A 60,948-nucleotide genomic window follows, 5' to 3' on the forward strand; every position below is an offset into this window, starting at 1 on the left:
GCCTTTATGGAAAACGGTTTAACAAGTGTTGACTTTGCTCGTTGTTGGATAACCTGGAGCATATTTCCCTTAAGACGAAGCCCCGGTTTAATGTGTGAATACACCGGGAGTTTGAAGGACCCTCAACGACACGTTGATATTCAGCTTACAGATGCTGAAGTTACTGAGGCTGTGAAGAAGATACTGAATGAACCGGAGGTTGTCTGTAGCCAGACCGGATTAAGTCCTTTCTGCGTTTCCAACAAACTGCCAACTGTAAGGATCACATAACTTTTTTGCTCTAACTTGCTTCTTTCGAATATTCTCTCAAAATTTTGTCCATCTTTGACAGGGCGATGATCCGTTCTGGAAGAAAAAACCACCGGATAAACCGGCAAAACCAACTCGCCCGAAGACCAAAGTTACCAAAAAATCTGCCAAGAAGAAAACCACTGCGTCTTCCGAGCCAAATGCTGATGCTGACTTGGCTAATCCGGACTCAGAGGTAGAACTTGACTCTCTTGGTTCATTTTTCATACACCTCATTGACAATGACTATTATCAAGACGACGCTGAAGGCAGCCAAGCTGATGATGTAGAGGTAATTATCCTTTCCTCCGGTTCAGATCCTCTGCCAACACTGAAAATCCGTCGAGCAAACCGGAAAGTAAAATTTTCTCACCCCCTTGCTCACTTGGACCCAAACTTTCTTTTGAAGATGCAGCAACACGAAGCTCGCCGCACAACTCAGCACGGCGGCCAGGTAGTCACCTCAGCCGGTTTACCGAATACTCCAGTCCGGAAACATCAATCAGAGGTCTCTTACATTCCTGACACTTCATGTCCCAAGGCGGGTTGTTTCCGTCAGCCTCTTAATCCGTCTAATTCAAATTATCATGGCACGCCCCACTAATCCTCTGGCAAGTCATCGGCCACACAGCTTCCACCCCTCAAAACAGTTCCTGGGTGAGTCATACCTTTAAATTTATTTTCAATGCCTTATGTTTTACACAATGTATTGACCTTTATATTTGTTCTTCTCAGTGCCAAGCCAAGACCCAGCAAGAAGGCTCGGTTAAACAAACCGTCAGACAAAAATGTGGTTATTGAACCGGAGAAAACCCCAGATCCAGTAGAGACCAATGATGACGCTCTGCTTGATGATCCGCCACCACAAGATTATGACTTCGTTGTTGAATGAGTAGAAGTTGACACCACAGGTCACACTGACAAACCAACTAGCCCGGTTCGCACAGATGATAAACCAGCCAGTCCAGCTAAAGCTGCTGATAAACCGTCCACTCCAATGAAGGCTGCTGATGATAAACAAGATGACATTATGATTACTGGCGTCAGCCACACCGCTCCTGGCAACCCGGTCACTTTATCCAAGCATAGCGCCAAGGATGAGCTTTCTGCTATGGGCAAAGGTAAATGGAACACCGATTTGTCCAGCTACGCCCATCTCAACGCCCAAGACATTCACTCTGGCTTCTTGAACCGTCTGTACACCAGCCGCGACTAGGAAGCCGGTTTAGTAAATCTGATGAAGGAGCGGTATGAGGTAACCACACAACTATTTCTTTATGTCCAATTTCAAATGTCAACTCCAGTAGCCCCCAAGGGCCGGTTTATGATGTTAATCTAAACCGGGACTTTGTAATATCTTAACTTTGCATGCTTAGCCTCCAGGGACCGGGTTATCTCCTTAAGATGAACCGGTACTTTAGAATTGTAATATTGTATCTTTCGCTGGTGTAGCCCCCAAGGGCCGGTTTAACTTATGAAGATGAACCGGGACTTTAGAAGAATTCCCATAACGTTACTTTGAGCAAACATACATTAGCCCCCAAGTGCCAAGAGTAATACTTGTATTGTGCTTGGGACTTGTAGAAATTTCTGAGAACAAGCAAATACATTAGCCCCCAAGTATCAGGTGCATAACTTGTTATGTGCTTGGTACTTCAAATATGTACCATCAACTCATGATATGTCTGTCTCTTATAGGCTGAGCTGAGCAAAAAGGAAACTCAAACCGCCGATCTACAAGAAAACATCAAGTCCCAGCAAGCAGAAACCTCCAAAGCCAAAGATGAGCTGACCAGTGCCTTAGCCGCTATGGAAAAGCTGAAGGAGAGTCTCAACAAGGAGCGGGCGGATTGGGAGATAGAAAAATACGCATTGCAAAAAAGAGCCGAGGACGCAGAAGCAGCTCTTAAACCGGTGGTAGACGAGCTGACTGGTGTAAAGCGGAAAATACATGCCATGATTGCTGCTGTGTTTGGTAACTATCCTGGCTTTAAGTTTTCAACATATCATCCATACATCGCCGGTTTACTGATACTTGTAATGATGCAGGAACTCGCATTAGCCATCTGGGCTCTGACGTACAAAAGAAGCCGAAGGCTGCCTATACTCTTATATAGCAGTTATATACTGGCGCGCAACGGATTACCTGCACTGCTTCTCACAACAAGCCGCCCCCAACTTTAATCAAAGATACCTTAGAAAGGTTGTCAATGCTGCCTGCCCGGGTAGAAGAGCTAAAGAGATCTGCTGCAAGGGCTGGTGCTCTGACCGCCTTAACCCGGGCAAAAGCATGGGTGCCTGATCTTGATCCGGAGGATGTGGGTAAAGGCTATCCGAGCTTAAAAGAAGACGGATCAGAATTTGGCAATGATGACCTCCGAGCCATAAACCGGGAAGTACGTCCACTAGCTTGTCAATTGGCTGAAGAAGCTGATCTTTCATATTACCAAGCGAGTTATAACGTCAACAACAAACGGGTCGCTGCACCAACTCATGAGGCTCAAAATCTTATCCCGCCAATATAAACACACCTATGCCCCTGACATTGAACCGTCCACCCTTATAAGCGATGAAGCTGTATTCCAAGCCCTAACTGGGATCGACTGGGCAACCATTGACTTCCAGCCACTGGGTAGAGAGGAGGAGGATGAACCGGTGCAAGATGATCCACAACCGTCAAGTCAACCTGGTGACGAATCATGATCCGGAGGCCGGTTTAGCGTTCCGCGTGCTACAATAGTTGCCAAAAAACAATTATTCTTTTGGGCACTGAAACGCCTTGTAATAGGCTAGTTAAAACACTTGGTCTGGTATGCCATCGTGCATATTTATTTGTGCCTGACACTTGTTAATCCGCCATGCTTAAGACATATGATGTTCATAATCCATAGCGATTTATTCAAGCTATTCCTGCATACAAGAAGCTGATAGTGTCCTGGCAGTTTACCGCCGGACGGGTCATGATGCCCAGATATATAGCCAGGGTTTATAACCAAGGCTGTAAAAAGATAATCAAATATGAAAATAATTGATACCTGTGACCTTGAGTCATAATGTTGGCTGACCAACTTTTGTAGTGAGGGTGATAACCCTAATCTTGAGTAACAATAACTCATGTCATATTGTGCCGGTTTATGATAAAATCGTTCCGGGTTGTGATAAACACCGGTTTATCCATATTCAATTCTGGCGACTTATAGTTGAAACTAGACCGGGTTAATAATCTCCGGATTATAACTGATCATGTACTGACAACTTTGTAGTTGAAAGCCGAACCGGGTTAATGAACGCTGGTTTATCAAAAACATTATAAATCTCATCAAAGGAGAAAAAACTTAGCAAATATAAGCATATAAAAACTTGTAGTCGAGGCTTTTCACGGGCTGCCAGGCCCCAAATTCGAGGCTTTTCATGGGCTGCTAGGCCACTGAGTTAAACCATTTTACAAAGCCTTTTAAGATGGACCTCAATCTTTAACCAATCGTCGTTTTAACTTTGACAAGTTCAGGGTCTTATGAGATTGACTTGTCAAAGTTCGGCGGGTCATACCAGGTTTACCTGGACGGAGTGACTTACTTAAAAAGGCAGGCTAACCCGGGGTTTTAGGTGTATACACTAGGCTTCCAAGCCGTGGCTTGATAGCCTATTACAAGTGTAGATTCTTTGTTCATTGCGATAGCAAAAAATCCCCAAGGAATATTTTGAGCTGTGCTCAGTGGGTGCCTATGTTTGAGTTGTTCTTTTGCAACACTCTTTGGCCCCGAAGTAATTTGGCTTTGAACCGATCAAGAGGTGTGACTATGGTTCGAATACGACCAAGCCCCCAAGTGATTTTTCTGGTGGCCTTGCGCCGATCAAGAGGTGTAGCTATGGTTCAAGTACAACCAAGCCCCCAAGTGATTTTTATATGAAGCTTTTATAAGCTGAATCAAGGGGTAAACCGGATGCCGCTTATGAAACAAAAGCCCCCATGTAACCACACATGATGTAAGAAAAACAACAGATACCCCGCTTTAGCTGAGGCTCCGGTTTATTATATTGATCATGATATATACATTGTCATAACTATGTACATAAGCAGAGCCTATGGCTCAAGTATACTAAGGCCGAAGATGAGCGATATTCCACGGCTGGTGGGTCTCCTCCTCCGATTTACGTGAGTCTTTGTGCTCTCGAACATCTATAAGGTAGTATGACCCGTTATGCAGATTCTTGCTGACCACAAAGGGTCCTTCCCAAGGCGGGGATAACTTGTGCATATCAGTCTGATCCTGGATGAGTCGGAGCACCAGATCGCCTTCTTGAAAAGTTCTGGTTCTAACCCGGCGGTTGTGATAACGACGCAGATCTTGCTGATAAATCGCCGAATGGGCTGCTGCAATGTCACGCTCCTCATCCAACAGGTCAAGTGCTTCCTGTCGTGCCTTCTCATTGTCAGCTTCAACATACGCCGCCACACGAGGCGAGTCATGACAGATGTCACTAGGGAGAACCACCTCCGCTCCATAAACCATGAAAAAGGCGTGTAACCCGTGGATCTGTTGGGCGTGGTATTGATGCTCCACAATACAGAAGGTAACTCTTCCACCCAACAACCCGGCATCTGTTGCAAAGGAACCATAAGCCGGGGTTTGATGCCTCTCAAGATCTCTTGATTGGCTCGCTCCGCTTGACCATTAGACTGGGGGTGAGCCACTGATGATACGTCGAGCCGGATGTGCTCACGTTGACAGAACTCCTTCATAGCACCATTGGACAGATTGGTGCCATTATCAGTTATAATGCTGTGTGGAAAGCCAAACCGGAAAATCACCTTTTTGAGGAATTGAACCGCCGTGGCTGCATCACACTTACTGACTGGCTCTGCCTCCACCCACTTAGTGAACTTATCAACCGCCACCAAAAGGTGGGTCTTCTTGTCCTTTGATCTCTTAAAGGACCCAACCATATCCAGCCCCCAAGTTGCAAACGGCCAAGTGATTGGGATCATCCTCAATTCCTGGGCCGGAACATGAGCTCGGCGTGAAAATTTCTGACAGCCGTGACACTTTTTCACCAAGTCTTCCGCATCAGCATGAGCCGTCAGCCAATAGAAGCCATGACGAAAAGCTTTAGCTACCAATGATTTTGAACCGGCGTGATGACCACAATCCCCTTCGTGGATCTCACGCAAAATCTCACGGCCTTCTTTAGGAGATACACATCGCTGAAATGCCCCTGTTACACTGCAATGATGTAACTCGCCATTGACAATAGTCATGGACTTTGATCGCCGGATTATCTGCCTGGCCAAGGTTTCATCCTCTGGTAACTCTCCCCGGTTCATATACACCAAATATGGGATCATCCAATCCGGGATAACATGAAGAGCCGCCACCAACTGAGCCTCCGGATCAGGAATAGCCAAATCCTCCTCTATAGGGAGCTTGACTGACAGATTATGCAGTACATCCAGGAAAACATTGGGTGGAACCGGTTTACGTTGAGAACCCAAACAGCTTAAAGCGTCCGCTGCTTCGTTCTTCCGCCGGTCCACATGATCAACCTGATAACTTTGAAGTGACCTGCAACAATGTCCACCTCACGACGATATGCTGCCATGAGTGGGTCCTTGGAATCCCAAGTACCAGACACTTGTTGAGCCACCAGGTCCGAGTCACCGAAGCACTTAACCCGGCTTAAATTCATCTCCTTAGCCATCCGAAGACCATGGAGTAGAGCCTCATATTCAGCTGCATTGTTAGTGCAAGGAACATTAAACGGAAAACATAACAAAACTTATCACCTCGTGGGGAAGTTAATACGACTCCAGCCCCCAAGCCTTCCAATTGCCTGGACCCATCAAAATGAATAGTCTAATAAGTATGATCCGGCTTCTCTTCTGGCGCCTGTAACTCTGTCCAGTCATTGATGAAGTCCACAAGTACCAAAGATTTGACCGCCGTCCGGGGCACATATTTTAACCCGTGAGGCCCAAGCTCAATAGCCCACTTGGCAACCCGACCAGTTGCTTCCCTGTTCTGGATTATATCTCCCAAAGGAGCAGAACTGACCACAGTGATGGGATGACCCTGGAAATATTGCTTAAGCTTCCGGCTCGCCATGAAAACTCCATACACGAGCTTCTGCCAATGTGGGTACCTCTGCTTGGACTCAATAAGTACTTCGCTAATATAATAAACCGGCCGTTGAACCGGATACTCCTTTCCAGCCTCCTGGCGCTCCACCACAATAGCCACGCTGACAGCCCGGGCATTAGCAGCCACATATAAAAACAAGGGCTCTTTATCAACCGGAGCAGCAAGGATAGGTGGCTCGGCTAGTTGCCGCTTTAAATCCTCAAATGCTTCATTGGCGGCGCCACTCCAGACAAAGTTATCTGTCTTTTTTAGCGTCTGATACAAAGGGATGGCCTTCTCCCCAAGGCGACTGATAAACCGGCTCAAGGCTGCAATCCGGCCTGCCAGGCGTTGAACATCATTGATACACTTCGGTTTAGCCAAAGAAGTTATAGCCTTGATTTTCTCCGGATTAGCTTCAATGCCTCTGTTAGACACCAAAAAGCCCAAGAGCTTACCTGCCGGTACACCAAAGACACAATTGGCCGGATTAAGCATCATTTTATAAACTCGGAGGTTATCAAAGGTCTCTTTCAAGTCATCTACCAATGTCTCCCCCTTTTTGGATTTCACCACAATATCATCCACATAAGCATGAACATTGCGACCGATCTGATTATGAAGACAATTCTGCACATAACGCTAATAACTCGCCTGGGCACTCTTGAGCCCAAAGGGCATAGATACATAGCAGAAGGCTCCAAAAGGAGTTATAAACGTTGTCTTCTCCTGGTCCTTAACTGCCATTTTGATCTGATGGTAACCAGAATATGCATCCAAAAAGCTCAAACGCTCACAACCCGCCGTAGCATCAATGATTTGATCAATACGAGGGAGAGCAAAAGGATCTGCCGGACAAGCCTTGTTCAAATCTGTGTAGTCCACACACATACGCCAAGTGTCGTTCTTCTTTAACACCAGCACCGGATTAGCCTACCATTCAGGATGAAATACTTCAACGATGAACCCAGCCGCCAAGAGCCTGGCTACCTCCTCACCAATTGCCTTGCGCCTTTCTTCATTGAACCAGCGAAGAAACTGCTTGACCGATTTATACTTAGGATCAACATTAAGAGTGTGCTCAGCGAGTTCTCTCGGTACACCTGGCATGTCAGAAGGCTTCCATGCAAAGATGTCCCGATTCTCATGGATGAACTCGATGAGCGTGTTTTCCTATTTCGGATCCAAGTTAGCGTTGATGCTAAACTGCTTGGATGAATCTCCTGGAACAAAATCAACCAGTTTAGTCTCATCAGCCGATTTAAACTTTAAGGCCGGATCATGCTCTGTAGTTGGCTTTTTCAAAGAAGTCATGTCCGCCGGATCAACATTGTCCTTGTAGAACTTCAACTCCTCTGCTGCAAAAACTGACTCAGCATATGTTGCATCACCTTCTTCACATTCCAAGGCGATCTTACGGCTTCCATGAACTGTGATAGTTCCCTTGTGACCCGGCATCTTGAGCTGCAGATAAACATAACAGGGCCTTGCCATGAACTTAGCATAAGCCGGCCGTCCAAACAGGGCATGATACGGGCTCTTGATTTTCACCATCTCAAAGGTCAATGTTTCTGATCTTGAATCATGCTCATCACCAAAGGAAACCTCCAGAGCTATCTTACCAACTGGATACGCCGATTTACCAGGCACCACACCATGGAAGACCGTGTTGGACGGTTTAAGATTTTTATCTGTTAACCCCATGCGACGGAAGGTTTCATAATAAAGGATATTGATACTACGCCCTCCATCCATGAGTACCTTGGTGAACTTATATCCTCCAACTTGAGGCGCCACCACCAATGCCAGATGACCCGGATTATCAACCCGGGGTGGATGATCCTCTCTGCTCCACATGATCGGCTGCTCAGACCAGCGTAAGTAACGGGGCACCGCCGGTTCAACGGAATTTACTGCCCTTTTATGAAGCTTCTGATCGCGCTTGCATAGGCTAGTAGTGAAGACATGATATTGCCCACTGTTCAATTGCTTCGGGTTGCTCTGGTAACCCGACTGCTCCTGCTGCTGTTGATTCCCCTGGTGATTATAACCACCTTGGTTGCACTGATTGCCTTGATTACCATGTCCGCTCTGATTACTGTGAAAACCTGAACCGAAACTGCCTCCACCATAACCCGGCCCATGAGATCCATGGCCTGAACCGCCACCCGGTCCATGATCATACCGAAAAAATCTGAATTTTTGAACTCCTGCATGATATAACAATACTTCCAGAGGTGCGTGGCCGGTTTGTCCCGCGACCCGTGCTTTGGGCAAGGCTGGTTTACCAGGTACGACAGGCGCTCCGGATTGGGACTTGGTCCTCCACCACGCTGGGGCGGTTTACCCTTATGCCGCTGGCCTTTGTCCTGCGCGTTGGTATTAGCCACGAAATCTAAACTGTTATCCGCTTTACGCTTACCGCTGTTTCCATGACTCGTCGGGTTATGCTGCTGCCCTTTGGTACTGCCGCTCTTCTTTCCCTTCCCTGTCTTGTCGTCGTCAGACTCAGGATCCTTGGTACTATCAGAGTCGGCACACTTCACCAGAGCTGCCATAAGTGTTCCCATGTCATTCAGTGACGTTTGAGCCATCCCAACTTCAATTTCAGAGGTGCAAACCGGCAATTGCCTTCCAACGTTAAAACTGTTGTATCAGCATTGATGCGGTCCGATGAATGCAGAATCTCCGAAACCCGGCGCACCCAATGGGTTGTTGATTCTCCTTCCTCCTGGACACAGGCAGCTAAGTCCACAATTGACATGGGTTGCTTGCACGTTTCCTTGAAATTCTGGATAAATCGGGCCCTTAACTCGGCCCATGACCCAATGGAGTTAGCTGGCAAGTTTTTCAACCATGTGTGAGCTGTTCCTTCCAACATCATGGTAAAGTATTTAGCACACGCCGCATCGTCCACATCCAGCATCTCCATTGCCATCTCATAGCTTTCAACCCATGACTCGGGGGATAAATCGGCAGTATAATTCAGCACCTTACGTGGGCCCTTGAAATCCTTGGGCAGCCGCACATTGCGCAGCGCTGGAACGAGACACGGTACCCCCAAAGAGCTGGAAGTAACCCCTGGTTCCACCGACGTGGTTGGACGAACTGGAGTAAGTTGGCGGGCTTCATGTTGCGCCGCTAACTCGGCCTCTCGACGTGCCCTAGCATGATCTACCACATCCTGAGCATCACCACCGCCACCCGCCGGGTTATGGCCACGGGGCGGATTACGGTTTCGCGCACTGCTTGACACGGCCGGTTCATCCATATGCCTGCTGTAACTCCGGCTTGGGCGGGGAGTAGAATGGATCCTTTCGCGGCTATATGAATAAGCCTGCTGCTGAGTCAAAGCTGTCTGAAGGAGCTCCCTAGCCCGTCGCGTCTCGACCGCTACTAGGGACTCGCCTTCGATCCGGAGAGCCGCCAGTCGTGAAGGGGCAGCGACAATGTTATCCATCGGGTTAGAGTAGTGACCCGGTGGTGTTGGGACGTGCTGTGACGGAACGTTGTTCTGACGAGGCATATCTGTTGGACGCGGCTGAACCGGCGCCCCCGTTCCAGGTGCCTCCGCCCGGTTTACCACTGGCGGATTACTGATCCCTGCTCCTGGAGTATTAAAGAGGTTCCTGGCCTCATAAACCGGCGGCAGGTGAGACCGGTACCTTCTCCTCATGACATCGTTTGACGCGCTCTGATCCAACATAAGCCGGTAAGCCTGTGCATCCAATGCGGCCCATTCCGCAGCCATCCTGGTATCCTCAGCTGCCAGGTCGGCTTTGGCCTGAGTTATCTGATCTTTCACCTTTGCGATTTCCGCATTATGCTCATCTTGATTCGCCGGGTTAACTTCCGCCATCAGTGTTGCCAAAGCGTCAAATAAATCAGATTAAACCTGAGCCGGCGGTCGCACGGGGCCTCCTGCCCCGGCCGCTGTCTCTGCTACCGATCCGGAAACCATCGCCGCTGCGGTCGAAGAGTGGAGCGCTGGCTGCGTACCGGCCATGAAGATCGCAACCCGGTTTGGCGGATCAAAGGGGTCCGGAATACTGTCGCCATCGGAATAGCCCCCAATCCGGCCATCTTGCAACTGGTACAATGACTCGGTCTCTCCGGTCGATGACTCATCATCAGAATAAACGACGGTCTCACCACCAGATGCCGATCTATCCTCAAATTCCGCTCCATGGATGACTCCCACGAAGGCACACTTCATGGCAGGCTGAACCCGGGCAGGTCTCGCACGCTGAGCCGTCTCGACGATGTCGGTGCAGATGTCCGGCTCAGGGCCCGGTTTGCCGATCTTGCCAATGAAAACGTGGATGCCGCCGAAGGGGACCCGGTACCCGTACTCGATTGAGCCGGCCTCGGGCCCCAGCCTGCGTCGTCGATGTAGAGCTTGCCGCAACGACTCTTGGTCATCCGGCCCACAACGTATCCCTTGAGCCCTTCGAAGCTGCCCTCTAAGAACTCGAAACCATCGTGTGATAGCCCCACGGTAGGCGCCAACTGTCGTAGTTTTGTCACGGCAGATGTCCTAGAGAAATGACTTAGTCGTGGAGCCATCGCGACGGGTTAGCTTAAAGGGGTTAAAGCGGACAAGGGACGCAGAGAGTTTATACTAGTTCGGCCCCTTGCAGTGAAGGTAAAAGTCTACGATCCAGTTGTTGTGGAATTGCTAGGGTTTCGATGACCAGGGAGCGAATCCGCTATGCCTGGTTCTCGAGTTGTTGTTTGTTGTCCCTAAACCGTCGCCAGGTCGTCCCCTTATATACATGGGTTAACGCCCGCCGGTTTACAGGATTCCGAGGCCGGCTCATAAACGTGTCCGGCCCGGTCTCTACTATTTCTTCCTTACAACACAAGCTTACATATCAATGTCGGTTTATGACTACATGCCTTAATCCGCCTTTGGGCCCTGGGCCTTCATAAAGCGCCATCATCTTTGTCTTCATGGGCTTAAAATATAATAACTCATTATGGGGATAACCCGGCCTCTCCTGGCCGGTTTATGCCCAGTAGTAATATCCCCAACAGTTTACCTTCGGGTTACTCCTTTGAAGGGTATCCATCTGGGCTTTTGTAGCCGCGTCGGTCCCTCCTTTCAAATCGGGAATCTGGGAGGAGACGAGGAGAGGTGGCGGCCAAGAGGGGTGGGCTGGAGGCCATGGGCTATGTGGATGTTGCAGCCAGAGAGAGGGCGCGCGGGAGGTGGAGATGAACGGCGGGACAAGCCATGGTGGCAGCGAGGAAGAGGGCGTGTGGGAGGGGAGAAGAGTGGCGACATGTTGTTTCTCACCCCATCTGGGCTCTAGGTTTTCACTGGTCGCTAGCAGCCATCTCACACTTCGTATACCCAGAATAGGAGGAGCAACGAGTGATTTTCTGGACCCAGTCGTAACAAGGGCCAACAGTCATCCACCACCAAGGCAATCACGAGAGTTAAAAACTTCCGGCGGCTGACCTGCCAGCAGTCGAAAGAGTCACCGCCATCGAAGCAACCATGAGCGTTAAAAACTTCCAACTGCTGGCCAGCTGAGCAGTCAAAACGAATCAGCAGTAAATCAATCGTGCGATCCATAGAGCTTACCGCGCGCAAGTGCGGTAGAATAGCGGGTGTCATAGCGTCTTTTATAGAAGAGATATCACTCCCGACAGATACTTTGACCTACAAACGTTTGACCAAAATTCTAGTGGGGTTGTCTTATTTATTCAACCTCCCTAAATTTTTCAGACATGACCAGCAACCCCTTATTTGGGGAGTTTTTTGGGGAATACAGAAGAAAAGGGATGATAGGCAGTGTAGGACCTATTACCCATAATAGGTACACTCGCCCCAATACCAATTCCAAAAAAGAAAAAGTATCATCTCATCATCTGGTTTTGGCATGCGTTTGGATTATTATTTGTAAAGAAGTTAGTTCGAGAACAAAATGACTTTATTCATGTATTAATTTGCCATTATTGAGATTCGAATAATGCAAATTCAAAAAAAAATGTCAGCAGATAATATAACTGAACAGAAATACAATTAAGTAAAAACATTACACTGAATATTTTCAGAGAAAGTACAACTCCGTACAATTCTAGAGAACCTCATACCAAACCATTCAGGGACGTCTCCTAATTGACTCCCAGAGTAGCAGAAGCTTAACAGGGGCTATAGAGAATAGTGCACACCATACAGAAGATGCAACCCCTGCATACACAGCACTCACATTAGAAAATGTGCATTTCGGCAAAATTTACCAATATAGTTTGACTTGTTGAACTTTACATTAGGAGTATCCCAGGTTTTAACAGGATAAAATTTGTAAAATCGGATATCTGCATATGCCTTCTTTGTCTCAGGATCCATAGCATCAATAGCTTTCATCCTTTCTTCTTTAGCCTGCTTCTTCCTTTCTTGAACAGCCTTTAGCAATAACTTCAAGGTTTCTTTCTCGTTCTCTGGCAAGACCACATTATGAACAAATTCCTCGTAACTGTCCATTTCCCAGTCAAATTCCCACACCATCGGCGGTGCTAGAGGGTATGTGACACTTATAACTGAATCTTCGCCATCAAGAGTCAATGGCGTAAAACCAATTGTAGATAATGGAGTGAAAGGACAGTCAACAGCAACTATAACTGGAACATGTACTGTCCTTACTGTACCTCCGATATCTAATAGGTGAGACTCGGTACTTCCAAATAAGTGAACTCTCTTCTCATAAAGATCTCCGCCTTGTTTTAGAGCTGCCTCTAAATTTTCAAAGTTCCAATTAAACTCCTTCGTCTAATTAAAATTGTCCCACTGAATTCCAGCATTGAAGGCTGACAACCAAAGATCCTCCTGGAACAAAGGAATAGATCATTAGATACTCGCATGAAAAGCAATATATCAATATCATAGACAAGAGCAAATGACGTCGATAACTGCCACACGTGTGGCATCTAGGGGGTATCTGCCGCACGCCCCGTGTGGCATCGACACAGGCCCGCCCGCCCGAGCACGTCCGGGCGCACCCCGCTACAGCCCGCACGTTCGGTGTGCGGCGCGATCGCACGCATGAGCACGTCCGGGCGAGCGACCACGCGGCCCGCACGACCCGTCTCGACCGTCGCCCCTCCCCGCCTGCGAGCCACACGCCCCGCGTGGCAGTAACCACACGTCCCGCCGCGATTGCTATGGTCCGGACCCTCTTCCATGTACGTGTCACTGCAGTTGCCATGTCGCTGAACTGCAGTTGCCATGTCGGACAACTACAGTTGCCATGTCGCTGAACTACAGTTGCCATGTCGGACAACTACAGTTGCCATGATTGCTCAACTGCAGTTGCCATCTCAGGTCATGTGCCGGATGCCTTTTTTGGGCAACTGCAGCTGTTGCCATGTATGGTCTGGTCTACTACAGTTGCCATGATTTGAAAACTTTAGGAGTTGCCACCTACTACACTAGACAGTTGCCATGTAGCACTACGAAACATGGCAAAAAAACAAGTCCGGGTAAAGAGAGAGTTGTCATCTGCTTACAAGCACACTAGGGCAGTTGCCATGTACCCTGCAAAAACACATGGCAACTGATAGCTTTTGGTGTGTGGGAGAGGAGACGGGCATGTGGACTACCTATCAATGAGACAGGACTCCTACCATATATCATCATCTTTTATTGTGTTTTTTCAGGAGCACCTGTCTTTAGTGCCGAGCCACTCGCATAATCTTGCAGTTGCAGGACCGAGCTGCTCCCCGTCTTTGCTTTTCCTCCAGGACTTGAGGTAATTATATATATATATATATATATATATATATATATATATATATATATATATATTCATTCTCTCCCTGTTCTTTCTATCTATCGGCCCATGGATCTGTTTTCAGTTGCACATTCCTTTGGCGTGGCAATGCATATGTGATTCATGATTCGTTCAATATGCCTATGTTACATTTGATTCAAATCAAATCAGACATAGACCTGCATAATAATTATTTTAAACACCATTTGTTTGTTGTAACAAATATTGTGGAGGTGATTTCAGATGGTAATTATCTGATTGATCCAGTCACCAGGATGTTCTTCAAAAAATTAATGAGACCGCTAAGCGCAGTAGGTATCATAGACTCATTATTGCATCTCCCTTTTTGTTCCTTGTACAAAAACCGAACCTTGATCTATAACTACAGAGGATGTGTGGCTGCTTACCGTGTAGTTCAGACCTATGTTTAATATTTCATTTTTCTTTGTTTTGCTGTTCTCCTTGCCCTCGCACCTTCAGCCTCTTACAGTCTCTACCCCGGTCCAACGCATTTCCAGTTTAGTTCGCCACTTTGATTCCTACTTTCCATGACGTGATCTGGATGTAGATACTTGGACAAGAACTTGGAGAGTACCTTAATTTAAATACACACGATTTAGTGAAGTTCCACGATCTTACTTCTCATCTGAATTTTAATTGGTGGTGTAAAGATCCAAAGCCAACTCTAGCTTATTCAGCTGGTAGTGAGGTTTGATGATCCTTCAGATATCATGTACGAGTACACACAAAAAGATGATGCATTTTGTAGAATTTACTAATGGTCAATATTATGCAGGATCTATGACTTGCTTGCTCCTATTTACATTTTATACTTGTTCTTATTTTGATTCCGGCCTTCTTCCGTAGAGCATAACATGGTTTCTAATGTTCAATTCTAACTAGCTGAATTTGTTTACGGTAATGGCTGTTGTTGATTTTTTTTTGGTGCCTAACCACAAAGTCATCAACATACTTTGTTATTTTTTATGATATCAGCTGTATTTTGTATCTTTGAGTGGCTAATTTCAAATTGAAACTGAGATTGTTTACTGCTTAGAGGCTGCGGGTAGTACCAACCGCATTCGTTTATCTCCATTTTGAAGCAAAGACGGATTCTTTTGAACTTCGGATTAGTTGAATTGGGGGAGCTATATGTATATCAGTTTCATGGGATTAACCATGAAATGTATGGTAATCATCTCGGGTTTCTTGTTTAGATTCAGTAATCAAATTCAGTTTAAAGTTTCATTGTCTCCAGAATATTTTATGGAAAACGTTCAAAATCATCCGACTTACGTTTCTCTCGCATAAACCGCCTGGAGCGAAAGACACGTGTCCCGCCCAACACACCGCTCGCAACCACCCTCCAGCCTTATCTCTTTGGCTCCGCACGTTCTCCCCCACTCGTTTCTTTCTTTTCCCCTTTCCTTCGTCGCCACAAGCGAGAAAGGGCCTGAGGTTGGCGCTGAAGCTTGAAGGAGGAGGCCGGAGGCTGGCGCCGCTCTTCGCCGGTGCTGCAGTGCAACACGGGGAGGCCGGAGGCGGGCGCCGCTCATCGCCGGAGGGAGCTGCGTCCCCGTGGATCTCTCAACGACGGTGGAGGTGCTGTGCGGCACAAGCGGCGCCGCGGACCCCGTGGAGCTCGCCGGCGTGGTACTACAATGGAGCTCTCGCGCGGCGGCTCCTCGTGCTGCGTTGCAGCGCTCACCGGCGGGTTGTCGAGCTGCAGTGCAGCGCTCGGTGCCCGAGCTTGCCGACGCTATAAGTGCAGCACAAGCGGTGATGCGACCCCGTGGGGCTCGCCAGGTGCGGTGCTGCAATGGAGCTCTTGCAGGTGGCTCCCGATGCTCCGTTGCAGCGCTCGTCGGTGGGGTCGAAGCTGCAGTGCAGCAGCTCGGTGCTCCAATGGAGTTCTCGCCGGCTGCTCCCGGTGCTCCGTTGCAGCCCTCGTCGGTGGGATCGAAGCTGCAGTGCAGCACCGGTGTTCCAATGGAGCTCTCGCCGGCCGCTCCCAGAGCTCCAATGGAGCTCTCGCCGGCCGCTCATCGGAGCTGTGATGCAGCGGCCAGCGACTCCCGGTGCTCCAATGGAGCTCTCGCCGGCAGTTCTCGGAGCTGTGATGCAGCGGACGGCGGCGGCTCCGGTGTTGCAATGCAGTGCTTTGCCCCGGCAGCAGCCATGATGATTTTGCAGCGGCGACCTAGACGGGGATCGAATAGGGATGGCTGATGCGTTGCAGAGAGGAGGGGACCGGGAGGAGGATGACGTGTCTGCGTTGACTTTTTTTAAGGGCTGAGATATAGCAGATTGGATGGCTGGCGACCCGGCTGATTTCTCTGGGAAATCAGCCGGTTGATTTGTAGCAGCCGCCATATTTTATTCAGTGATCAACCGTTCTCCTCCAACTGAAATTTCATGTTTATATTTTTTATTCTAACTTTTTGTCCATCTCCAGTTTACTCAAGAAACCAAGTAGGTGATCATGGAGGTTGACACAAGTACATGCCAAGTCAGCGTAAAGCGAGATGGGAAACCAAATTGAGCAACTTCAGAAGCGTAATGCACAATCCAAGGTAGACCACGATAGCAGGTAGTCTTCTCATCTTGCATCTTTCTTTTTCGAGGAATTTTGCATCTTCATATATCTCATGCATTGCTTATAGCTGTGGTGCAGAACATGTAATGGAAGACTATTCTTTTTCTTATTTCGTTTGTAACCTCTGTTTATTATATTGTAGAGAAGAGAACCACATTCATTTCCATAATGGTACAAAAAAAAGTGTCTGCAGTTTTCAGATATCTTGTCGATGCTCTACTAGCCGCGAAGAGCACCAAAGGGAATGCGCCTATGGCGGGAAACAAGCCATCAAGGACCCGATGAGAAGAGATAGCTTCAGCACTATAGCACTACATCACACAGACCAACCCAGCTGGAGGATCAACGTCTTATAGCTCTACCTATAGAATATACAAGCAATGGTACCATCGTAGACTTGTAGTCTCGAAAATTCCATATGGGTCATACTACTATATGCTCTCATTATCTAGGCCGATGACTTGCCTATGGATTGATGCAGCCAGTTATATATCAGAGTGTATGTCATTCCATGGGCATTGTATTGAACAGTGCATACACAGATGTCCGTCATTTATTACATGAACAACGGCTCGTCCACTACGGTCCAAGGAAGCAGGTCGTTCCCTGGACTGGGTTATTGACCAACGTGGACCGTGAACGACACTTCTCTCACAAGCCTTGGGGCAAATTTGATAATTTTGACCTCGGGACGAAATCATTTCACAGAATGAACTGGTTGCGAAACTATTTCACTCCCCTGACCCTTTTGTGTAGCGCCCGCCACGCCGGCGTCACACCCTATTGTGCAACGCCTCACAGATAGGCGCTACACGGCCAGCGTCGCACCCATATGTGCCCAAGTCAGCGTGTAGCGCCTGAGAGCTAGGCGCCACAATACACAGTGTAACGCCTGGCTCCTGGGCGTTGCACTAGTGCAGCGCCTAGCTCCTGGGCGTTGCACTAGTGCAGCGCCTGAGGGTTAGGCGCCAAGGGTCAGCCACGTGAAATAGTTTCACGGACAGTTCATTCTGTGATTTCATTTCGACTATAGGTCAAATTTGTCAAATTTGCCCAAGCCTTGGCCCCGAACTCCGGTCCCATTTACCGAGCAGCCCCAGCCCACATCGATCTGAGTTTTTTCAGATCACAATCTCTTTGACTATACATGCTTCCCATCGACCTAATTTTCTTGCAATGGCATTTTTACCGTTCTCATCATTTTTGCAAGGCAATGCATTTTTTGCGATTACCTAATTCCCCACGTTTTTTAATCAGATGCGTTCTATGATTCCCGAGTTACTCACAAATCTAGATGTTTGCTTGCAGAGGCAGTCTGTCACACTCTCATCGTTTTCCTGGAAAGGCATTTTTTTCGGATTACTTCTTAATCCAATCTCCATACCGAATTATAATTTAGGCATATATCAATGCGGGGCAGCAGTTTTTCATACAGTAGAATTTTCCAAAGAATTACATCATGCAAAAAAAAAAGAACACCTTAGTAATTTGAACTATAGATCTGTTGGGAATTACTCAAATTTCTTCCACTTAGTTGTTCATATCCTAAGTTATACTTCCTCTATCAAGAACTAGACAACATCTCAGAAAATAAGATGCAATAGCTGGAAGGACGCCTCGGGCGCCTTCTGGCGACGGCTCGGGCGCCTTGCCCCGGTCGCCCAGAGCTCCGGCCTGCGAGGGCTGGGAGAAAATAAGATGCAATAGTTGCTCCTTCTGGCGACGGCTCGGGCGCCTTGCCCCGGTCGCCCAGAGCTCCGGCCTGCGAGGGCTGGGAGGTGGTTAGGAGTGGTGCTGGCTCCTCCCCGGCTTGGTCGCAGCGGGGCGCGGCGGTGGGCTCGGTGGTGGCGTCGGTAGGCGGTAGGTTCTGGGCGTTGGCAGGAGAGGAGCCGGAGGATGTGGACGGCGTGGATATGGAGTCGGAGGCAGGGAGGCCGGTGCCTGAGGGCCCGTCGTTGGGTGATTTTGTCGCCTACGCGCAAGCCGAGGGGAGCGGCGCCGCTGGGGCGCGTCGTCGTTTCGCTCCGGGTGGCCGGGGATCGCGCGCCGTCGCTGTGCGGGCCTGGCAGCCCTCGCAAACCCCGGTCAGGGGGGCGTCTCCTGGAGATGCCGCGCGGAAGATCAGGTCGAGGGCGGCGTCCGCGATGCTCGCTCCAGTGGCCTCGGAGGCTGAGTGGCCACGCCTGCCGTCGCAGGTGGCCGCCGGTCAGGGGCCGGAGGAGGTGGAGGCGGCGGCAGGGCTGTCGGCGGAGGACGATGGCTCTGTTTCCTCGCAGGCTAGGGTTGGCGCTGCTGGGCCTGGGGCCGTGGTCGGGCTAGTGGGCCGTGGGCCGGCCCCCGTGCCTGGGACGGGTGGCGAGGGTGTGTCTTGCCTAGTGGGGCCCACACATCAGCCTGCGGGCGGTGGCCTGGTTCCTACTGGGCCGACTGGCCCGGATAGGCCCGCGCCAGCGTTTCCTAGGTATAGGCCCAGCCACGGCACATATTTATGGCTGCGGCGCGGCTGCCTCGTCCCCTCGCTAGGGTTTCCCGCAACCAGAAACGAGGTGCGGCGCCTTGCTCACCTCGCCAGATCCATTCGCCCCACCCCCCTCCTTCGCTTCCCATTTCGTTTGCAGCGGCGGTGATGAGCGATCGGCGCATGGAGAAGAGGCCGATGGAGGCCCAGGACCTGGATGGGGAGCGGCGGCGGGAGAGAGACCTGCGGGAGAAGGCGTCGAAGGAGATGCGCGCGAGGCAAAGTGGTAGATCCGACCGCTACCAAGAGCAAGTGGGGCGCGAGGGGGATTGGGGTCCTCCTCCCCCCTGGTGGATCCAGCAGCAGGAGAGAAAGAAGAAGAAGAAGGAGCTGGCGCGGCGGCGGGAGTTGGAGCAGAAGCCAATGGATCACCCTAACTGTGGTGGTGGCCACGGGGATCCACTGGCCAAGAGGCCCAGGGCGGCTTCCGCCCCCCTGACGGTGCCGCTCCTCCCTGGATCGAAGGGTACGGCGGACGAACCCATTCCAGTGGAGGATGTGCCGAAGGCCCCAGAAGTGGAATGCTTCAAGTGCGGGAGACTTGGCCATTTCCAGTCGCAGTGTAAGTTCAAGCCCTTGTGTGTGCTGTGCAAGGAGGAGGGACACGCGTCTGCGCACTGCCCGACGAGGGGTCGGCAGCCTTGTTTGCAGATCATGGGTAGCGCAATTTCTGGGGAAGGCTTCTTTTGTCTGCAGTTCGAAGAGGAGGAGGAATCCGAGGGTCCACGTCAGCTCTCTGTTGGCAACGCCGCCATCCTCTCGGCTGAGCCAGGACGTCTGAGCCTGCGGATTCTTATTCAGGAGCTCAACCACATGGTCACGGGGGACTGGGACTGGCAAGTCACCCAAGTAGGAGAGGACGATTTCATGGTGGTGTTCCCTTCAGCGGATCTCCTGCATATGGCCCGGACTAGTGGCAAGCTTTTCCTTTCTATCAACGATATCATTGCTAGGGTGCGTGATGTGGAGCAAGAGGTGATCCCCCCGATGGTGATGCCAGAAGCTTGGGTGCGGCTCTACGGGATCCCTGAGAAACACCGCAAGATTGAGCGAATCAAGGAGGCTTTTAAGATGCTGGGACGTCCGATCGTGGTCGACGAGCTTTCCCTCATAAAGTTGGGGCCTGTGAGGATGAAACTGGCTTGCAAGTCGCCGGCTAAACTTAACGGCACGGTCGAGGTGTGGTTTAACCAAGAAGGGTACCAGATCAAGGTGGAGGTGGAGCGGCTGCCGCGGAAGCTGGGGGACGGAAGTGGTGCGTCTGGGGCGGGCCCATCCGCCCCCCTTTCAGAAAGCCAGCATGGTGCGGGCAGGCAGCTCAAGCTCAAGCCCGGGACAGCCGCGGTGATTCCCTCCAAGCAAGTTGTTAAGGGTGCGACAACGGGCAACTCTGCGGCTGGGGGGCACCAGCAGGTGGCGCCGGGCGTGGGTGCGGCCCCGGCTGGCCAAGATGTGGAGATGGGCGAGCTGCATGAGGAGCCCGAAGAGAACATTCCAGATACTTCCATTGACACGGAGACTTGGGAAAAGTTGGGTGTGCTAGCTACTCAAGACACTGCTATTAGTTCCCCCCCTCGCCCGCTCCCTGGATCAGTCCTTCGACCAGTACGGCTCCAACTTGCAAGCTCCAATCAAGCATGTGCCCTTGCCACTGGTGTCGAAGGAGACAGACCCTTTGACTGCCTCTCCAGCGCGCGTAGGGGGCTCGGGGTCAGGATGCGAGGTTACTGACCTTACCCCGGCCTCGGGCAAGAGGATGTCGAGCGGCTCCGGGCGGCAGGGCAAGAAGACAGCAGGGAGGAAGCCAGGGAACAAGACAGTGGCCAAGGAGGCGGCGGGTGCGATCGATGCGCTGGGAGGAGAGCTAGGAGCGGCTCTGGAGGCGCCAGGGCCGGCGACCAAGGCCAAGCGTTCGAGAGCGACTCCGGTGGCGACCCGGGCTCCTAGCGTGCGCGCCAAGGCCAAGCTCAGGGACTTGTCCTCGTTGGAAAGCGCCAAGCTCCGTGCTGCTGACAAGAACATGGACGTGACAGGTAACCCTTCCCCCTCTTAGAAGATCTTAAATGCCTTTTCTGACGTCCATCTAGCTGAGATTCTTCACGATAGTGGCGTTGCACTAGATTCCTCGCCTTTGGATATCATTCCCTTAGTTCGCGCGCGTGAAGATGCTCAGGCCGCTCTTGCGGCTGTTGCCGCCCGTTGTGCGGCTGTGCAGCCCGCGGACGGTCAGGCCGTGATACCAGTAGGGGCTGGTGCAGTAGATTTGCCCACCGAGGAAGACGAGGCCGGGGTGGCCTCGGACTTGCCTTCTTCCAGCCGAGCGCCGGCAAGGAAGCGTGTGGCCAAGGCGGTGAGCTCCCGTGGAGTTCGCCTGCGTAATAGGGTTATCTGATGAGATACATCTTCTGGAACATTCGCGGATGCGGCCATGGGGGCGGCGTACGCAGCTCAGAGAGTATATGTCTAAAGAACACATAGATTTTGTTGCGCTCCAAGAGACTATTAAGGCTGATTTCACGTTTAGAGATTTAGTGGCGTATGATCCTTTTCAGCGTTTTGATTGGTTTTGGACCCCTTCCATGGGGCATTCTGGAGGTCAGCTGATGGGTTGTAATAGAGATATTTGTGATGTTATTGCGTGGGAGCCGGGTTTATTCTATATTGCAGCTACTGTTCGTCACCGGGTATCCATGGCTACTTGGGTGATTGTCAGTGTCTACGGGCCGGCGGACCACGCGAGGTCTGCAGATTTCTTGGGGGAAATCACAACCTTGGTCGGGGCCAAGCGAGCGGCCAACTTGCCCGTCGTTGTGGGCGGGGACTTTAACTTGATCCGCTCGGGGGCGGACAAGAGCAATAGCAACATTGACTGGGCTAGGGTGTCCCTTTTCAACAATGCTATTGCGGCCGCGGCTCTTAGGGAAATTGCGCGGACAGGTGCAAGATACACTTGGACTAACAAACAGCGGGTTCCAGTGCGATGTGTTCTCGACCGTGTTTTTTGTTCAAGCGATTGGGAGGCCCTGTTCCCCCTCTGTACCTTAGTGGCCGAGACGCGCATTGGTTCAGATCATGTCCCTCTTATTCTATCGTCAGGGGAGGACAGTAGGCGTCGCAGCCGTAGATTTTTCTTCGAGACGGCGTGGTTCGAACACGAGGGCTTCTGTCAGTTGGTCATGACTCGTTGGGCCTTGATTGGAGACCAGGTGGGGTGTCAAAGAGGACCAGTAGAGTTCTGGTCCTCTGTGGCTGCGGCTTTGCGGGCTTTCCTCAGGGGATGGGGGGCCAACCACGGCAGCGAGTCCAAAAGGGAAAGGGAACGCATCGTGGAAGAAATCGCGAGTTTAGACGCGCAGGCGGATGCCAGACCTTTCTCTGGCGACGAATGGGAGCACCGCTACTCTCTGGAAAACCAGGTCTTGGCTATCCTTAGAGCAGAGGAGGAATACTGGCGACGTAGGGGCGGCGTCAAGTGGGTCGTGAAAGGTGACGCCAACACCGGCTACTTCCACGCGTACGCCAATGGCCGTAAACGCAAGAGTACCATCCTAAGACTACAGTCGGAGCATGGGACTCTGGTGTCCCATTCTGAAATCGTTAAGCACATCTTCGATTTCTTTGTCGAGCTGTTGGGAACAGCCGAAGAGAAAGGTTTAAGTCTTAGGGAAGACTTATGGGGCCCGGAGGAGAGGGTGTCTCAACAGGAAAACGACGCACTCATGTTGTCCTTTACGCCACAAGAGATTGACCTAGCGCTTGTGGGCATGAAGAACGACACGGCTCCAGGCCCGGATGGCTGGCCGGTAGAGTTCTTCAAAAAGTTTTGGCCTTTCCTTAGAGACCTCTTCCAAGCTATTATTAATGGCTTCGCCCTAGGTACGGTTGACCTCTCGAGACTTAATTATGGGGCGATCTGTTTGATTCCCAAGGTCAAAGGGGCGGATACAATCAAGTTGTTCCGTCCGATCACGCTCCTAAATGTTCCCTTCAAGTTATGTGCCAAAGCCTTTGCCTCTAGGTTAGCACCGGTTGCCCAACGAGTAATCCATAAGAGCCAGACCGCTTTCCTTAAGGGTAGAAACATTCTTCAAGGGCCTATTGCGCTCATGGAGATAATCCACGAGTTAAAACATACTCGTGGACAGGGCGTTATCCTCAAGCTCGATTTTGAAAAAGCGTACGACCGCGTAAACTGGGAGTTCGTGCGGGAAGTCCTCCTCAAAAAGGGATTTGAGGCGGGTTTCGTACACCGGATCATGCATCTGATCTCGAGTGGCAACGCCTCGGTTATTGTCAATGGCGAAATGGGGAAGTTTTTCCGTAATAGAAAAGGGTTAAGACAGGGCGATCCCATCTCCCCACTCGTCTTTAATTTTGTGGCAGACGCTTTGGCAGCTATGCTGTCCAAGGCCAGCGAGGCTGGTCATGTTAAGGGACTCGTTCCACACCTCATCCCGGGTGGTGTGACCCATTTACAATATGCAGACGATACCTTGCTTTTGTTTAAGCCCGACGATCATAGTATCGCCTCGATTAAGCTTTTGTTATTAGCCTTTGAGATCCTGTCCGGACTCAAAATAAATTTTCTTAAAAGCGAGGTCATCACCATGGGGATGGACGACCATCAAAGTTGGCGTGCCGCAAATCTACTTAATTGCAAGCTTGGGAGCTTTCCAATAAAGTATCTGGGGCTTCCTATATCCCATCGCAAACTATCGATTTCAGAATGGGAGCCGCTGTATGGGAAGGTGGCCAATAGGGTAAGCCCGTGGCGAGGGCGTTTTATGTCTTCTGCGGCTAGGCTCATTTTAACTAACTCGAGCCTCTCTTCCCTGCCCCTATTCACTATGGGGATGTTCTTATTAGCTGATAGCATGCACGCTAAGCTAGATACACCGCGATCCCGGTTCTTTTGGGAAGGAACTGGTATCAAGCGGAAATATCACCTGGTAAAGTGGGCGGCTGTCTGTAGGCCAAAAAAATTCGGAGGTTTGGGGATCCTAAACTCCAAACTTATGAACGTAGCCCTACTGTCCAAATGGTGGTGGCGGCTTGCCCAAAACGAGACGAGTCTCTGGGCTCAGCTGCTAAAGGCTAAGTATTTCCCAAATGGGAATCCTTTCAGTGCCCCGGCCAACGGCTCCGTGTTTTGGAAAGGGATCCAAGCGGTCCGACCAGCTTTTGCTATCGGGGCCAAATTCCAGATTCAAAATGGACAATCCACTCGCTTTTGGCTGGATCATTGGCTGGGAGCCTCTCCCCTTTGGCAAAGTCACCCCAATCTTTTTCGGATCGCCACTGACACCAACATCTTAGTGGGAGAGGCAGCCCGTACTGACCCTCCAGCGATCCATTTTATGAGGGCCCTTTCCAATGCCGAACGGGAGGCATGGGACGACCTAGTGCATCAAATTGGTGACAACCGTATAGGGCCGGGCGAAGATTTGGTCGAATGGAGCTTGACAGCGTCCCGGAAATTCTCGGTTAAATCTTTATACAACAAGCTTACTGAAGGGACAGCGCTAGATATAGCTAGGGGGCTGTGGAAGGCAGGCCTGCCCTTGAAAATTAAAATCTTCATGTGGCAAATGCTCAGGAATAGGCTGCCCACGTCGGATAATGTGGCAAAACGTAACGGTCCGGCTGACGGTACCTGCACTGTGTGCAGTCTAGGTGAAGATGCTAACCACGTCTTTTTTAGATGCCACCTAGCCAGGTTCGCGTGGAGTGCAGTTAGGGAAGCCTTCCACTCGAACTGGAACCCAGCGTCGGGGAACGACTTGATTGCCATCCTTAAAACCACGAGAGGGACCAGTAGTAGAATCGCTTGGCGTTGCGTAGGGGCGCTACTATGGGCTATTTGGACGACGCGCAATAAAATTACGATTGAGAAAAAATTTCCTAACAACCCTGCGGATGTGATCTTCAAATGTCACCTTTTCTTACAGACATGGACTCCGCTGGGGAAGGAGCGCGATGTTGAGCGCATGTCGGAGGCCATGGCGCGCATCAAGACTATCCAGGTGATGGCTAGACAAGCCACGACGACTCGATGATGATTTTGGTGCCTTCGGTGGATGTTTCATGTTAGATAGGTCTTCTGCGTTGGATGATTTGTATGGTGTTATGTTGCCTTCGCGTGGAACCTTTGTGTTTTGTTTTCGTCGTCCTCTTGGACTGAACCTGTTTTCTGCTTTTCTGGGTTGTATCTTGCTGAACTGGTGTCTGAGGGCTTTATTAATTTAAAGCCGGACGCGTTTAGCGTCTTCGTTCCAAAAAAATAGCTGGAAGGACGCACTTATTCAAGAAAGAACAACCAATCCGTTCAAAAGACAAAAAAAGAACGACCAATTAACGAATGAACATAGCGTGAAGAAAATACACGAAACGACCTTCGGCAGTTCAGCTGACTTAGACATCAGAGATTAGGCGGATGCAGACCATGACCACCACCATCATCCCTCTATTGAAATATTATATTCCGGCTCGGGCTCCATGAGCAGCTTAGACACCAGAGATTAGCGTGTTATTCGGGTGATTTGTCAAAGGTACCAGGCAAATGCAGAAATGTTGTAGTACCATCGGTCCATCTGTTAACTAGAATGAGAAATCCGCATATCACCCCATCCCACATCTGCATTCAATGCGGGATGGCCATATAGACTATACGGTTGCACGTCAATTCGTGAACAGAAACTCATGGGATACCCTATTTCTAGCGCTCGCCCATTACTCAATTAATGAGTCTGGCACAGATCCCCGGGGGCGACGGATGGCTGAGATAATGTTATCAGATGCAAGTACGACCCATAACGCCGTTCTCACTTGTAGTCTCGCCTACTATCATCATGTATCTTAAGGATGTACCACTCATATTGAAACCATGTATAAACTATATCCAGAAGTATCTATATTTTCATGCAAAACGAAAATGTGTTCAAGAACCTGCATACAAGTATAAGCCAAATACAGAAACCAGCACATGCATGTACCAGCGAAGCATGAATATAAAAAATATATCTAGAAACAGCTATTGCACAACTATTATGTTACTCACTACAAAGATACGCACATGCACAATGTGAAACAAATTCTCAAAAACTCAATGATAACAAATCTCGAACGAAACCAATGAGGCGCGGCGTGCCGCCGCTAGTGTAAGAACTGTACTTCGAACGAACCCGTTGCTCAGCTTGACTCTGTTTCTGTACTTTGAGAAGGGGATCCTCGACATCTCCCCCGTATTAACGCATCTTCAAGGCGGATCCATAAACCTTCTGTAACCGTTCGAACCGCACTCTCCGGACCACGGAAGCCATCCAACGCTGACCTGTATCAGTCCGTGGAGCTGTCCGGACGCGATTTCTTCCGCAAACCAGAGACAAAAGTGGGGAGGTTTGCGGGAGTCCGGACTGCTCCCAAGCCCGTTTCTGACCGCCCTGGCCCAGTTTGAGAATAGGGTTTAGGGTTTTCCGTGGGGCAAAGCCTCTCCACGTCTTTCTATATATAATAATCAGCATATACAATTACATACGTACAAGGTACGTGTACACGACACGCTAGACCTATCTTAACACTCCCCCTTATTCTGAACTTCTACTCTGTACAAGATTTAGATTGGTACTAAAACGGTCTAGCATCTGTCAGGTGGCTGGTTTAGTAAACACATCAGCGAGTTGATCGTTAGAAGAAATGAACCTAACCTCAAGAGCTCCAGAAGCAACACACTCGCGCACAAAGTGGAAATCAATCTCGATGTGCTTGCTACGCGCATGGAAAACTGGGTTGGCAGACAGATATGTGGCCCCTAAATTATCACACCATAGAATAGGAACTCGCTGCTGAGACACTCCAAACTCTTTGAGTAGTGACTCTACCCAGATGGCTTCAGCAGCTCCATTCGCCAAGGCTTTATACTCGGCCTCTGTACTGGATCTCGACACTCTCGGTTGTTTCTTCGAACTCTAGGAAATGAGGTTCAGTCCAACAAAGATGGCAAAACCTCCAGTGGATCGACGATCATCAGTACATCCTGCCCAGTCTGCATCAGTGAAGATACTAATGCTAGTAGAGACAGCCTTGCGAAACTTCAGCCCTGTGTGCAACGTTCCTTTCACATAGCGCAAAATCCGCTTAATAGCTTCCCAATGAGCATCGGTGGGCTGTGAGAGAAACTGGCACACCTTGTTCACTGTGAACGAAATATCCGGACGAGTGAGTGTTAAATATTGCAGTCCACCAACAACACTGCGATACCGGAAAGAATAATCGGTACTGAGAGGCTGTCCAGACACTCGTGCAAGCTGATCAGAAGTAGACAGCGGTGTGGAAGTAGGCTTACAATTCTCCATGCTCACACGGTGCAAAAGATCCAAGGCATACTTCCGTTGAGTCAATGTCATCCCCCCTGAATTGTATGACGCTTCCAGACCAAGAAAGTACTCCAACAGCCCGAGGTCCTTGATAGGAAAACTAGCCGCAAGGGACTGAACAAGACCATCAACAGCACATGGAGAAGATCCGGTAATGACGATATCATCCACATAGACAAGCATATAGATTTGAACATCACGATAGCGGAAGAAAAACAGAGATGTATCTGCTTTGGAGGAGACGAAACCCAGCTCGAAAAGACGGGCACTGAGCCGAGCATACCATGCACGAGGGGACTGTTTGAGTCCATAGAGAGCGCGATGTAGCTTGCACACATGCGGGGCAAACCGAGCATCCTCAAAGACAGGTGGCTGCTGCATATAGACGTCCTCTGAGAGATACCCATGAAGGAAAGCGTTGCTGACATCAATCTGCTGAAGACTCCAACCGCGAGACACAGCCAGGGCAAGAACCAGTCGAACGGTGGCCGGCTTGACAACCGGACTAAACGTATCACCATAGTCAATGCCAAGCTGCTGGGTGAAACCACGAGCGACCATTCGAGCTTTGTACTTATCAACAGAGCCATCTGGACGGTGCTTGGTCTTGAAGATCCACTTGCTCCCAACATTATGGACTCCGCGCGGTCGAGGCACAAGAACCCAAGTCTTGTTGTGGTGAAGGGCAACGAGCTCATCAATCATCGCTGTACGCCAGGCGGTCTCACGGAGAGCATTACGATGAGAGACAGGCATCGCATGGAACGCGTGGCGACGGGGATCATATCGGGTGGTCCCATCAATAGGGACAAGAGCAGGGCGAGTATGATCGCGGGTGCGCGTAACCATGGTGTGTGCAGGAGCAGCTGGAGGCGTCGCGGTCGAGGTGGCAGGACTGCCCTCGACAGAAGGCGACGCGAGCTGTGGCGGCGATGGTGGAGCAGCATCCTCGATCACTGTGGCAGACGACGGTGTGTCAGCGCGCGGCGAGGAGACCACCGAAGGACCGGGTGAAGCAGCCGCCGGGGCCGAAGACAGGTCGGTCGAGCCGGGAGAAGCGGCAGCTGACGGGCCGGTCTGGCCGAGTGACGCGGCAGCCGACGGGGCGGGGGACGTGCATGTCCCACGCACGTCGATCGCCAGGGAGGTCGGCGCGTCGGCCACATGGGGGCGGCGGGCAGGGGGCGTGCATGCACCATGCATGTCGATCGCCGGGGATGGAGCAGCCGAAGGTTCCTGCACAGGAGCAACATGGCCTGAAACAGGCGTGTCAGTAGACAAATAGGGCAAGTCGTATTTGCGCATATGGTCACCCTTAGCCGGTTCATTGGGAGGAAAAGAGAGAACACCATCCAGAGAAGAGACATCGACGGTGACCCCAAGGGTGGCATAAGGAAAAAACAAACTCGTCGAAAAAAACATCACGAGAGATGTAGATACGTCCCGTGGAACGATCAAGACACTTATATCCCTTATGCATCTGACTATAGCCCAAGAAAACGCACATGGTGGAACGGAAGGCAAGCTTGTGTGCGTTATATTTGCGCAAACTGGGCCAGTAGGCGCACCCAAAAGTGTGAAGAAACTTGTAGTCGGGTTGCACCTTAAGGAGACGATATATGGGTGTATCTTGTTGAAGAACAGGTGTGGGCATGCGATTAATGAGGTAGCACGCAGTAAGAAACGCTTCATCCCAAAAACGCAATGGGAGAGAAGAATGATCAAGCAAGGCAAGACCTGTTTCTACAAGATGACGGTGTTTGCGTTCAACAATCTCGTTCTGCTGAGAGGTGTGCGGGCAAGACACACGATGAGAGATCCCAGTGCATTGAAAATAACGGTGCAGTCTGTGGTACTCGCCACCCCAGTCCGACTGAACGGCTATGATTTTAGTATGGAGAAGACGCTCAACATGAGCCTGAAAAGCATAAAACACTTGCTCAACGTCACACTTGTGCTTGAGGAGATAAATCCAAGAGAAGCGAGTATAATCGTCAACAAAGCTCACATAATACTTATAACCTCCGGAAGAGGCAATAGCAGCCCCCCAAACATCAGAATGAATTAACTCAAGAGGCATAGTGGAAACATGATGAGAGAAATTATAAGGCAATTGTCGACTTTTAGCACACTGACAAGCATCACACACTGAAGGCTGACGTTCAGAAGAACACACTAAATCATTATTCCTAACAATTTTTTGAACAATATTATTCGAGGGATGACCGAGACGCTGGTGCCACTGGGACGGGGTGGTCTTGACGCTGAGAGACGCTTGGCGGTTGGAGGAGGACGACGCGCGACTAAGCGGGATGGGGTAGAGTCCGCCATGACATCTACCGTGAAGAAGGATTTTCTTCGTGGCTGTGTCCTTAACAAGGAAAAAGAAACAGTGAAATTCCACAAAAACATCATTGTCAAGGACAAGACGATAAACGGATAGGAGATATTGATGAATATGTGGTAGACGAAGAATATTGCGTAAACAGAGAGATGAACCGGGCATAGTGGAATGACCAATATGCGAAATAGACAAACCTGCATCATTTGCCACTTGCACTTGATCCTTCCCGCCATAGCGCTCATGGAAGTGTAGGCGATCAAGATCATTCGTCAGGTGGTTCGTCGCACCTGTGTCCAGGATCTAGTGCGGCGGCTCATGGGAGGAGGATGTGGACGCGGAGTTGGCGGCGCGGTTGTCATGATCATATGTAACGCCCCGGATCCGATGCGCCAGGTGTCGGCCAGTTATTCGCCGTCGTTGCCATGTCGTCTGCTTGCGTGTTGCATTTTTTTTCATGTCATGCATCCCATATCATGTCATCATGTGCATTGCATTTGCATACGTGTTCGTCTCATGCACCCGAGCATTTTCCCCGTTGTCCGTTTTGCAATCCGGCACTCCCACCTCCTCCGGCGCACCCCTCTTGTCTTCTTTTCGTGAGCGGGTGTTGAACATTCTCGGAATGGACCGAGTCTTGCCAAGTGGTCTTGGTATACCACCGGTCAAGTTTCGTTTCATTTGGAGCTCGTTTGGTACTCCAACGGTTAACCGGGTAACCGCAAAGTCCTTTTGTGTGTTGCAGCAAAACCCCCCTTCTAACAGCCCCAAAACCCCTCTAAGTCTCCGCCATGCTCTCGGTCGTTCGATCACGATCGCGTGGGCGAAAATCGCACCCCGTTTGGACTCTCCTAGCTCCCTCTACCTATAAATATGCCACTCCCCCCGAAATCCCGCAGTCCAAACCCTAAAAATCTTCTCCTCGTGCCACCGGACAAAAATCCTCGCCGCCGGACATGTCCGCGCCGCCGCTCTCGACCAATCCGGAGCCGCCACGTCGCCGCCGCCGGCCCCCTCTCTCTCCCCCGCCGCCGCAGCCCACCGGGGCCCAGATCCGGCCCGCCCTGGGCCAGATCGGGCCCGAGCCCCGCCGCCCATCGCCTCCAGCGCCGGCGCCCCGCGCCCGCTCGCCCGCGCCTCCGCCGGAGGGCGCCCACCCGCCGCCTCGCCGGCTGCCTCCGCCCGTCGCCGCCGCAGGTCGCCGCGTGCCGCCGCCTCCTGCCGCCGGCGCCACGCCCCTCCACCGTCGTCCCCGCGCCTCCTTCTTCCACCTCGCCGCCCCGCCGTCTCCCTCTCTTCTCCCGTCGCCGGCGAGCCCGAGTTCGAGCCGAGCGGGATCCCGATCCAGTCAACGCAGGTTGACTTTTCTCCCTCCCGAAATATTTCGAAGTCCCAGTTTTTCGTAATACATGCCCCTGTTCATTGCTTCGTAACTCTCTGCATATAACTCTGTTTCGCGCGTGTAATATGTAAAATTGTTCTTCTCATGATGCTCTACATTTTATTTCATTGCACCATGTTCATTTGAGTCCATCCTGATGCCCAAATCATCATTGCAAGAGTGCTAGTTGCTGTTAACTGCTGTTACTTATCAGAACTTGGTGATTTGTTATTTTTGTTGCATTTAATCTGTGTATCGTATGAGTATGAGCTCTACACGTGTTTTGTTGTATGCCATGCCATCTTTCCAGTGGTATATGCCATGTATTTTTTTGATCTCTGTAGTGACTACCACAAGCATGCAAACTAGGCTTCGTAATGTTCCTGATTTCAGGGACTTAGGGATTTCTCCAAGTCTTTGTCTGCCGTTATTTTGTTGCCATGTAAACTTGATGCTACAGAGAGATCCATGCATATTTTGGAGATGTTCAGTAAGGATGTTTTGTAGATATTGTTGTAATTGATCCATTCCTGCCCTTGTTTGCAATTATGGAGTGCCCTAGCATGACTCAATCTTGCTCTACGTTTGCTATAAAATGTTCCTGGCAGATTGTTTACGTGTTATTCAATTTTGCCAAGCTTATTGTAGTTGATCCATAGATGCTATGTACTTGCTATTGCCATGGATAGCTTCATAAACTTGCCATCTTGCTGTAGGTATGCTTGTTTTGTCATGCATTGCTTTGTGGTGAGTGCATCAAGCTCACCAAGATGCCTTCATAATGTCTGTTTCTGCCATGCTCTGTTTTCTGCTGTCTGAAACCTGATAACGAAACTTGCTATGTTTACATGGTTTCCATCATATCTTCTGGTCCTTTTTGGCTTATGGTCAGTAAGGGACTTTTGTCATATGAATTTAGTAGAATACTTCCATGCCTTTGTTTGCTATGATATGTTCCTGTAGCATGTTGCGTGGTAGCTCTAAACATTGCTACCTGATGTTATTTCTGTCATGTCCAGTAATTTCTGCCAAGTCTGTGAACCTGTTATTATTTGCAATCTTGCCATGTCCTTTTGAGCTTGTTTTAGTGATTTCTGGAGATAGCTTAGTGTTTATGTTTTGTTTTGCTTTACCTGTACATCATGTTCATGCCTTTTGTTTTCATGTTGAGTTGCTGTAGCATATTGTTTTGATGATTTCCATATGCCTAGTTGCTGTTTTGGACAGATTGTTGCTATGTCTTGTTTGGAGTGTATGTGTTGCACCGTTGCTCCGTTTTGAGCATGCTCTATATGAAACTTGCGTAGTTTTGCATGTAGTCCCATATTATCATGTTGCATCCTTATTTTGAGGTGTTTGCTTGATGGTTGTATGCATTTTGCATCCATGCCTTGTTTACCTTGTTTTGCTCATATCTTCTAGGCCGTAACTCCGAATCTAATGAACTTTATATGTAACTTGACTAGAATTTCGTGTAGATCATCATGGTGCTCTTTAACTTGCTGTTTAACAACTTGAACATAAAGTTTATTCAGTTCTGGACCAATTTCGAAATTTGCATATGAGGACTTACCGGAATTGTTATATGTTGTTTCCGGCCTCATTTAAACTTGCCTTGATGTGTTGTTCTTGTATGCATCATCTCTCGTCATGAGTAGCTTCATATAGCCTTGTCATGCATCATACTTGGTTGAGCATCATGCCTTGTTCATGTGTGGTGTGTTTACCTTGTTGTGTGCTTCTTTTCGATAGTTCCCGTGTCGTTGCGATCGTGAGGATTCGTTCATCTTCGTGGCTTCATCTTCTTCATGGATTCGTTCTTCTTCCTAGCGGGATTTCAGGCAAGATGACCGTCACCTTGGATCTCATTACTATCATTGCTATGCTAGTTGCTTCGTTCTATCGCTTTGCTGCGCTACCTATTCACTTGCTCCTCAAGCCTCCCAAATTGCCATGAACCTCTAACCTTTGTCACCCTTCCTAGCAAACCGTTGTTTGGCTATGTTACCGCTTTGCTCAGCCCCTCTTATAGCATTGCTAGCTGCAGGTGAAGATGAAGATTGCTCCATGTTGGATTATGTTTATGTTGGGATATCACAATATCTCTTATATTATTAATGCATCTATATACTTGGTAAAGGGTGGAAGGCTCGGCCTTATGCCTGGTGTTTTGTTCCACTCTTGCTGCCTTAGTTTCCGTCATACCGGTGTTATGTTCCCGGATTTTGCGTTCCTTACACGGTTGGGTGATTTATGGGACCCCTTGACAGTTCGCTTTGAATAAAACTCTTCCAGCAAGGCCCAGCCTTGGTTTTACCATTTGCCCAGCCTATTTCTTTTCCCTAGGGAGTCGCTCTCTCGAGGGTCATCTTATTTTACCCCCCCGGGCCAGTTCTTCTCCAAGTGCTGGTCCAAACCGAGCGATGTCCGGCGCCCCCTGGGCAACCAGGGTCCATGCCAACCCGACGTCTTGCTCATCCGGTGTGTCCTGAGAACGAGATATGTGCAGCTCCTATCGGGATTTGTCGGCACATCCGGGCGGCTTTGCTGGTTTTGTTTTACCATCGTCGAAATATCTTGTAACCGGGATTCCGAGACTGATCGGGTCTTCCCGGGAGAAGGAATATCCTTCGTTGACCGTGAGAGCTTATAATGGGCTAAGTTCGGACACCCCTGCAGGGTATTTATCTTTCGAAAGCCGTGCCCGCGGTTATGTGGCAGATGGGAATTTGTTAATATCCGGTTGTAGATAACTTGACACTTGACCTTAATTAAAACGCATCAACCGTGTGTGTAGCCATGATGGTCTCTTCTCGGCGGAGTCCGGGAAGTGAACACGGTTTCTGGGTTATGTTTGACGTAAGTAGGAATTCAGGATCACTTCTTGATCATTGCTAGTTTCACGACCGTTCCGTTGCTTCTCTTCTCGCTCTTCTTTGCGTAAGTTAGCCACCATACATGCTTAGTCGCTGCTGCAACCTCACCACTTATCCTTTCCATACCCATTAAGCTTTGCTAGTCTTGACACCCATGGTAATGGGATTGCTGAGTCCTCGTGGCTCACAGATTCTTACAACACCAGTTGCAGGTACAGGTTACGCGATGATCATGACGCGAGAGCGATGTTTGCCTGTTTTGGAGTTCCTCTTCTGCTTCTTCTTCGATCAGGGGATAGGTTCCAGGTCGGCAGCCTGGGCTAGCAGGGTGGATGTCGTTCGAGTTTCTGTTTATGTTACATCCGTAGTCGGATGTTGGTCTTATGTATGATGTATTGATGTATTCTTGCGGCATTTGTATGCCTTGTATGTATCCCCAAATATTATGTATTGTTGATGTAATGATATCCACCTTGCAAAAGCGTCTTCAAGATGCGCTTCTATCCTTGGTGGGACCGTCGAGTTCCTTTAGGATAGGGTCGCATCTTGGGCGTGACATCATAGCAGCTGCGACACTCGCTCGCCTCGTGACCCCAATTCTTGCATATCTGGCACCGGGGATGCCAGCGCCGGTTGCGGCCGCCCCCGTTGCCTCCTCCGTTGCGGTTGTTGCCGCCGTTGTGGTTGTTGTTGCGGCCAGGGGCGCTGCCCTGGCTAGGGCCGTAGTCGCCCGAGCCTGGCGGGAAGGAGCCGGCGGAAGGACGGCCGCCACTCGGGCGTCCAAAGTCAGGCGCGCGGCCGGAGGTGTTGTGGTAGACCGGTCGGGACGCGGCATTGGCGGAGGAATGCCAATCGTCAAGCTCCGATTGCTGCTGTTGAAGGACCTCGTAGTGAATGACACTGGAGTAGAACGCGGGAAACGTGATAGGCACGCCCGCGAAGTTCATCGAAGTAGCGATGGGGTTAAACGCCGAGCCGAGCCCGGTCAGCATGTAGTCGATGATCTCATCATCGCGAAGAGGAGAGCCGGCGGCGGCCATCGAATCAGCGAGGGCCTTGACCTTCTGCATATACTCGCCGACGGGGCGATCTCCTTTCCTCAGCGCCTGGATCTGGCGCCGGAGGTTACGCACGCCGGCGCTATTCTCGGCGGCGAACATGGTGTGCACGCCGTCCTGCAGCCCGATGAGCTGCGCACAGATCTCCACGTTCATCGAACCGAGGAGATGCCCGAGGACCTTCTGATCCAGCGTCCACCACTGCTCGTACTCAGGGTTGGACACGGTGCGGGCAGCCTCGCCGGTGCCTGTCGTCACGGTCGGCGCCGGCGCCCTGGCCGAGCCATCGAGGAAGCCGTGGAGGCGAACTCCGGCGAAGTTGGGAAGGGCAAGGGCCCTCCACAGCATAAAGTTACTGCGGTCGAGCGAGACCACGATGGGCGGAAGGATGGGGGTGGGAGCCGACGCGACGGGTGGGGCGATGACCGGGGAGGGCACGGAGGGGGTGGAGAGCGTGAGCGCGGAGGAGGGGGTCATCGTGGGTGCCGGGGTGGCGGACATCACGGCGGCCGCGAGAAAACTGCGGCGGCGGCGGCAGGAGGAGGAGAGGCGGCGGCGGCTAGGGTAGGCTCTAATACAAGTTTGAGAATAGGGTTTAGGGTTTTTCGTGGGGCAAAACCTCCCCACGTCTTTCTATATATAACAATCAGCATATACAATTACATACGTACAAGGTACATGTACACGACACGCTAGACCTATCTTAATAGGCCTCCGCCATTGAAGCGACACGCCAGTCGAGGGCGCCGCCCGCCGGGCTGAACATATGTGGAAGCCGAGAAACTTACTCCGGTCACACGTCCGCCCCTGAGCGAGCCGACATTAAACGCAACGCCGGGCGAGCTCCTCCTGTCCGCCCTCTATTTAAACAAGGCAAGATGCCGGGCAAGAATTCCACCCCTCCATCGCTCCCATCTTCTCCTTCACCATTTTTTCCACTCTTTTGATGGCTTCCGAAGAGCAATTCTCCGGCATACAAGCCGGCTGGGTGGTCCACCGAGCCCGCCGGATACGAGCGAGGCAGCTCGCTGATCCACCTCCCGCGCCTGACCCGCCGGAGCTAGTTGCCGCCACAAGATGCCGCTCAAGGCATCTCCAGCGAACGACATAAATAGTCCCCTTCTCATAATCAAGATATGGCTGACGTCCGATATTTGGGCATCTCCAGCGAACGACTTGATGGCCGTCAGATTAAAACGCACGAATCTCGCACCCGTCTCCAGCCGTTGCGCCCCGTGTCGGGCCTCTCCTCCGCGCTGCGGCCTCGTACCCGACATCCTGATCCGCCTTCGCCCTTCCCCGCCCCCGCTCCTCTGCGCTGCGGCACCGGCCGCTGAGACCCGCCTCTGCTGCGGCGCCGCGCCTCGGGTGGATGGAGCGAGAGAGACAGCCAGGCGCCTGTGCCATCACGTTCGTGGTGGCCTTGTTCCTGTTTCCACCGCTTCCTCGTGCTAGGGCTGCGAGGCCATAGCACAAGGTCATGGAGGCCATGTCGGAAGGAGGTGGCTGAACTTTGTAGTCCAGGTCTTGGCAGCAACACTCGTGGAGAAAGAGGCCAACGTGACTGAAGGTGAGGAAGTTCACTTTATTTCTTATTCGTTCAACAAATCACCCCCCTCGGTATGGTTCAGTTTTTCTGCACAAAATCGTACACAAGATGCTTGATGAAATGGGCGTAACTCTAAGGGGCAGTGTTTTTTGTTCTTGCACATATATTTGATGTTTTAGTTGTGAACGGATGTTTGAGGAAATTCCCGTACGTGATTAGCGTGTCCCTATATATGTTAACTTTTCATATATTTCATACCGACCATGTTAACTGCGATACAAGATATTGCAGTTTTTTCTATGAAATTGCTGAAATTTGAGATGAGCTCTAGGCCCATGTAGCAATTTCTGAAAAATCTCTAAGGGCCCATGTGGGTTATATGGCACTAGGTGTAGTGGGAAGTTTAGTCCCACCCCGGAAGTGGAAGAGGAGTTGGACCTCCTTATAAGGGTTTCTCTTCTACATGCTATTGGAGCTTGAGAAGAGAAGAGGCCCTCGCGCACTCCTCCTCCGCCGCCCGCCTCGCCACGCCACGCCACGCCACGCCACGCCACGCCTCGTCGCGACGCGACGCGGTGCGGGTTGCGGGATTGAGCCGAACCGAGCTCACACCTACGCGCTTATTTTTGCCTGTCACTAACGGAGAGTTCTCTGACAGCTGGGCCACGATCTGAGACGTCGGATCGTGGGCTGTCACGGACTCGGACGTGGGTCGAGCCCACGTCTCTCCACGCGGCTGCGCCTATATAAGTGTGCGGTATCTCCTAACCCTAGCCGCCACGAACAGATCCCATCTGCTCCACGCGCACGCCCACCGTCGTTCCCTTGCTGCTGCTGCCGCCGCCGGTGACCCGCCGCGTACACGGTCGACGGGAGAGCAGGTCTCCGAAACCACGCCCTTCTGGTTCATGTACGGGGTGAGGGGCGAATAGGTTTTTGGGCAGCGATTACGCGACTGCTCACTTCCGATCGTCTACTTCCTCTACGTTCGCGTCGCCTTCATCATCACCATGTCCACCGACGCCGAACGTGCCGCCGCCGAGAAAGCTGAAACTGACAAGAAGGCCGCCGAGGACGCCGCTGCTGCTACCAAAGCCGCGGCCTCTGCATGGCCTACTGGAGGGTATAACTCGTTTATCCCGCTCCTACTGTTTTCTGTTTTAGCCATGCTAGCGTTATACGTAGATCTTTCTGCAATTAGCGTAGTATGTGCTAGTTTGACTGAATATCAGTATGCGATTATATGTGTCAATGCCATGCTAGTGATTTACTCGTGGATTAATTTAATCGAGAAATTGCCTATTTACTCAACAATCCAAAAACCTATACTGGAGGGAATTTTTCGGCAAGTGGCTTTGCCGCTGCACTGAAACCGGATAAGTTTAACGGTACATACTTTAAGCGTTGGCAGACTAAGACCACGTTATGGCTCACGGCTATGAACGTGTTCTGGGTCACCGGTGTCTCCACGGGAACGATTGCTCCTGAACAGGAGAAGGCGTTCAAGGAGGCTACCGTTGTGTTTCTCGGAGCAGTTCTTAGCGTGATCGGAGACAAACTGGTCGACGCATATTTACATGTGCATGTCGCCAAGGACTTGTGGGAGGCGCTCGAATCTAAGTTCGGGGCAGCCGATGCCGGAAGCGAGATGTATATTATAGAGCAGTTCCATGATTACAAGATGGTTGAAAACCGTCCTGTATTGGAGCAGGCTCATGAGATAATATGCATTGTTAAGGAGCTTGAACTTCTTAAGTGCGAGTTACCGGGAAAGTTTGTCGCGGGCTGCATAATCGCTAAGCTCCCTAATTCCTGGAGGAACTTTGCCATCACTCTGAAACATCAGAGGCGTGAATTCTCTGTGGAGGATGTCATTGGCCATCTGAGTGTTGAGCAGAATTCAAGGGCAAAGGACTCGCACGGAAAAGGGGCCGAAGGGACTTCTGTCGCCAACATGGTGAACCAGAAGAACTTCAACTCCCACAAGCCCAAGGGAAAGAACGGTGTCCAACACAATACCGACTTTAAGAAGAAGGGTAAGAAGACCTTCAAGAAGAACAAGAAGGACGAGGGCTGCTTTACTTGTGGTTCGGTTGAACATTGGGCCAACAAGTGCCCAAACAAGTACAAGAAGTCAGGACAGGACTCCAAGTCCGTCAACATGATTGTGGACAATAATGAGAATGGTGCACCTGGGTACGGTAATTTATTTACTGTTTTTTCAGTGTTTCAGCCCACCGATTGGTGGGTGGACACAGGTGCAGGTGTACATGTGTGTGCTGACATGTCATTGTTCACTTCTTACCAGGTCACAGGCCACGGGTCCGTATTGATGGGGAATGGCGCGAGTGCTTCTGTTCATGGTGTTGGCACGGTCGATCTGAAGTTTACTTCGGGAAGGATCGTGCAGCTGAAGAACGTGCAGCATGTCCCCGCCATCAAGAAGAACCTTGTTAGTGGCTCCCTTCTATGTAGAGAAGGGTTTAAGTTGGTTTTCGAGTCTAATAAATTAGTTGTTACGAAATATGGACTCTTTGTTGGAAAAGGTTATGAGAGCGGAGGGATGTTCCGCCTTTCCCTCGCAGATTTTTGTAATAAAGTCGTGAACCATGTTCATTCGAATGTTAATGAATCTGAGGTTTGGCATTCACGTCTTTGTCACATTAGTTTTGGTGTTATGACGCGGCTAGCCAAGTTGGATTTAATCCCGAGTTTTACTTTAGCCAAAGGCTCTAAGTGCCTTTCATGTGTGCAAGCTAAGCAACCTCGCAAGCCTCACAAGGCCGCGGAGGAGAGACACTTGGCACCATTAGAACTCATACATTCTGATCTTTGTGAGATGAATGGTGTGTTGACTAAAGGTGGAAAGAAATACTTCATGACATTGATAGATGATTCCACTAGATATTGCTATGTGTACCTGTTAAATACTAAAGATGAGGCTCTACACTACTTTAAAATCTATAAGGCAGAAGTTGAGAATCAACTTGAAAAGAAAATTAAACGAGTCCGGTCAGATCGTGGTGGAGAGTACTTCTCGAGTGAGTTTGACTCCTTCTGTGCGGAACACGGCATTATTCATGAGAGGACGCCTCCCTATTCACCCCAGTCAAATGGGGTTGCCGAGCGGAAAAACCGTACTCTAACTGATTTGGTTAACGCCATGTTAGATACATCGGGTTTATCCTAGGCATGGTGGGGGAGGCTATATTGACGGCATGTCATGTCCTGAATAAAGTTCCGACAAAGGATAATGAGATCACTCCCTATGAGAAATGGGCAAAGAGGAGGACAACACTCTCGTACTTGCGCACTTGGGGCTGTCTGGCGAAAGTCAATGTGCCGATCCCCAAAAAGCGTAAGCTTGGACCCAAGACTGTGGACTGCGTTAATTTGGGCTACGCTAAGAGCAGCGTTGGCTATAGATTTCTAGTAGTGAAATCTGAGGTACCTGACCAGAAGGTCGGTACAATTATGGAGTCTAAGGATGCTACATTCTTTGAGGATACTTTTCCTATGAGAGATATGCAAAGCACTCCTAGACAGGAATCTGAGGAGACTCCTGAACCTGCCATCCCTAGAATATTATGAACAAACACATGATGAAAATCCTGAGGAGGATGACGAGGAAACCCTTGGTAGGGGCAAGAGACAAAGGACTGCAAAGACCTTTGGTGATGATTTCTTCGTGTACCTCGTGGATGATACTCCCACTTCTATTTCAGAAGCGTATGCCTCTTCAGAAGCTGACTACTGGAAGGATGTGGTCCGTAATGAGATGGATTCCATCATGGCTAACGGGACATGGGAGATCACTGAACGTCCCTATGGTTGCAAACCATTAGGATGTAAGTGGGTGTTCAAGAAGAAGCTTAGGCCCGATGGTACGATTGAAAAGTACAAGGCTAGGCTTGTGGCCAAGGGCTATGACCAGAAAGAAGAGGAAGATTTCTTCGACACTTATTCACCTGTAGCTAGACTGACCACCATTCGAGTATTACTCTCGTTGGCAGCCTCGCATGGTCTTCTCGTCCACCAGATGGATGTTAAGACGGCTTTTCTGAATGGAGAGCTAAACAAGGAAATCTACATGCAACAGCCAGATGGCTTTGTGATAGATGGTCAGGAAAGAAAGGTGTGTAGGTTGCTGAAATCTTTATATGGCCTGAAGCAAGCACCTAAGCAATGGCATGATAAGTTTAATACAACTCTGACATCTGTTGGTTTCGTTGTTAATGAGGCTGACAAATGTGTATACTATCGCCATGGTGGGGGCGAAGGAGTTATACTGTGCTTGTATGTTGATGACATACTGATATTCGGAACCAACCTCAAAGTCATTGAGGAGGTCAAGTCGTTTTTGTCTCAGAACTTTGAGATGAAAGACCTTGGTGTGGCTGATGTTATCTTGAACATCAAGCTACTGAGAGATAATGAGGGTGGGATTACACTTCTGCAATCCCACTATGTTGAGAAGGTGTTGAGTCGTTTTGGATATTCGGATTGCACACCATCTCAAACACCATATGATCCTAGCGTGTTGATTCGAAAGTCCAAAGGCACGGCTATAGATCAGTTGAGATACTCTCAAATCATTGGTTCACTAATGTACCTAGCGAGCGCAACGAGGCCCGACATCGCGTTTGCTGTGAGCAAACTGAGCCGGTTTGTTTCCAAACCGGGTGATGTACATTGGCATGCTGTTGAACGAGTTATGCGCAATCTGAAAGGTACTATGAACTATGGACTTCACTATACTAGAGACCCGTCGGTACTTGAAGGGTATAGTGATGCAAATTGGATCTCTGATGCTGATGAGATGAAGGCCACAACTGGGTATATGTTTACTCTTGGAGGTGGCGCTGTTTCCTGGAAGTCTTGCAAGCAGACGATCTTAACGAGATCGACAATGGAAGCAGAATTAACGGCATTAGACACATCTGGTGTTGAAGCGAGATGGCTTCGAGATCTTTTGATGGACTTGCCATTGGTTGATAAACCGGTTCCGGCTATCCTTATGAACTGTGACAATCAGACTGTCATCACCAAGGTGAAGAGTTCAAAGGACAACATGAAGTCCATCAAACACATAAGAATGAGATTAAAAGCTGTCAGAAAATCAAGAAACTCCGGAGTGATAGCGTTGGACTATGTCCATACGGCTAAGAATCTGGCAGATCCCTTTACGAAAGGGCTATCACGTGTTGTGATAGATAATGCATCGAGGGAGATGGGTATGAGACCCACATGAGTTGCCATGGTAGTAACCCAACCTATGTGATCGGAGATCCCGTGAATTAGGACCTGGGAAAACAAGCCAGTGGTGAACTGAGGAGAGTAACTATACTAACCCACTCCGTTGGAGATGCAATACTCTCGATACTGTATGGTAGGATGACTACTGTCTTAATGTGTTCCGAAGCTTATATAAGCAAGATGCTATCCTACAGAGTGATCTTTGGAGGAACACACCTATATGAGTCCGACTGCTGGTCACAGTCTATGAGATTGGGGTGATCTCTAGTAAGCTCATGAATAGGCCAGGAGTGTGACTTATATGCTCCACCCGAGGGGTCCGAGGGGTCAGCCTTCGGCAGCCCAGTACTAGTGAGACATGTGGTGAAACTTCTTTACGCCAAACTGACAATTCAAGGCACAGTCCATTGTTCAGTTGTGAAGGAGTGTAGCTACTTGCTCTAGGTGAAGCTCAACCTTAACAGGTCTTCACTGAAACACTGGTATATCGAAACAGTAATTGGAACAGAGGACACAATGGGCCCTCGAGATCTGGTGGGGGATTGCTGAAATTTGAGATGGGCTCTAGGCCCATGTAGCAATTTCTGAAAAATCTCTAAGGGCCCATGTGGGTTATATGGCACTAGGTGTAGTGGGAAGTTTAGTCCCACCCCGGAAGTGGAAGAGGAGTTGGACCTCCTTATAAGGGTTTCTCTTCTACATGCTATTGGAGCTTGAGAAGAGAAGAGGCCCTCGCGCACTCCTCCTCTGCCGCCCGCCTCGCCACGCCTCGTCACGACGCGCCGCGGGTTGCGGGATTGAGCCGAGCCGAGCTCACACCTACGCGCTTATTTTTGCCGGTCACTAACGGAGAGTTCTCTGACAGCTGGGCCACGATCTGAGACGTCGGATCGTGGGCTGTCACGGACTCGGACGTGGGTCGAGCCCACGTCTCTCCACGCGGCTGTGCCTATATAAGTGTGCGGTGTCTCCTAACCCTAGCAGCCACGAACAGATCCCATCTGCTCCACGCGCACGCCCACCGTCGTTCCCTTGCTGCTGCTGCCGCCGGTGACTCCATCCCGTCCGCCGCGTACACGGTCGACGGGAGAGCAGGTCTCCGAAACCACGCCCTTCTGGTTCATGTACGGGGTGAGGGGCGAATAGGTTTTTGGGCAGCGATTACGCGACTGCTCACTTCCGATCGTCTACTTCCTCTACGTTCGCGTCGCCTTCATCATCACCATGTCCACCGACGCCGAACGTGCCGCCGCCGAGAAAGCTGAAGCTGACAAGAAGGCCGCCGAGGACGCCGCTGCTGCTACCAAAGCCGCGGCCTCTGCATGGCCTACTGGAGGGTATAACTCGTTTATCCCGCTCCTACTGTTTTCTGTTTTAGCCATGCTAGCGTTATACGTAGATCTTTCTGCAATTAGCGTAGTATGTGCTAGTTTGACTGAATATCAGTATGCGATTATATGTGTCAATGCCATGCTAGTGATTTACTCGTGGATTAATTTAATCGAGAAATTGCCTATTTACTCAACAATCCAAAAACCTATACTGGAGGGAATTTTTCGGCAAGTGGCTTTGCCGCTGCACTGAAACCGGATAAGTTTAACGGTACATACTTTAAGCGTTGGCAGACTAAGACCACGTTATGGCTCACGGCTATGAACGTGTTCTGGGTCACCGGTGTCTCCACGGGAACGATTGCTCCTGAACAGGAGAAGGCGTTCAAGGAGGCTACCGTTGTGTTTCTCGGAGCAGTTCTTAGCGTGATCGGAGACAAACTGGTCGACGCATATTTACATGTGCATGTCGCCAAGGACTTGTGGGAGGCGCTCGAATCTAAGTTCGGGGCAGCCGATGCCGGAAGCGAGATGTATATTATAGAGCAGTTCCATGATTACAAGATGGTTGAAAACCGTCCTGTATTGGAGCAGGCTCATGAGATAATATGCATTTTAAGGAGCTTGAACTTCTTAAGTGCGAGTTACCGGGAAAGTTTGTCGCGGGCTGCATAATCGCTAAGCTCCCTAATTCCTGGAGGAACTTTGCCACCACTCTGAAACATCAGAGGCGTGAATTCTCTGTGGAGGATGTCATTGGCCATCTGAGTGTTGAGCAGTATTCAAGGGCAAAGGACTCGCATGGAAAAGGGGCCGAAGGGACTTCTGTCGCCAACATGGTGAACCAGAAGAACTTCAACTCCCACAAGCCCAAGGGAAAGAACGGTGTCCAACACAATACCGACTTTAAGAAGAAGGGTAAGAAGACCTTCAAGAAGAACAAGAAGGACGAGGGCTGCTTTACTTGTGGTTCGGTTGAACATTGGGCCAACAAGTGCCCAAACAAGTACAAGAAGTCAGGACAGGACTCCAAGTCCGTCAACATGATTGTGGACAATAATGAGAATGGTGCACCTGGGTACGGTAATTTATTTACTGTTTTTTCAGTGTTTCAGCCCACCGATTGGTGGGTGGACACAGGTGCAGGTGTACATGTGTGTGCTGACATGTCATTGTTCACTTCTTACCAGGTCACAGGCCACGGGTCCGTATTGATGGGGAATGGCGCGAGTGCTTCTGTTCATGGTGTTGGCATGGTCGATCTGAAGTTTACTTCGGGAAGGATCGTGCAGCTGAAGAACGTGCAGCATGTCCCCGCCATCAAGAAGAACCTCGTTAGTGGCTCCCTTCTATGTAGAGAAGGGTTTAAGTTGGTTTTCGAGTCTAATAAATTAGTTGTTACGAAATATGGACTCTTTGTTGGAAAAGGTTATGAGAGCGGAGGGATGTTCCGCCTTTCCCTCGCAGATTTTTGTAATAAAGTCGTGAACCATGTTCATTCGAATGTTAATGAATCTGAGGTTTGGCATTCACGTCTTTGTCACATTAGTTTTGGTGTTATGACGCGGCTAGCCAAGTTGGATTTAATCCCGAGTTTTACTTTAGCCAAAGGCTCTAAGTGCCTTTCATGTGTGCAAGCTAAGCAACCTCGCAAGCCTCACAAGACCGCGGAGGAGAGACACTTGGCACCATTAGAACTCATACATTCTGATCTTTGTGAGATGAATGGTGTGTTGACTAAAGGTGGAAAGAAATACTTCATGACATTGATAGATGATTCCACTAGATATTGCTATGTGTACCTGTTAAATACTAAAGATGAGGCTCTACACTACTTTAAAATCTATAAGGCAGAAGTTGAGAATCAACTTGAAAAGAAAATTAAACGAGTCCGGTCAGATCGTGGTGGAGAGTACTTCTCGAGTGAGTTTGATTCCTTCTGTGCGGAACACGGCATTATTCATGAGAGGACGCCTCCCTATTCACCCCAGTCAAACGGGGTTGCCGAGCGGGAAAACCGTACTCTAACTGATTTGGTTAACGCCATGTTAGATACATCGGGTTTATCCAAGGCATGGTGGGGGAGGCTATATTGACGGCATGTCATGTCCTGAATAAAGTTCCGACAAAGGATAATGAGATCACTCCCTATGAGAAATGGGCAAAGAGGAGGACAACACTCTCGTACTTGCGCACTTGGGGCTGTCTGGCGAAAGTCAATGTGCCGATCCCCAAAAAGTGTAAGCTTGGACCCAAGACTGTGGACTGCGTTAATTTGGGCTACGCTAAGAACAGCGTTGGCTATAGATTTCTAGTAGTGAAATCTGAGGTACCTGACCAGAAGGTCGGTACAATTATGGAGTCTAAGGATGCTACATTCTTTGAGGATACTTTTCCTATGAGAGATATGCAAAGCACTCCTAGACAGGAATCTGAGGAGACTCCTGAACCTGCCATCCCTAGAATATTATGAACAAACACATGATGAAAATCCTGAGGAGGATGACGAGGAAACCCTTGGTAGGGGCAAGAGACAAAGGACTGCAAAGACCTTTGGTGATGATTTCTTCGTGTACCTCGTGGATGATACTCCCACTTCTATTTCAGAAGCGTATGCCTCTTCAGAAGCTGACTACTGGAAGGATGTGGTCCGTAATGAGATGGATTCCATCATGGCTAACGGGACATGGGAGATCACTGAACGTCCCTATGGTTGCAAACCATTAGGATGTAAGTGGGTGTTCAAGAAGAAGCTTAGGCCCGATGGTACGATTGAAAAGTACAAGGCTAGGCTTGTGGCCAAGGGCTATGACCAGAAAGAAGAGGAAGATTTCTTCGACACTTATTCACCTGTAGCTAGACTGACCACCATTCGAGTATTACTCTCGTTGGCAGCCTCGCATGGTCTTCTCGTCCACCAGATGGATGTTAAGACGGCTTTTTTGAATGGAGAGCTAAACAAGGAAATCTACATGCAACAGCCAGATGGCTTTGTGATAGATGGTCAGGAAAGAAAGGTGTGTAGGTTGCTGAAATCTTTATATGGCCTGAAGCAAGCACCTAAGCAATGGCATGATAAGTTTAATACAACTCTGACATCTGTTGGTTTCGTTGTTAATGAGGCTGACAAATGTGTATACTATCGCCATGGTGGGGGCGAAGGAGTTATACTGTGCTTGTATGTTGATGACATACTGATATTCGGAACCAACCTCAAAGTCATTGAGGAGGTCAAGTCGTTTTTGTCTCAGAACTTTGAGATGAAAGACCTTGGTGTGGCTGATGTTATCTTGAACATCAAGCTACTGAGAGATAATGAGGGTGGGATTACACTTCTGCAATCCCACTATGTTGAGAAGGTGTTGAGTCGTTTTGGATATTCGGATTGCACACCATCTCAAACACCATATGATCCTAGCGTGTTGATTCGAAAGTCCAAAGGCACGGCTATAGATCAGTTGAGATACTCTCAAATCATTGGTTCACTAATGTACCTAGCGAGCGCAACGAGGCCCGACATCGCGTTTGCTGTGAGCAAACTGAGCCGGTTTGTTTCCAAACCGGGTGATGTACATTGGCATGCTGTTGAACGAGTTATGCGCTATCTGAAAGGTACTATGAACTATGGACTTCACTATACCAGAGACCCGTCGGTACTTGAAGGGTATAGTGATGCAAATTGGATCTCTGATGCTGATGAGATGAAGGCCACAACTGGGTATATGTTTACTCTTGGAGGTGGCGTTGTTTCCTGGAAGTCTTGCAAGCAAACGATCTTAACGAGATCGACAATGGAAGCAGAATTAACGGCATTAGACACATCTGGTGTTGAAGCGAGATGGCTTCGAGATCTTTTGATGGACTTGCCATTGGTTGATAAACCGGTTCCGGCTATCCTTATGAACTGTGACAATCAGACTGTCATCACCAAGGTGAAGAGTTCAAAGGACAACATGAAGTCCATCAAACACAAAAGAATGAGATTAAAAGCTGTCAGAAAATTAAGAAACTCTGGAGTGATAGCGTTGGACTATGTCCATACGGCTAAGAATCTGGCAGATCCCTTTACGAAAGGGCTATCACGTGTTGTGATAGATAATGCATCGAGGGAGATGGGTATGAGACCCACATGAGTTGCCATGGTAGTAACCCAACCTATGTGATCGGAGATCCCGTGAATTAGGACCTGGGAAAACAAGCCAGTGGTGAACTGAGGAGAGTAACTATACTAACCCACTCCGTTGGAGATGCAATACTCTCGATACTGTATGGTAGGATGACTACTGTCTTAATGTGTTCCGAAGCTTATATAAGCAAGATGCTATCCTACAGAGTGATCTTTGGAGGAACACACCTATATGAGTCCGACTGCTGGTCACAGTCTATGAGATTGGGGTGATCTCTAGTAAGCTCATGAATAGGCCAGGAGTGTGACTTATATGCTCCACCCGAGGGGTCAGCCTTCGGCAGCCCAGTACTAGTGAGACATGTGGTGAAACTTCTTTACGCCAAACTGACAATTCAAGGCACAGTCCATTGTTCAGTTGTGAAGGAGTGTAGCTACTTGCTCTAGGTGAAGCTCAACCTTAACAGGTCTTCACTGAAACACTGGTATATCGAAACAGTAATTGGAACAGAGGACACAATGGGCCCTCGAGATCTGGTGGGGGATTGCTGAAATTTGAGATGGGCTCTAGGCCCATGTAGCAATTTCTGTAAAATCTCTAAGGGCCCATGTGGGTTATATGGCACTAGGTGTAGTGGGAAGTTTAGTCCCACCCCGGAAGTGGAAGAGGAGTTGGACCTCCTTATAAGGGTTTCTCTTCTACATGCTATTGGAGCTTGAGAAGAGAAGAGGCCCTCGCGCACTCCTCCTCTGCCGCCCGCCTCGCCACGCCTCGTCACGACGCGCCGCGGGTTGCGGGATTGAGCCGAGCCGAGCTCACACCTGCGCGCTTATTTTTGCCGGTCACTAACGGAGAGTTCTCTGACAGCTGGGCCACGATCTGAGACGTCGGATCGTGGGCTGTCACGGACTCGGACGTGGGTCGAGCCCACGTCTCTCCACGCGGCTGCGCCTATAAAAGTGTGCGGTGTCTCCTAACCCTAGCAGCCACGAACAGATCCCATCTGCTCCACGCGCACGCCCACCGTCGTTCCCTTACTGCTGCTGCCGCCGGTGACTCCATCCCGTCCGCCGCGTACACGGTCAACGGGAGAGCAGGTCTCCGAAACCACGCCCTTCTGGTTCATGTACGGGGTGAGGGGCGAATAGGTTTTTGGGCAGCGATTACGCGACTGCTCACTTCCGATCGTCTACTTCCTCTACGTTCGCGTCGCCTTCATCATCACCATGTCCACCGACGCCGAACGTGCCGCCGCCGAGAAAGCTGAAGCTGACAAGAAGGCCGCCGAGGACGCCGCTGCTGCTACCAAAGCCGCGTCCTCTGCATGGCCTACTGGAGGGTATAACTCGTTTATCCCGCTCCTACTGTTTTCTGTTTTAGCCATGCTAGCGTTATACGTAGATCTTTCTGCAATTAGCGTAGTATGTGCTAGTTTGACTGAATATCAGTATGCGATTATATGTGTCAATGCCATGCTAGTGATTTACTCATGGATTAATTTAATCGAGAAATTGCCTATTTACTCAACAATCCAAAAACCTATACTGGAGGGAATTTTTCGGCAAGTGGCTTTGCCGCTGCACTGAAACCGGATAAGTTTAACGGTACATACTTTAAACGTTGGCAGACTAAGACCACGTTATGGCTCACGGCTATGAACGTGTTCTGGGTCACCGGTGTCTCCAAGGGAACGATTGCTCCTGAACAGGAGAAGGCGTTCAAGGAGGCTACCGTTGTGTTTCTCGGAGCAGTTCTTAGCGTGATCGGAGACAAACTGGTCGACGCATATTTACATGTGCATGTCGCCAAGGACTTGTGGGAGGCGCTCGAATCTAAGTTCGGGGCAGCCGATGCCGGAAGCGAGATGTATATTATAGAGCAGTTCCATGATTACAAGATGGTTGAAAACCGTCCTGTATTGGAGCAGGCTCATGAGATAATATGCATTGTTAAGGAGCTTGAACTTCTTAAGTGCGAGTTACCGGGAAAGTTTGTCGCGGGCTGCATAATCGCTAAGCTCCCTAATTCCTGGAGGAACTTTGCCACCACTCTGAAACATCAGAGGCGTGAATTCTCTGTGGAGGATGTCATTGGCCATCTGAGTGTTGAGCAGAATTAAAGGGCAAAGGACTCGCACGGAAAAGGGGCCGAAGGGACTTCTGTCGCCAACATGGTGAACCAGAAGAACTTCAACTCCCACAAGCCCAAGGGAAAGAACGGTGTCCAACACAATACCGACTTTAAGAAGAAGGGTAAGAAGACCTTCAAGAAGAACAAGAAGGACGAGGGCTGCTTTACTTGTGGTTCGGTTGAACATTGGGCCAACAAGTGCCCAAACAAGTACAAGAAGTCAGGACAGGACTCCAATTCCGTCAACATGATTGTGGACAATAATGAGAATGGTGCACCTGGGTACGGTAATTTATTTACTGTTTTTTCAGTGTTTCAGCCCACCGATTGGTGGGTGGACACAGGTGCAGGTGTACATGTGTGTGCTGACATGTCATTGTTCACTTCTTACCAGGTCACAGGCCACGGGTCCGTATTGATGGGGAATGGCGCAAGTGCTTCTGTTCATGGTGTTGGCACGGGCGATCTGAAGTTTACTTCGGGAAGGATCGTGCAGCTGAAGAACGTGCAGCATGTCCCCGCCATCAAGAAGAACCTCGTTAGTGGCTCCCTTCTATGTAGAGAAGGGTTTAAGTTGGTTTTCGAGTCTAATAAATTAGTTGTTACGAAATATGGACTCTTTGTTGGAAAAGGTTATGAGAGCGGAGGGATGTTCCGCCTTTCCTTCGCAGATTTTTGTAATAAAGTCGTGAACCATGTTCATTCGAATGTTAATGAATCTGAGGTTTGGCATTCACGTCTTTGTCACATTAGTTTTGGTGTTATGACGCGGCTAGCCAAGTTGGATTTAATCCCGAGTTTTACTTTAGCCAAAGGCTCTAAGTGCCTTTCATGTGTGCAAGCTAAGCAACCTCGCAAGCCTCACAAGGCCGCGGAGGAGAGACACTTGGCACCATTAGAACTCATACATTCTGATCTTTGTGAGATGAATGGTGTGTTGACTAAAGGTGGAAAGAAATACTTCATGACATTGATAGATGATTCCACTAGATATTGCTATGTGTACCTGTTAAATACTAAAGATGAGGCTCTACACTACTTTAAAATCTATAAGGCAGAAGTTGAGAATCAACTTGAAAAGAAAATTAAACGAGTCCGGTCAGATCGTGGTGGAGAGTACTTCTCGAGTGAGTTTGATTCCTTCTGTGCGGAACACGGCATTATTCATGAGAGGACGCCTCCCTATTCACCCCAGTCAAACGGGGTTGCCGAGCGGGAAAACCGTACTCTAACTGATTTGGTTAACGCCATGTTAGATACATCGGGTTTATCCAAGGCATGGTGGGGGAGGCTATATTGACGGCATGTCATGTCCTGAATAAAGTTCCGACAAAGGATAATGAGATCACTCCCTATGAGAAATGGGCAAAGAGGAGGACAACACTCTCGTACTTGCGCACTTGGGGCTGTCTGGCGAAAGTCAATGTGCCGATACCCAAAAAGTGTAAGCTTGGACCCAAGACTGTGGACTGCGTTAATTTGGGCTACGCTAAGAACAGCGTTGGCTATAGATTTCTAGTAGTGAAATCTGAGGTACCTGACCAGAAGGTCGGTACAATTATGGAGTCTAAGGATGCTACATTCTTTGAGGATACTTTTCCTATGAGAGATATGCAAAGCACTCCTAGACAGGAATCTGAGGAGACTCCTGAACCTGCCATCCCTAGAATATTATGAACAAACACATGATGAAAATCCTGAGGAGGATGACGAGGAAACCCTTGGTAGGGGCAAGAGACAAAGGACTGCAAAGACCTTTGGTGATGATTTCTTCGTGTACCTCGTGGATGATACTCCCACTTCTATTTCAGAAGCGTATGCCTCTTCAGAAGCTGACTACTGGAAGGATGTGGTCCGTAATGAGATGGATTCCATCATGGCTAACGGGACATGGGAGATCACTGAACGTCCCTATGGTTGCAAACCATTAGGATGTAAGTGGGTGTTCAAGAAGAAGCTTAGGCCCGATGGTACGATTGAAAAGTACAAGGCTAGGCTTGTGGCCAAGGGCTATGACCAGAAAGAAGAGGAAGATTTCTTCGACACTTATTCACCTGTAGCTAGACTGACCACCATTCGAGTATTACTCTCGTTGGCAGCCTCGCATGGTCTTCTCATCCACCAGATGGATGTTAAGACGGCTTTTTTGAATGGAGAGCTAAACAAGGAAATCTACATGCAACAGCCAGATGGCTTTGTGATAGATGGTCAGGAAAGAAAGGTGTGTAGGTTGCTGAAATCTTTATATGGCCTGAAGCAAGCACCTAAGCAATGGCATGATAAGTTTAATACAACTCTGACATCTGTTGGTTTCGTTGTTAATGAGGCTGACAAATGTGTATACTATCGCCATGGTGGGGGCGAAGGAGTTATACTGTGCTTGTATGTTGATGACATACTGATATTCGGAACCAACCTCAAAGTCATTGAGGAGGTCAAGTCGTTTTTGTCTCAGAACTTTGAGATGAAAGACCTTGGTGTGGCTGATGTTATCTTGAACATCAAGCTACTGAGAGATAATGAGGGTGGGATTACACTTCTGCAATCCCACTATGTTGAGAAGGTGTTGAGTCGTTTTGGATATTCGGATTGCACACCATCTCAAACACCATATGATCCTAGCGTGTTGATTCGAAAGTCCAAAGGCACGGCTATAGATCAGTTGAGATACTCTCAAATCATTGGTTCACTAATGTACCTAGCGAGCGCAACGAGGCCCGACATCGCGTTTGCTGTGAGCAAACTGAGCCGGTTTGTTTCCAAACCGGGTGATGTACATTGGCATGCTGTTGAACGAGTTATGCGCTATCTGAAAGGTACTATGGACTATGGACTTCACTATACCGGAGACCCGTCGGTATTTGAAGGGTATAGTGATGCAAATTGGATCTCTGATGCTGATGAGATGAAGGCCACAACTGGGTATATGTTTACTCTTGGAGGTGGCGCTGTTTCCTGGAAGTCTTGCAAGCAAACGATCTTAACGAGATCGACAATGGAAGCAGAATTAACGGCATTAGACACATCTGGTGTTGAAGCGAGATGGCTTCGAGATCTTTTGATGGACTTGCCATTGGTTGATAAACTGGTTCCGGCTATCCTTATGAACTGTGACAATCAGATTGCCATCACCAAGGTGAAGAGTTCAAAGGACAACATGAAGTCCACCAAACACATAAGAATGAGATTAAAAGCTGTCAGAAAATTAAGAAACTCCGGAGTGATAGCGTTGGACTATGTCCATACGGCTAAGAATCTGGCAGATCCCTTTACGGAAGGGCTATCACGTGTTGTGATAGATAATGCATCGAGGGAGATGGGTATGAGACCCACATGAGTTGCCATGGTAGTAACCCAACCTATGTGATCGGAGATCCCGTGAATTAGGACCTGAGAAAACAAGCGAGTGGTGAACTGAGGAGAGTAACTATATTAACCCACTCCGTTGGAGATGCAATACTCTCGATACTGTATGGTAGGATGACTACTGTCTTAATGTGTTCCGAAGCTTATATAAGCAAGATGCTATCCTACAGAGTGATCTTTGGAGGAACACACCTATATGAGTCCGACTGCTGGTCACAGTCTATGAGATTGGGGTGATCTCTAGTAAGCTCATGAATAGGCCAGGAGTGTGACTTATATGCTCCACCCGAGGGGTCAGCCTTCGGCAGCCCAGTACTAGTGAGACATGTGGTGAAACTTCTTTACGCCAAACTGACAATTCAAGGCATAGTCCATTGTTCAGTTGTGAAGGAGTGTAGCTACTTGCTCTAGGTGAAGCTCAACCTTAACAGGTCTTCACTGAAACACTGGTATATCGAAACAGTAATTGGAACAGAGGACACAATGGGCCCTCGAGATCTGGTGGGGGATTGCTGAAATTTGAGATGGACTCTAGGCCCATGTAGCAATTTCTGAAAAATCTCTAAGGGCCCATGTGGGTTATATGGCACTAGGTGTAGTGGGAAGTTTAGTCCCACCCCGGAAGTGGAAGAGGAGTTGGACCTCCTTATAAGGGTTTCTCTTCTACATGCTATTGGAGCTTGAGAAGAGAAGAGGCCCTCGCGCACTCCTCCTCTGCCGCCCGCCTCGCCACGCCTCGTCACGACGCGCCGCGGGTTGCGGGATTGAGCCGAGCCGAGCTCACACCTACGCGCTTATTTTTGCCAGTCACTAACGGAGAGTTCTCTGACAGCTGGGCCACGATCTGAGACGTCGGATCGTGGGCTGTCACGGACTCGGACGTGGGTCGAGCCCACGTCTCTCCACGCGGCTGCGCCTATATAAGTGTGTGGTGTCTCCTAACCCTAGCCGCCACGAACAGATCACATCTGCTTTACGCGCACGCCCACCGTCGTTCCCTTGCTGCTGCTGCCGCCGGTGACTCCATCCCGCCCGCCGCGTACACGGTCGACAGGAGAGCAGGTCTCCGAAACCACGCCCTTCTGGTTCCTGTACGGGGTGAGGGGCGAATAGGTTTTTGGGCAGCGATTACGCGACTGCTCACTTCCGATCGTCTACTTCCTCTACGTTCGCGTCGCCTTCATCATCACCATGTCCACCGACGCCGAACGTGCCGCCGCCGAGAAAGCTGAAGCTGACAAGAAGGCCGCCGAGGACGCCGCTGCTGCTACCAAAGCCGCAGCCTCTGCATGGCCTACTGGAGGGTATAACTCGTTTATCCCGCTCCTACTGTTTTCTGTTTTAGCCATGCTAGCGTTATACGTAGATCTTTCTGCAATTAGCGTAGTATGTGCTAGTTTGACTGAATATCAGTATGTGATTATATGTGTCAATGTCATGCTAGTGATTTACTCGTGGATTAATTTAATCAAGAAATTGCCTATTTACTCAACAAAAACTCCATCCTTCTTTTAACCATACCGCCTTAGTACATTTATCTGGTTCAGACTTTGTCACTGGTAACATTACTTAAATAAAACTGCAAAACTGGGTTGGTAGGAAAGGGACAAGAATGACCGGATAATTCGAAGAAATACTTCCAGATGATGTGTAAGTGTCTCAGAAATGGCTTCATTGTTGAATTTGCTATCACCTGAATGTTGTGGATAATTTTCATATCAAAATTTCACTGCAAATTACATATGGATTTCTATTGCTCATGCTTTTTTAGTTCATGTCCAACAAGTTCAGGTTAAGTATGAGATTCTTCTCCACGTTATGCTATTTCTTGCTCTTGGATAGTAGAGTTATTTTGATTTCTCTTATGCTTGCAAGACGTGTTTCATTCTTAAGCTGCTAAAGACAGTAATATTCTTTGAAGCAGGGATCCCCTAAAGCCGAGCTAAGATGCCCTCTCATGTTATTGCACACATTGATGCATACTGTACAAGAACCGCCAAATAAAATAAAATTGTTTGGTTGTTGCTGCAGATGGTACACTTGTTTGAACTCAAAGTGCAAGAAAGGTGAGTGGTCTCATGAAGAGGACATGTTTTTTTTTGTCTGAGCTCAGATCTTGATTTGTTTCTAGCATTTAAATTATTCGATAAAGGCAGTGGGTTTCTTAGTCACCTGTTGCATCAAGCAGTTATCATTTTTTAGGAGCTAAATTCATCTATGGAAGTTGGATGGTATACCATTTAAAGCGACAAATAACTACTCTCTCCGTCCCATAATGTAAGACGTTTTTGACACTACACTAGAGTTAAAAACGTCTTACATTATGGGACGAAGGGAGTATTTTTTTCGAGAAAACGCAAAAGACCTTTGCGTTTCATTTCATTGAAAAGGTAGAATATGGTACAATCCTCCTAGGAGGCAAGGGTTACAAATAGATGGGAGGAAGTCAGTGGACGTCCCAGGTGGAGGGCAAGACAGTTCTAAGTCCTAGAGCGCCGGCCATCGCCCAAGAAGAAGCCTCGTCCTTGATCCTGCCTACAAGTATATCAATTGAAGGACTGGCATTGTCAAAGACGCACTCGTTCCTGTGCTTCCAGATCATCCAAGGAACTCGTTTCTGTGACAGATGCCAGCGCTTTGCACTGCAGTGTTGTTGCTGCTTGTGTCGAGCGCAACCACCAGTCCATTAGCGTTGCCTCATTGTTTGGTGTAGGTATCTGAACTCCTAGCCAAGTCAGTACCTCATGCCAGGTTTGCCGGGCGAAGGTGCAGTCCATCAAGAGGTGTCGCATAGTTTCCGGGGCTTGATCGCATAGTAGGCAGCAGGGGTGGTGCTGCAGGCCGCGGCGGGCGAGCCTGTCGGCCGTCCAACAACTATCCTGGTTAGCCAGCCAGTAGAAGAACTTAACCCGCGGTGGCGCCCAGCTTTTCCAGATTAGTTTCCAGGAGTTGCAGAGTGTTGAACCGTAGAAAGTAGCTAGGTAGCAGGATTCCGCAGAGTAGATGCCGCTGCCCGACCACTTCCAGAGCAATTGGTCCGGCACATCTGAGAGAGTGGTGTCCTGCACGGCCTGCCAAAGCTGCAGGTATTGGCCAATTTCATGAATACCGATGGTGCCGTGAATGTCCTGTGCCCAGGCGCTAGCCACCGTCCTGGCCTTGCGGCGTCTCTTGGGGATGCAACCGTAGGGCAAGGGCATGGTTTCACTGATGGATCGGCCGTTCAGCCAACGATCTTCCCAGAACAAGGCTGTCATGCCGTTCCCGATGGACATTGTAGTGGAAGCGAAGAAGAACGCACGCTCCTCTGCTGAGAATTGCAGGTCCAAACCTTGCCATGCTTGCTCGGCATCCGTCCACGTGAACCAAAGCCAGCCAGCGCGAGCCCTGAGTGCTCCATGTCCTGAACTCCCAAGCCACCATGAGAGAGGGGACGGCTGACGTGTCGCCAGTTAACATGGCAGTGACCGCCATTTGCAACAGCGCGTCCAGCCCAAAGAAAGCCACGCTGAATCTTCTGTAACTGCTTCAGGGTTTTCTTTGGGGGCGCAAACGCCAGGAGTTGGTGCACGGGGATAGCACTGAGGACTGATTTGACCAAGGTGAGGCGGCCGGTTTTGTTCATCAGCCAGGCCTGTATTAACTATGACCTTGGAGATTAACACGTATGCTGATTGGGTCCTATCCTTGGTTGTATACCTTCCTAAAGAAAAGATAGCTCTGAATTCAGGGTGGTACCTGTCTGTCAGCCGATGTAAATGCTTGTTAAGCCTGGCTCAGTGTGAGGTCCACGTGCTGTTTGTTTGCTCTTTTCGGCTGTGCGTCGCGGAGCTGCTCGGCTGGGGAGAGGGGGAAAAGGGTTAGTGAAGGGCGTGGAGTGCAGGACGCGCTTCCTTGCTGCTGCGGGTGGGGACTAGAGGTTGGTGCATCCGTGTAAGGGCTTCGCATGGGCAGCATGTCGTCTGGTGGTGGGTTGGCTGTGTGCTCCTCCTCCGTCTTGTCAGTGGTATGGTTTGGTGTGTTTTTCTTGTTTCCTGTTTTGCCGCAATCACTTTTAGTTCAGTTTGAGGATATTGATGAGCAGGAAGAGGTTGTGGGATTCCATGTCGACATAGTGTTTGGTCGTGGTTCTGGAGGGCGCGTTTACATTTCGATTTGGTGGAGTTTTGGGGTTTTTGGCCAGGGAGGCATTGCTTGTGCTTGTGACTGTTTTCTCTCGCCGAGAAAATATCACCACTGCTCCTAGGGCCTCCTCGTGGATAGGCTCCCGGAAGGCTCCAGCGTGCAAATCCCGCCTCGATTTATTATCGCAGCAAGTATGGCGCCACACTCCTCCTGGTCTCACTTGGCAATAGTTTGTAGGCGATATACAATTCAGTCGTGGTAATCTTGCATGCATGCATCCTGACAGCCACGAGAACTGAGATTAATTGGATGAAGAATGGTATATCAATTATGTGTTGATAAAGCTATGAATTCTAATAACATTTTTTATATTATTAGGGGTATGTGTTTGCTGGTCTTTGTAAGATAGGAGAGGGCAGGGCAACGTTCTTCATCAATTAGAGAGTCAACACAACCACTCTCAGTTTTTATGAGTGTGTTTCCTCTGAAATACTTCAACCCAAATTCCAAGGATATCATTAGTACATATGTGTGGAGACATGTACTAATATAATTTGTCTGAGATAATGTAACCTTCTCATTTTCCTTCTATAGGTACCAAAATCATCATGATTAAGAATGTTTTGGAGTCGACTGAGTGATATAATAATTCATTATTGTCAAAACAATGTGTGCATCAATTATGGTTCACATAATAGTATCACTTTCATGTAATGCAGAATCATACGATGGCTTTAGGCCAGCTGCACATTACGCTTCTATTCCTTTTGTCACTGTTATATCTGTCCTATCTCCTCATGCCTATGTTCTTTTGTAGACTATTTTTGATAAAGAAGGGATACTCCTGAGATACTCCCTCGGTCCCATAATATAAGACGTTTTTGCAAGCTAATAAAGCTCGCAAAAAGTCCTATATTGTGGGACAGAGGGAGCAGCTGTTTCTTGAGGTGAATGGAGTATTCAGTTTCTTCTCTGAATAACTTTGCTACTCCCTTCGATCCAAATTAACTGACGCAACTCTAGTATAACTTTAGTACAAAGTTATACTAGAGCTGCTTCAATTAATTTGGATCGGAGGGAGTAGCTATATACCAAGTTTCATCCTAGAAATAGCTTCTGTTCCCTAGATATTTGGAAAATATGCATGATAATGAATGTAGCTCAGTTCATCAAATTTATACAACTTAGGAGCACCTTTTGGTGAATCCAGGCCTGCAGTCACAACTTGGGAGTATAGTATTTATAATAAGATTAACATCCAGAAAATTTAAGGCTGTTATTCATGATTAATCTAGCCCGTGCTAAAGCACGGGTTATGATTGCTTTATGTCAATATATGACTATCATTGTCCTACAATCCGCTCTGTACTATACATGAAGCTGATAAGCTATAGTTTCTGGAGATATCATCAATATTGGTAACAATGTTGTTTCCCATCTTAATTGATGGCCATTTAACTCATGTATCACTTGTATGTTGGTTGGTGTGGGCCAAATAATCATTGCAAATGGTAAACTAGCATATATCAGTGATGCAGAGGTATCCTTAATGATAGATGCGACTCTGATGTACAAACTTTTTAATGGTCTTTATATTCACTATGCTATTTTTTCCAATTTAAACATGGATTGTTAGTGCCCCTTATTTCGAACTGGGATGCTATTTTTTCAGGAAAGTCCCTTGTTTAATGCTAGATGGCCCATCAGAGTTAATGCATAAAAAAATCTGAACTCCCAAATTTACTTATTCTGATCGTCTGAATGGAATAGGTTTCCTCACAACATTATTAGTGTCCTTGCATTTCCTTTCGTGCCTACGTATTGGTAGTTGCCTGTGATATAATGTCATAACTTATGAGTGCTTAAATCTTCATAAAGTGAACTTGCTGCTGGATGCTACGTATCATGTGGTTTTTCTGTTGTCATATTTGGTTCTTGGATTTCCAGCTGACATATTTGATTAATTTGATTTTTTGTTGTCATATTTGGTTAATTTAGTTTTTCTTTAGTTGCTACTTTAGGCCTTTGCAGTTTGCACTTAACCTGAGAAGAGCTGCAATAAAAATCGCGCCAGAGGACTCCTCAATACTTCGTTGCCAGTACTGGCGAGTAGAATGTGAAGGCCAAGAGCAACCTTTGACATAAATGCATAGTACCTATCTACCTTAAGTGAATGCTCTTCAGGCTGTCTATGCAAATATGCAGAAGAGTGAGAAATTTGGCCAGGTCAGGGCAGATTTGAAGAGGTGGTGTATTTCTAAATTGATGGTTCTGTTTATCAAGTTAACAAATCTGGAGGCTCGTCTATGATCACTCAGAGAGTGAAAATGGATGTGTTATAACTGCTGTTGGTTGCTGCTGGAAGTGGCATTTCACAAAATTTTGCATTGCAACTGATTCTGCCCAGCATGCTGCAGCTGTAGGACAAAGGGTAGACAAAGAATCATGGGTAGATGCAGCATCATGCTTATGATGCCTTCTCTTTTCGCTGTTTTCTGAATTGTTGTGTATTATCCTGTCTCGGAGCTTGTAATAGTGTAGCTAGTTTCTCACTTTTATTTGGTCAGTATAGTTCCTAAAATAGGCGGCAAGATTCATTAAATTTTGTCTCTCTCTGTATGTTTCGACGGTACACACTGGCAGTGCAAAGAAAACATTCCTTAGCCGTTAAAAGTCAAGAAAATAGAGTTTTTATAGTGATAATGTAAATCGGTGTGGCAAGGCGCTTGCTTGCTTTAGTGAACATTCAAGCTCGACCAACAACAGAAGGCGGCCAAATTTGGAAGCTAGTATAAATTTCCTAGAAACAATATGAGCTTTTTCTCTAATTCAAAGTCAGGCATATTTTTTGTGTGGGAAAATTCGAAGTCAGGCCTGTCTTTGTGCTCTCTTACGGTCCCAACTCTGGTGGCGAAATTACAGATCCAAAATTTCTGAAATAATGGCCATATACGAGCATAAATTCTTGCGCTCCAGATTGTTTTTCTTTGTTTGCTTACCGGTTTACGTGTCTTATGAAATTTTATTGTGTGGCTAACAAATGTGCGAAGGCAGAAAGCGTCGTACCTCAACTCGAGGGGACGTTGTACGTGTTAGGTTGTTACAGGAGAGATTACATCTTAAAGAGAAAGCTAAGTAGAGATAGGGCTAGGATTACAAAGATGAGATATTCTCTAACTACCTAGCCGGACTACATAGCAAACATAATGAAGACGTCCTGTCGTGTATGCTTCGGTCACGTACGGTATAAATCACGTTTAACAACAAAAACTGCGGAGAGCTGCGAAAGCATCTGTTGTTTCGAGTTGAGCCTTCATGTGTTCCTAAGCTCTGTATTTGGGTGGTGTCGCGTTTTGGATTGAAAGGAATAAGCTCCAGTGTCCAGTCTAATCCCTGTCCACACGCTTACAAAACAGTAGCGGAGGAACTAATAAGCACGAGCAACTTTTTTTTCAAAAAGCGGGAACACCTCGGCCTCTGCATCAGAACGATGCATACGGCTATACTTATTAAAAAGCAAATAAGTTCAATACAAGCCTTGATATCTCAAACAAAAGAACAAAAAATGCTCACAAAGAGCAGAAAAGTAAAAGTAAAGCCACAACCGGCTGGCATAAAAAAGATAGAAAACTAATTGTCTATCCTATTACATAATCGTCATCTAAACCGGTTGAAAATAGCCCGTGCTACCATCTCCTATCGGATAGATAAGCACGAGCAACTATGAGGATGAGATC

General features: G+C 48.9%; 1 long non-coding RNA gene and 1 pseudogene across 1 annotated transcript; one reads left to right on the forward strand and one right to left on the reverse strand.

Moving 5' to 3' along the window:
• Positions 1-12,567: 12,567 nt before the first annotated feature.
• LOC141025883 (protein HEAT INTOLERANT 4-like) lies at positions 12,568-13,621 on the reverse strand (annotated as a pseudogene).
• A 22,941-nt stretch (positions 13,622-36,562) lies between these two features.
• On the forward strand, positions 36,563-59,894 carry LOC120966262 (uncharacterized). The gene is made up of 2 exons (XR_012187380.1): positions 36,563-36,897; positions 55,011-59,894. It is a non-coding gene; the product is annotated as an uncharacterized lncRNA (long non-coding RNA).
• Positions 59,895-60,948: the final 1,054 nt, after the last annotated feature.

Source organism: Aegilops tauschii, chromosome 6 (assembly GCF_002575655.3).
Source record: "Aegilops tauschii subsp. strangulata cultivar AL8/78 chromosome 6, Aet v6.0, whole genome shotgun sequence".
NCBI lineage: Eukaryota > Viridiplantae > Streptophyta > Magnoliopsida > Poales > Poaceae > Aegilops > Aegilops tauschii.